The 71212-nt window shown below is 47.0% G+C and overlaps 1 protein-coding gene across 2 annotated transcripts; it reads left to right on the top strand.

The window, feature by feature from the left end:
• Positions 1-36645: 36645 nt before the first annotated feature.
• On the top strand, positions 36646-69653 carry ANKRD10 (ankyrin repeat domain 10). Of its 2 annotated transcripts, XM_036831984.1 has the most exons (6): positions 36648-37017; positions 40512-40664; positions 44429-44520; positions 55996-56231; positions 64700-64789; positions 68024-69653. In XM_036831984.1, the coding sequence occupies exons 1-6, from the start codon at positions 36808-36810 to the stop codon at positions 68497-68499; spliced, it is 1257 nt and encodes a 418-aa protein (XP_036687879.1). In that variant the 5' UTR covers positions 36648-36807; the 3' UTR covers positions 68500-69653. The 2 variants fall into 2 exon arrangements, with proteins under 2 accessions (XP_036687880.1, XP_036687879.1); XM_036831985.1 differs by lacking the exon at positions 40512-40664 and having other exon boundaries at positions 36646-37017.
• The last annotated feature ends 1559 nt before the right edge of the window (positions 69654-71212 follow it).

The following is a 71212-nucleotide window of genomic DNA, read 5'->3' as shown; positions in this document are numbered from 1 at the left end:
GGGTATCTAATAACAAATGATAGAAAATGTAGCTTTCTTATATAATATTGCTTTTCCTTCCAAAAATATCTGGAAACTTCTTCCCAAACATTGCAAGCACTTTCTACACTAATCATTCAGGACATCTGTGAATTCTTACAGGGCTCTATTCTTGCCTGCCTTTGCATTTCATCCTAATACAAGATAAAATAAAAGCGGGATGTCAGTCCCTGCACCACTGGACTAAAGGATCATATCTTTTTCACAATTAAAAATAAAATCCCAACTGGTGGACCCAGAGGCAGATTTAATGACGCCACAGAAATAGCAAAGCTCAGAGGCCACCTGGAAGTTTTTCTTTCAGATAAAAGGACTGAAAACTCATCCTTGGGTTGCAAGTCAGTCAAACCCAGAGGCAGCCGAGGTGGGACACTGAGCACCGCTCTGCAGCAGGAGGGGGAGAGAAAAGCCTCCCCGGAACCAGGTAAACATGGGCATTTCAAAGAGCTTCCTGGAAGGACCACAGGATGAAGCCACGTTACACAGAAAGTGAGCTCTGAACAGCCGTCAACAAAGATGAATAGGAGCTGCACGCAGGAAAGTTACTGAGGAGGAGTGGACGGCGGGTCAGAGAAAGCAGGTCCAGGAACCCCGCCAGGCAGACAGGGGCAGAGATGGCCCCGGTCCCACTCTGACTAGCACTCCACCAGTTCCTGGCAGGAAACCAGGGATGGTTGTTCACATTCACGCTGTGCTAATCTGCAGAGAACCGGCTCCCAGTCAACGGTGTCAGGACCAGTGCCCGACTCTTCTCGTAGGTTTTGTTCTAACTGGGGGTTTCTTGACCTGGGGTCCACGGCGCAGAATGCAGAGGGGTATGTGAATGTGCAAGGGAAGAAAACCCTTGTGGGTTCAGGGCTTGGGGCCAGCAAATAAAACTGACAAAAGACAGGTTAACCAGAGAAAAGACATACAAATTCTACTAATATATTTAAGTTAACATGCACGAGGGCTTTGCAAAAAGGAAGTTAAAAAAAATCACAGAAGTGGTTAGAATCGGGAGCTTCTATATCATTTGAACAAAGAGTGATAAATTGTGAAAAAGTGACCAGGAGGTATATGGGGAGCTAACGGAAGACAGGGGTTACTTCAGCAAGACCTGTTTGTGCAGACTCGTGTCACGGTGGCTCTCTGTCTCTGGTGACAGGGCAGCTTCCCTTTGTCCTGGTTCATGATGGGGAGGGGAGTTATGCCACCTTCACAAAGGGAGACTTATGCCCTGCTTTTAGGCAGAAAAGGGGAGGGCAGAGAAATTTTCCTGTGTATGAGGATTCTCAATTGCCTCTAACTGAAATAATCGTTATGCCAAAGTGGCATGTTTGGGGGGTGGCAAATTCTGGACCCTTTCAGCATCCTTCTTCTCCTGCCTAAAACTTCAGTTTCTTTATACTTAAACGATGGCATTGACCAATGCTCTGCTAAGCTTTTGGCATGAATTTGATCTCAGAATAAAATTATCCCTCGATTCCTCATCCAGGTGGAAATTGTATGACCTTCCCTCTCCACACTTTCTTTTTTTTTTTTTTTTAATTTATTTATTTATTCATTTATTTAATTTTTGGTTGCATTGGGTCTTCGCTGCTGCACGTGGGTTTTCTCTACTTGCAGTGAGTGGGGGCTACTCTTTGTTGTGGGGCGCAGGCTTCTCATTGCGGTGGCTTCTCTTGCTGCGGAGCACGGTCTCTAGGCGCGTGGGCTTCAGTAGTTGCAGCACACGGGCTCAGTAGTTGTGGCTCGTGGGCTCTAGAGCGCAGGCTCAGTAGTTGTGGCGCACAGGCTTAGTTGCTCCGCGGCATGTGGGATCTTCCCAGACCAGGGCTCGAACCCGTGTCCCCTGCATTGGCAGGCGGATTCTTAACCACTGCGCCACCAGGGAAGCCCCACACTTTCTTAATGGTTCCTTCACTACAAAACTTCAGCTGAATGACTCAGCCATCCATAAGATTTGGAATTAGATGTACTGAGTGTAAATCAATAGAAAGGAAATCAAAACTAAAAGTCCAGAATTATTTCTTCAGCTCGCTTTGTGCAAAACAACTTTGCATTGACCCTCTGGACCACTTGGAGACTCCAGAACAACTCTGCATTCCCGCTTCAGGCCACGAATGTAATGAAGCTACTTTTATGAGCAGACATTAATGACAAGGTCTATTAAAATGGAATTATTTGGCCTATTTACCTCCAAGAACTACTAGATAAAAAAATTAGAAAATTCAAAATTGGTTTTAAGTGTTTGATTTCAATTTGAAAAGGATTCATTTGTGACCATGTCTCAGCTCCCTCTCTCTGCTCCAGGTCATCACATTACTGTGATGTGATTTTTAAATGCATGACTTTCTCATTTAGCCACTAAGATGTACAAGAAAGAATTGGGTTAACACAGGAAATGTTTCTGGCCAGATATTAGAAGGTTTATACCTAACCCTGGTGATTGTTCCCCTAGTACTAATTAGTACCTAATTCTTTCTACGCTTTTCTTTCTTTTTTCCTTTTCTTTATTTTGAAAGCTGCCTCAAAATATGTTCTATGTATTATATTCAATTTTGCAGAAAAAAACTATTTGTTCAGTTTTTATTGGATTTTTTTCGTTAACGGGAGGAGACCGATTCAAAACAGAATCTGAAAACCTCACATTGAATTTGGCCAACACACTGGCACTAACTTGGGCAAGTCTTGGCTTTCTTAAACCGCTTGGCAATTTTATGCCACTAGTTTCAAAGCTGGGCTTCTTAGCTGATTAGCTGCTGAGAACAAAAGGGAGGGGTCAGAGGCTCTGATGTCTTGTGATTAGAAATGCGTAACCAATCTGATTTCCTTAACAGCAACACTGAAACACGATCCTCTCAGATAATGCAGCCCATGTGGAGACAAAGCAGATGAATGAATGAACGGATGAACGAATGGATGGATGGATGAATGAATACAGCGGTGTTCTCAGGGGTCCCCTTACTCAGGCAAACCCTCCCTGCTGCTTCCTCAGCAGAGGTGGCATTTCCCCTGGGCATTTCACTTTTCTCGCCCACACTTAGAATTCCCGGTAGAGGGGTCCTGGGAATGCAGAGCTATTCTGACCCATTGAGGTCAAGGTTGGGGTCCCCAAACGCAGCGCCCGGCACCACCAGCAGCCTCGGGCTGGGCAGTCGCAGGGCTGGTCTGCTCGGACTCGCCTCCCGTGGACCCTCCCCGGGTAGTAAAGGCCACTGGCCACAGCCCACGTGGCCTCCGTGTGAGACCCCAGGAGGCAGGTCCCCTCCTGCCTTTACAGCATCCACATAACCAGTCTCTACAGTTAATCCGTGAAGCATCAGAACTTGGTGACTCTGACACAGTTCACCTTTCCCAGCAACTCTATTTAAAGCTTTCTGAAGACAAAAGTAAGAAGACAATTATACAGATTGCGGAGACCAGAGAAAGAGCAGGACAAAGAGAAGCTGGAGAGACAACCACAGTGGAAAGCGCACAGCTCAGCAAATCACAGGGCAGCGCCCCAGCTGATAGGACGACGGCCCAGCCCCGGAGCACACGCACACGCCTGACTAAACACCGCAACACACACCCGGGAAGAAGACTGCAAGCTAGGATACGTCCTTGCAAGAAGCAGCACATGAACCGCTGCTTGCGTACTTCTCCAACTACAGTCCTTTAATTCTTCCATTTAGAAAACAGTTTACATTATAACAGCCAGCACCACTTCTGTTTCAGAACAACTGATTACATGGCTATTGCCAAATTATGGGTCCACTGGATATTTCATAAGTGAAAACAACTGCAAATGTGCTTTGAGAGCTATCTTTAATTGATGAATCTGGTGACCTACAAACATACTGTCTAATGGCTGAAGGGTAGCAGAATATGCCACTTACGGAGAAGGATTATTTTGAGCTGAAGACAATCAAGAATCAACAGATGCAGGAAGAGCTCTCTGGCCTCTCCTTAACTCCCTAAAGTCAGGGCATAAATCTCTCTTTGTGAAGGTAACTCTCTCTCCCATACCAGGAAGGGGAGAGCACTCTTATCATGGGAGGTAGAGAATCATACTGGAGACTTTACCATAAAAACCCTCATCTAGGGACTTCCCCGGTGGTCCTGTGGTTAGGACTTCGCCTTCCAATGCAGGGGGTGTGGGTTTGATCTCTTGTCAGGGAGCTAAGATCCTACATGCCTCACAGCCAAAAATCCAAAACATAAAAGAGCAGCAATATTGTAACAAATTCAATAAAGACTTTAAAAATGGTCCACATCAAAAAAAATCTTAAAAAACAAAAACCCTCATCTTCCATTCATTCCACCCTGTACCAATATTTCCCAGTTGCTTCTCCATGATTTACCATCCCTTGATGTCCAAACCCCCTTTCCTTTGTTAAAATGGTATCTAAGCCCCCAAGGCTAGCTGCTTCTGTGAATATTGCTCCTTTTCTGTGGACTCCCATGCACATAAATATTGATAAAAATTGCATACCTTTTCTCCTGTTAGTCTGTCTTTTGATAGTTTAATTTGCAGGCCTTAGTGACATTTCCTAAGGGGGTCGAGGAAATGTTTTTCCTCCCCAACAGTTTTGGCAATGGGATGGCATGGGCTGGGACTTCTTGGTCACTCTGTCGGTGGTCCCTGAGGTCGTGGGACATCTGAAAAACCTGGCAAAGTAAGAATCCCGGATTTCTGCTCAGAGTCTGGTCGAGTGAGGGTGACAAGAGGCACCCCTTGTCTTTTCCTTTCCAGATGTGGATCGGAAGGAGAACACGTCTGTGGTAATTAGTCCTTGGCGTGTAATGTCTTATGAATTCGGGTCTGAGTACTCTTGTTATTGCTCTTTTCCCCCTCAAGGAGAGCCATCGTTTTCCTTAGTCTCTGTCTTTTGCGTCGTTTGTCGTAAGAAGGAGAATCATAGGGAAGGACACAGACATAGGTCCTGTGAGCAGCCTCACAGACCAGTGGGTTTACGGTTTTCGCCACACCAGCATGTTTGGGTAGACCTTGCTGCGATTCACGAGCAGAAGGAGCTTCTCCTTCCGTCTCGTTTAGTGTATTGAGAGCTCAGCTGGAATCCCGCGAGAGGATGCTCTCTCTGGTTTTCCACCTGCGGGGGGCACAGGCTGGCAGAGCTGCCCCTGCAGCAGATGAGCCACCAGCTGGGCCTCGAGGCGCTGGGAGCACAGCAGCACTTTCTGTCCGACGGTGCCCGCTCTCAGGGGTGTTTGTCTAAACTCAGTTCTCAGCCCTGGTTGCCTTGTTGCCTCTTCCCTCCTTCCCTTGTCAGCCTTGCAAGTTACATCTCAGTGCTGCCACCCAAATTCCTCTCATTTCCTCCAATATCTGCCTACAACTTTCCAAACTAATGTTCCTAATTTTTTCCCATCCCTCAAACTTGAATCACTAAAATAAAAACTGCCCTTTTCCTAAAGCTCTGCCAGCTGAAGCTGGACAATTTGATAAAAACTTCAGAGAATTCACCACAGCAGCTCATGTGTGGACAACCTTCATGCCTGTTTCTGTGTGGGCCACTCAGATAGTTCAAGTTCACCAGAGTATCTGATGACATCATCAGAGACTTTCACACTGCAAACCAGGAAAATCTGTCAGGGCTGCCTGCCTTCCCTCCATCCGAAGATGCTTTGAGCCCGACATCTACAAATCGTCTCCAGTAACTGTCCTCTGGACCCGAATTTAAAGCTTGTTCTAACCGTTAGCCTTTCTCGGTTTGTTTTGTTTCCACAGACATGCGCAGGGCTGAGAGACTGGGTCATTGTGTAGGGGACAATCTATTCTGGACTATCTTCTTGGGAAAGTTTCAGATGGGAGAATGATGGGGTTCAGGAAATGCTACTCTAAAACATGGCCCCATGGCGTTTTGCGTATCTTGAGCTGAGGCATTTGAGGAAAAGGCAGAAGCAGGAAGGTCTTCTGAGCGTCCCTCTACCCTCCCTCCCTGAAACAGGGCCCACCCCATACCCAGAAGAAAGGAGCATCCTCATCTCTGAAGACAAATGGATCCCAAGAAGAATCCCAGCGAACAGGCCTTGCTGAGTTTCCCTGTTCATGACACTTACCTCCTACACCTTGACCTTCCGCATTCCTCCACGACTCTCCATTCTTCATCAAACACAGCATGAAAACACTCAGGTCCAACTGTTTCTTCAGATCTTCATTTCCTTACGAAGGTTTCCATTTCATGTAAAACATATTTAATAAATGTGTATGCTTGTCTCATTAATCTGTCTTTGTCAGTTTAACTTTCAGACCCAGTTTAACTTTCAGACCTAAGGGGGTGGAAGAAGACTTTTTCCTCGTCCACAAGAGCCATAGTAACCACTAAAAAAGATGCCCTGTAGTCCGAATTTCACTGTGCACATGTATCTTCCAGGGCTCTGGTGAAGATGCAGATTCTGATTCAGGAGATCTGAGCTGGGTCCCAGGCTCTGCATTTCTAACAAGCTTCCAGGTGAGCTGTGGAAATAGCCAAAGGATCTCCAGTACTGAAGAAGGAACCAGAACAGGAAACAGGCGTGAGTAGAGGCGAATCTCCACTAGATCAAGGCCCCAGCTGGCCTCCCACCTCCTTCCCAGTTACAGACCCTGAGCACAATTCTCTGCCACCCCATACACCCAGGGCAGGACCAGGCTCGCTTCCTGCCGTGATGTCACACACCCTGGACATTCCACAGTGTCCTGGAGACCAAGGCGGGAGAATCTGAGGGGACGTCAGGAGAGCGTCTTCCTTCCGCAGCTGGAGGAACATGGCAGCTAATACAGGAGTGACCGTCTTCGTCCTGCTGCTTTCCTGCGGGCAGGGAGCTGAGCTCCAGCCGATAAGAATGTTTACAGGTATGGTCACGGGGCATCGCTGTGGCCGGGAGAAAATGGGTGCCTCCCCGGGCTGAGTCAGGTGGGCCATGGCCTTCTCCTAGGGGTCCTTACCCTTCATGCCTCCCCGAATTTACCATTTATTCCCGGGGGAATGGAGCAAGTTGAAAAGTTGTTCTATATTTGAAAAATTTTTCAGATCCAATACTCCATGGGAGAGTAGCATACATTATATATTTTAACTTTTAATTATGGAAAATGTCTAGCTTACCCAAAAGTGGGGGAATCGTGGAAACTCCATCACCCGCTTTCAATTGTATACGTTTTGCTATCTTGTTTTACACACACACACACACACACACACACACACACTCTAGTTGTTACTGGAGCATTTTAGCAACGTCCAAGATGTCTTATGATTTTATGCAAACGCCTTCTTGCTAAGATAAAGGCATTTTTCTCTTACATACCTACAGTGTCATTGAAACACTAACAAAATTAACAAAGATCCCGTGCAGGGCTAGTACTGGCCCACACTCAAGCCCACCCCACGTCTCAGAATGTCCTTTACAGGTGGCTGGTTCGAATCCCACCCAAGCAGGCCCCACTTGGCTCCGGCTGTTGTGTCCTGACCTCTGAGTTGAGGAAGGGGACAGTGGACGTGCCCCCCTTGCTGGGATGTGACTCACTGGCCGAGGAGGCCGAAGGTGCAGACACGGGGGGGGCACCCCGACCCCCTCTTCCTGGCAGGAGGCCGCAAGCCCAGGCCCCCTGCTCCCCCCTCCCCTTCCTGCCCCCCTCAGAGGTCACCAAGGATGAGCTCGAGGAAAGGGGCCCCGACAAGCTCCCGGCCCAGCTCCCAGGCCGGACGAGCAGGCCCTGGAGAGTCAGCACAGGGCCCATGCGGCTCCCCTGAGAGCAGGACGTGGCCCAGGCCAGGCCCAGAGTTACCAGGGGGGCGGCCCAGCCCAGCCTGGGTCTGGGCAAGGAGCAGGAGGTCACCCTGCCTGACCTCGTCATGAAGCTACTCTTTCCAGCTGCTTTCCTGCAAGAAACTTGGAGTTTTGAGGCGCCTACCAAGGATGGCATCCTTTGGGTGGTGGGGTGTCGAAGGGTCTGTGACAGGTGGGGACGTGCGGTCACCCCACACTGCTGGGTTCCCCCGGCTGCCCGTTCCTTTTACGCCTGTCAGGCTCCCGGTGCCCGCGGGAGCTGCTCCCACACAGGCTTGAACCAAGCGCTCCTGACGCAGCCCCAAGTCGGGTCTGTCTCCTCGTCCAGACAGAGAGGTCCGCAGGTGACCTTCAAGGGCTTCCCAGCTCGTTTATCCTAACGCGGGCACAGGGCAGGTGGAAAACTGAGAATGTCAGGAGGAGGAGGGGGTGTCAGCAGGCAAAACGCGGTGAGGCAGCTACACTTGACAATGCACTTCACAAACCGGCCGAGATCACAAAACATAAATATTTTTCTGCCTACGCTCACTGGCTGGCCGGCACAATGGCTGCATTATAACTGGGGACAGACACGGAACGAGAAGAGTATTTTTAACAAAGTGCTTGCACGAGCAGCTGCACCCGTTCGTAATGACTCGTTGCTGTCGCGTCCAAGGAGGCCTGTACTTTTGTTTGCTGCGTTTACGGAGGTCAGCACGCTGGGAAGCCATTGTCATCACAGCACGGCCCTCTTTCCGCCTTTTCCCGTATTGTTCTAAGCCGCGGGCCGCAGATGAGCCGATTGGTATGCAGATTGTCCATCTTTAAAACTGTTTGAAAATCAGCGTCGTCACTGCTTTAGTGCTGGAACTTGAGCGTCTGCAGGCGCCACCTGAACGCTGTGTGTGCCCCGAGGGGAAGGTGGCCCTGCCCGGCGGTCCCTGGGGGCGGCTGTCTGCTCTCTGCTCCCCCCAGGGGCTGGAGGAAGAGGCTGACCTTGACCTTGAATGGAGGCCGTGGAGCCGGACACCCAGCTCTAAGAAGAGTGGGAGGAGCCCTGGGTGGTGCTGCCGGGGGACCGACACTCACAGTCACCGCCCACTTCCCGGCCCGCGAGGCCGGTTCAGGTCGGCGAGGCCGGCGGCCAGGAGCCCAGGGGCCCCACGGAGGACTGGCTTCCGGCGGTCAGCTCCCCAGGGGCCTCGGACCACCCGGATCGCTCGCTTACGGAGGAGGAGCCGGCGGGGCCAGTGTCTCTGCCCGCCCCCCGCCCCCCAGAGAGGCACAGGGCAGGGGGCCGTGACGGTCTCCCTTCCTGCACGTCACATCCTCAGCCCCCAGACGCGCTCGTGGCCGGCACCGGTCCTACGGGAGCAGCGTGGGCTTTGTGCGGAAGGACGTGCGGGTCCCCCCTCACCCGCCCGGCGCTCCTTGCCCCCCCGAGGGGCGGCGCCCGTGAGCGCTGCCCGGGAGCGGCCCGTCCTCACCCCTCCCTCCTGACGAGCCCCCGCGTCCCAGGAGCCCCGTGCAGGGCCCCTCCCCCTCGAGCAGGTGGTCGGCCCCGCAAAAGCCAGGCCGCTGACAGAGAAGTCGGTGCAAACTCAGGGAACGTTGTTAAACTATTGGGGCTTTTATCCTCCCCTCCAGGTCCAACTACTGAAATGAGAACCAGTTCAAAAAGTCAGGAGGATATTCCCGGAGTATTTGGTAAGGAGCCTCCCTTACCGCACATCGGGTCCGTGCCTGGAGGGGGCGGGTGACCGTCGGGGGGTGTGTCCCAGATAAGCTGGTGCAGTCGCGCAAGGCGGAGCCAGGTGACTTGGTCTGAGGCTAGGATCGCGTTCCCACGGCCCCGCGCGGGCGGGGGCTGCGGCGCAGTGAGACCCCCTTAGGATGTTGCTGGTGAGGCCGCGCAGCTCCTGGGCCGCCCGCTGGTCAGGCGAACTCTCGGGGAGAATCCGGCTCCACCAGGTCAGGGGGCGGCTGGGACGAGGACTCACACTTGCCTGGTGGGTCTGACAGTTACTGTAGCGGAGAATTACAGTCCCGACACCCGCACCCGCCCCGTCCGGGCGGCCCACCACCCAGAGCCCCAGACAACCTTCGGGAAAAGGTCAGAAACAATGGAGTCACCGGGATTTCTGAGGATTTTCTGGGCTCAGCAAGCTAACCCTGCAGGGGAACTGCAGCCCCTGCCCTGCCCTCACCTCCTCCCAGGTAGAAAGTGGAGAGCCTCAGAAGTGAAAACTCCTTGTGTCTGGAAATAAGCCAAGGCGACCCACATGAGAACAGCAGAGGTGCGGATTCAGAGCTCGCTGTGCAGGGTCACCCACCGGCACTGGCGTGTGGCAGAGACTCTGGCAGATGGGAAGGGGAGAGCTCATGGTGGGAAAAGAGGTTCAGGGGTGTCCTGGGGGAGGTGTTGGGGGGACAGCTCAGGGGTGTCCTGGGGGAGGTGCTGGGGGGGACAGCTCAGGGGTGTCCTGGGGGAGGTGTTGGGGGGACAGCTCAGGGGTGTCCTGGGGGAGGTGCTGGGGGGGACAGCTCAGGGGTGTCCTGGGGGAGGTGCTGGGGGACAGCTCAGGGGTGTCCTGGGGGAGGTGTTGGGGGGACAGCTCAGGGGTGTCCTGGGGGAGGTGCTGGGGGGACAGCTCAGGGGTGTCCTGGGGGAGGTGCTGGGGGGACAGCTCAGGGGTGTCCTGGGGGAGGGGCTGACCAGAAGCGGGTCCCGTGTGATGGGTTAGGGGAGCACGTCTGACTCTCTCGCGTCCTGAGTTGGAAGCAGGGAGGAGCACGGGAAGCCATCCGTCACTGATCAGGCCCGGCCGCCAGGGGGCGCCGATCCCTGCAGGCGGGTGTTTGGCCTCCAGGATTGTCGCTGGGGGCGGAGTCAGCTTCCTGCAGGTGTGACGTCTGGGCGCCAGCTGGCTGCCCCGCAGGGCGCTCACACGTGGGCCAGAGTGCTTTCTGTGCTATGTAGGTCAGGTCATTGTCCGTTTGCACGTGCAACGTCTCATTTCTCAAAAAGGAAAATTTTAAGTAGAAAAAGGACAAGGTTTAAAAGCACAGAGCTTTCTCACCTTGCACACCTGGTCGGCTCATGTCTACCTGAGGGTTTTTCCAGCTACGATTATACGCACAACATACAGAGGCGTGGAAGTTTCCGGCAGCTTTTGGTTTCAGTTTGCCCACCTTTGGGGCGTCCCCAGCCCCCAGCCCTGAGGGCGACTTCGGCCCCTCTCACCCGAGGTTGTCCCTGCCCGCCAGCAGGCAGGGTGTCCTGCTGCAGCTGGGCTGTCACCACCCGCTCCGGGGACCTCTCAGGATGCCTGCAGGTCACGGCGCGGGGGGTTCCCAGAGGCCACCCCAGCGTGCTGCGCGTCACACTGACCCCAGGAGGCCGAACCCTGTCCCCTGCCTGGCCGCCGCGCCAGCCCCGGTTCAGGGCCCTGTGACAGCTGGAGGGCTGCGCACGCCTCGTCCTGCCCTCACACACGGCTGGACGCCTCGCGACAGAGGCCAAGGACCAGGGCTGGGCCGTCCCTGACCCTCCAGCACCTGGACCGCGTCGGGTACACAGTAGGTGCTCAGTAAGTGCTTGTGGTTCCCATGAGTCTCCACTCTTCCCCGTGGCCCCCAATCTAACCTGACACCATGACGTTTTAGGGACTTAGCAGTGGTCCTTCTGCACAGTAGCTCCCAGAAAAGGGGCCGAGGTCGGCTCGAGGTGGAGGAGGTGCTGCCGGAGCAGCTGCACCGGCTCCGGCTGCACCGGCCGCACGCGCAGAGCCCAGGGGGGGGGCAGCCCCGCCCCGCGGGGTCCTGTCCTGTGTCCCCAGCAGCCCCACCAGGAGGCCGCGCCCCTGAGGTCACCCTGGCCGGCCCTCCAGCTTGAGCCCCGGGGTCCCCGGGGGGCGTCCACAGCTCCAGACGTCAGGGCCGCCGCCAGGTCGTCAGAAAGAAGCAGGGCTGCAGGTTTAGACCCTCCACACACCCTGTACCCCCCACCCCGGCTGCAGGGGTCTCAGAGCGCCCCTGGGTGCACACAGCCATGCCCTGGCCAGGCTCAGGCTCTGTGGGGAGGGAGCCGCAGAGCTGGGAGAGCCTGGCCCCGTGTGGGGGGCGAAGTCTCTCCTGTGATGCTTGCGGGCTTCTCCCCTTTCCGTGTGTCTCCACGTGAGCTGGAACCGGGGGACCAGCCGACAGCTTCAACTCGCTGGGACTGAGGGGCTCCCGGGACTTGGGACTATCATGCTGAAGCAGGAAAATCAGGGCTCGAGTGAATACAAACCCAGCGCGGGGATGGCCGGTCACATGACCCCCGGGCTCACAGCTGGGGCTCAGCGCTGCCGTGTATTCATTTAGCCTCAACCCCATCCCAGTCTATGTTAAGTGCTTCCTACATGCCCTGCTTCATTTGAACCTCATAAAAATCCCGATGAGATAAGCACAGACCCCATTTTACAGACGTGAAAACCTGAGGTTCAAGAGAAACGTGTGTAAGAGCACAGCCAGTGAAAGCAGAACCAGAGTGTGGTCCGGGGCTGCCCGACACACAGCCCAGGACGCCCAGCCCAGGACGCCCATGTTAGCAGCTCCCTGGCAGAGGTCAGAGGATGTACAGGAAGGAAACCCTGCCGCACTAGGTAGAAATCAGGGAAGATGCTCCTGCCTGCCTGCCGGGGGACAGCTAGAGGGGGAAGTCTCAGAGAGGGGACAGAACGGCAGCAGGGGCAGGAAGGAGAATTACGACGACGCCCGGGCCGGGTTTCCAGCATCGTGTCTCTGGGGGCATGTTTCTTGTCCAGGGTACCTGGATGATCTCAGGTTTTCAGAAGTCATTTAGGGAGGCGGTGGTCTCCCGCCGAGACAAGGTTCTTTAGAAACCAGGTCCATCTCCACGGAGCTCCTTGAGTCCCTGTGTCCAGTCCTGCATTCGCCGCCTGCCTTAGGTCTGCGTAGAGCAGAAGGGTGTAGGGTCTTGCATCGCTGGTTTAACTGTCCTTGTGTGCTTTTTCCAAGATGAAATTCTGGTCCAAGAGATGTTGGAGCCAAATAAATCATCATTTCTTGAAACACAAAGACTACCACCAACATCAACAAAGACTCCGACAAAGAAAAAAAGCAAGTACACATTTTTTAAAGCCTAATTGCATGTGTTCCTAGAGGTCTGTGGTATATATGCACAATCCCATCATGGTAGCATTCTTTGAAGCCAGCTACTTCTGGGGCAAAAGCAGATGGAGATGTGGATGAAACAGTAGTCCCAAACATCTGCTATAATCTTCCTGAGACTGGGGAGGTCACACCTAGACAGGCAGAGACAAGTTCCTTTATCCTGGCTGGTCTCTGGGTGCACGTGCAAGAAAGGCCTTGTGCTTGGGATGCAGGTGGGGTTTAGCCACTGCCAGAACCCGGGGCGCACGGAAATAGGAGCTTCTGACCACCCAGCACGTTTGATGCTCACCTAAACCTCCGAGAGCAGGGCAGTGACCACGACCCCACCCGACAGGATAAAACTAAGGCCTGGAAGAGGACTGGCCCAAGGCCCCAGAGCTAGTAGTGAACAAAACAATGTGCTTTCCCAAACTGCAGCTTCATGTGGTCCAAATGCGTACAGATAAGTAAAATAGCACCCTGAGACCCAAGACGGAACATTTGATCCTTGCTAAAGAGAGAGCGGCATGGCAGAAATCTAGGCGCAGTGCGTGAAAATGCGTTCAGCAGCAGGGACGTTCAGCATTTTCTTGAAATTTTACATCCAGATGTAAGTTCCAATTCCTAGAGTTAGCTCATGGAACATCTGCCAAACAGTTGGGTTCAAGGAGGTCAGATGATGCCTGACTGTTTACATACTAAGTTGCCAGAGCACATTTTCAGTAGAAGTTGAAAATTGTGTTAGCATCCCAAGCTAATGTTTTAAAGTACAGTATGGATCAAAACGTTCACGGGAGTGAACATTTATGTTTTCCCTCATTTTTTTCCATGCTCTTCATCAAAGAAGCCCGTATTAAAATGAATTATCAGACTGACACTAAGACGATGCAACATGAAGATCAATTCTCTGCCAGGAAAGAAAAGAACTCTTCTTTAATGGTAAAGGCAGCCTGGCAGGTCCCCCCCGCCCCGCCGAGCTCAGACGAGGTGGGAGGACGGGAGGATGCAGGCAGATACGCCGCCCTCACTGGGGATGAACACGTGGTCGGAGAGCGAGGTTGCTTCCCCTGGGTCGGGCAGATTTCCCGCCTCTGTCGGGGCTCAGGGACCCAAGCCTCCACCTCCCGCCTGTGGGTCTGACCCAGGACCACTGGACAGAGATACTGTCCCGCAAGCAGGTGGACGCCCCAGCCGAGGAGGGCGCTGTGGTTCTGCCCATTCCTTCCCAGTCTTTTACTCAGGTCATTGCTCCTCCCTGGAGTTGGCGGGACGGGGAGAGCCCAGAGTGTCCCCCAGGGGTGCCCCCAAGGAATGGGAAAAGCGTCTCCCCAACCAATGAACTTGCTGGATTAAAGACCAGGGAGCCAAGGCTCTGAGGCTGCAGTGCCAGCATCCTGCGGGATAACAGAGCTTCCCTTTGCCCTAAAGACCAAGCACTGGAAAGGGGGCGCCGCACAGCTCCTGGGGCTCCCGGCCAGGACCCGAGCTGGGCCGTAGAGGCAAGGCCAGGTCACGGGGGAGGGGCCCCGGCTCAGATTCTCATTCCCGGCCCCCCCGAGCTTCTCCGTAGGCAGGGCCCGGGAGCCTGCATTTCAGACTGTTCCCCGTCTCTCCAGTGAGCCAGCCTCTGGTGTTGGGAAGATCAAGCAGGAATAGGGTTCCAGTTCCAGCTAATATTCCTAACACCTCTGGACGCGTCCGCTCCTTGACTTCTGCAGAGAGCCTGATGGTTATAAATTAAATATAGCTGGATGTCTTTGGTGGTGGGCCCACGCTAGGAGAGGTTACAGGGTGAGTCAGGTCCGGCCGCGAGCTGGACTGGCCTGGGGACACAGCGTCTCTGCATCACACGCATCGAATTCATTGAAGAAGTGGGAGGAAGTGAGGATGGACCTAACGTCCCGGGACAGGCTGAGAGCAAGCCACAGGGAGGGGTTGAGTCGGGGGTCAGGAGTGAGGGAGAGAGGACGGGGTGAGGCGAGCCTGCATCAGAGGAAGCGCCGGCCCACCAGGGTCCTCAGAGGGACCATGAAATTCCCAAACCCGTCGTGCGGCGCGGACAGCTGCAGAGGGGACCACACCCTCGCTGTGTTCGTCCCCAGTCGTCCCTCAGTCCTGAGACTGACCTGCGGGCCTGGGGGGCCCTCCTCCCTGTGCAGCTCCTTGAGCTGCTGGGACCATGGTAGATTCATCCAGACCCTGAGGCGGGTGCCAGGCTTTACCGCCAGCGGATCTGTTAATGGAATTGTTTTGCTCCTAACCACCAAGCGTGACCGACCGAGGGAAGACGGAGGTAAGTTATGAGTTTGGGGCGGGGCGGGCCAAGGCCGGCCTAGGAGGGAATGTGGGGGCAGAGAGCAGGGCCCTGGGCCGACACTGTGAAGAAGCCGTTCCACTCTGTCCTGCCATGTGACTCCCGATGGAACCAGGACCCAGGACACCGCGGGGGGCGGCCATCCATCCCAGCAGCAGCTCTGAGAGGGGCGCCTTCAGGGCTGCTGACTTTGCTGCGCAAAGACCCTGAAGCTGCCCTTCAGGTGTTTCCCCGTGAGCAGGGGCAGCTGGTAACCCACTGATCTGTTGGGTCCACCAGTTTCTTGACAAATGGCCACTGTCCCGTGAGAGTCAGGGACTGCTCACTGGCACAAGCCCGGGCCAGCCGTGACGTGTACATGAGACAGACAGCCATGTACGACAGATGGAAGGGGGCCAGACCCAGTGCCCCCCTCCTGCCGTGTCCCTCTGCCAGGTTCCAGTGAGTGATGTTGTCACCAGCAGAGCTGCCGTGGCGTGTCTGGTTCTGAGACACTGGCTTTGAACAGCCTCCTCGTGTTACAAGGCTGGGTACCTAGACCGTTGTCGTTCTGGCTCCTAGAAGAATGCTCGGGCCAGGGGACCGCGAGCCAGGCACCTCAGGGTCAACAGCCTGCCCCGCCTTGCACACTGGAAATGCTTTTGCTTGGACTGGATGGCAAAGGGGTCCATTCCTTGGTCTTTGGAAAGGCCTGTAGCTCGTGCTCCTCAGAGGACCCGTGTCCACGGCACGAGGGCTTTCTTGGAGTGAGCAAACAGCGCACGCATGTAGTGGCCGCTCGCAAGGTGCAGGTGATGGATTTACAAGCACACAGGCAGACCCGTCTCTGATCCGCTGCCCCTCCTCTTTGTAAGCCATGTCCTGCCCGCCTGCCCAAAGCTGCAGGACATGAGGAAAGGTGTCACGAGAGCAGAGTCCTGCATTGGTGGAGGGCAGATCAGATGAAGCACCAAGGTTGCCCGAACATTGTGTTCGTGGCGTCATTTTCATCTTAATCATTTAGACTATTTTGAGCACGATTCAGCTAGTGAAGGTCTCCTACGTTAGCAAGAGCTTGCGTGTGGTGAAAGTAGACTGTGCCTCTCCCAGCTAGAGAATAAAATTATTCAGTTGTATCCTGAATTTTTCAGGTGGAGAAAAGGAGGCACTGCTCAGTGAGGGATCACCCTGTATCCATAGCGGGTAGAGGTAGATGGGGAGCTGGCCCCCAGGCAGGACAGGAGATGGTGCAAAGAGGTAGTTGGAGGTTTGCAAGAGGAGATAAAAGCCTTATTAGCATTTTAGTTTGGTCACAATAGAAGCCTGGTTGGACAGCTCCGAGAAGGGCGGGGTGACCCTGGGCAGGAGGTGTGGGTGACCCTTGGGTGCAGGTGAGGTCTCCGAGGCTCTTGGAATAGCCCCCTGGCAGGAGCGGAAACAGAAGGAAATTGCTGAGCAGGATGGAGGGCTGTCACCCTCAGCAGAGATTACGATGGTGCATCTGAACAAAGACATTTATTTGCAGAATGCTCTCGGCGATAGGCAGATTGTCTCCCGCTATTTATAAATGGGAGTGGGTTGCTGCTGTGTGTGCGCCCGTAATCCCGAGTGTACAGGCGTGAGCGGCGGCGTGTCTGGGGAACAATAGCACGGGTAAAACAAGGACAATGTGAGCATTTAAAACGGTTTCCATTGTGAAATCATTTTAGACATAAAAAAACCTGCAAATGCGTACAAAGAGCTTCCTGCGCTCCCTTTACATGGCGTTCCCCTGCTGTGAACATCTTAAGCAACTCAAGTACAGTCACGAAAACCAGGACATTACCGTCAATGTGATACTATCAAATAACCTACAGACCTGATTCAAATTTTGCCAATTATCTTACTAAATTTTTTTTTTTTTTTTACTGCTCCAGGATCCATCCAGGATTTCACATTGCATTTACCTCTCATGTCCCTTTAGCTTCCTCCAATCTGGGAAGTTCCCTAGTCTATCTTTGTCCTTCATGACCTTGAAGAGAACTGGCTAGTTCTTTCATAGAATCTCTTTCAATTTGAGTCTGTCTGAAATTTCCCCATGACTAGATCCAGGTTATGCATTTTGGGCAAGAATGTTAAAGATGTGATGCAGACATATCTCATTACCAGGGATGTTTACTTCATCACTTGTTTAAGGTGGTGAATACCAGATTTCTCCATAATCAAATTAATAGTTTTTGCGTTTGTAAATAATTAGTATCTTGTGGCGAGATACTTTCAGACTGTGAAAATATCTTATTTCTCATCGTATTTTCACCTATTTAGCATCCTTTGCTTCTTACCTGCAAAAATTATCACAGTAGTATTTGCCAAAAGGTGATTTTCTATTTCCATCTCTCCTTCTACATTTATTGGTTAGAATTCTACTGTAAGGAAGAACTGTTTTTTCTCCTCCCTTTATTTACTTGTTTATTCCATTATGTGTTTACATCAGTGTGAACTTACTGATAGTTGATACTGATAGTGGGTAACAAACCACTAATATTTAGTCTCTCAGACGCTCAGATTTGGTTCTTGGGGGCTTGGCATGCTGCCATTGCTTCTGAGTACTTCCTAGCTTTCTGGCAACACAAGAAACTCCAGGCCCCTCCCTCACTTTCCCTGGCCCAGCCCTGGGACCAGCCATGTCTCCAAAGAGCCCTGGTCTCTTGTATTGGAGAATGGCAGTTAGAAGTCAAGATCTGGGGCTGGGAGTGTTCACGGCTCCTGGCGTGTCATTGTTTGCAGGCCCTTCCAACGGACAGAGCCAGGAAGATCTGTGTGTGTACAGATGCATCTATTCTACATCTATCTGTTCAGATGAGCCCGCTGACCCCAGGCCTGTACCACCGGGCAATTCTGAGCCTCCCCCTCTCCTTTTAACTGTGAGAAACCTGGCTCTCAGACGTCACAAGAGCTGACCCCCTTGCTCAGTCCTAGAATCACAGGAAATAGTTGCTGACTTCCTAGCGTACACCCACCCCTGTGAAAAACAAATTTGCTATCAGACAAGAGCTGTGTACAGACTTTTGTTCTCAGCCTTACAGTATACCGTCGTCTACTGCTTTCCAAAGTTCCTTACTGGTTCTTTTCTTCCCATCCCCTTCCATGGGGTTCTCTTATTTACCTATAACGTTCCATCTGGGGTTTGTATTCCATTTTGGGTCCCTCTCCATCATGGTTGATCTCACTTATTTATTTTGGAGTGTGTGAAATGTGACCCTGGTTCTAACAGAAAACGTGGTACACTGGGAAGCCTCACTCCACCCCAACACCCTGCTTTCCACCTGTCCCCTCCCGCCTCCCGTAGTTAACCAGCCTCACTACTTCCTGGCTTGTCCTTCCTGTATTGTCTTGGACACAAATGAGCAGGTACATGCAAATGCTCCTTTTTGGGTACAAGATTATTCTGTTTATTGTTTTATATTGTATGTTTTCTTTTTTAATTGAAATATAGTTGGCACACAATATTATGTTAGTTTCAAGTGTACTACATAGTGATTTGACATTTGAATACATCATGAAATGATCATCAGGATAAGTCTATTAACCATCTGTCCCTAAACAGTTATTACAGTATTACTGACCATATTCTTTATGCTGTATATTACAGCCCTGTGGCTTATTTATTTTATAACGAGAGGTTTGTACCTCTTAATCCCCTATTTTGCCATCCTCCACACCCCTCTCCTCTGGCAACCCCTCATTTGTCCTCTGTATCTATGAGTCTATTTTCATTCTGTTATGTTTGTTTGTTTTGTTTTTTAGATTCGACATATAAATGAGATCATAAAGTACTTGTCTTTCTCAGTCTGACTTATTTCACTTAGCATAATACCGTCATAGTGTATGTCTTCTTATCCAGTGTTTTTTAAGCCACTTTATTGAGCTATGATCATGTATGTTTTCTCATAACCTCTCCTTTCTTACATGAAAGGTAGCACACTGTAGATATTTTGTACTTTCCTTCTTTTAACCTAACAATATACACTGTAAAGCACTCATGTTAGTTTGTAGAAAGCTTCCTCATTATTTTTTTTTACAGTTGCATAGTTCTCCACTGTGTGGACCTAATATAGTTTATTCAACCACCGCGCTATGCATGGGCTTTCAGCTTATTTCCAATATTTTGCAAACAGTGCCGAGATGGGTAACTTAAGCGTGTGTGTTTTCATTTTGTTGGAATGGTATCTTCAGGATAGATAGCTACAGTGGATCGCTGAGTCAAAAGATGAGTGTAGTGCGTGTGTGGTTGTGTGTGAACCACCAAACAGCCCACAGGAGGCTGTGCCAGTTTGCGTCCCCACCAGCAACATATGCGAGAACCTATTTCCCCACAGCCTGGGCTGCAGAGCAAATCATCAGACATTTCCATCTTTGCCAACCTGACAGGTGAGAGATGGTGTTGTGGAGTTGTTTAAATTCACATTTCTCTAAGTATAAATGAGTTGGAACATCTCATGTTCATGGGTCATTTTTATATATTTTTGTGAATTATCCGTTGACATCTTTTTCTCATTCTTTTATACCTTCATTTTTAAGAATTCTTTATATATGAGGGATATTGGTCTCTGTCTGTGATGTACGTTGCAAATATTTTCTCCCAGTTGGTCAATTGTCTTTTGATGTTGCCTGAAAGTTTATAAACACAGGCTTGTGGGGGGGTTATGGTTTGAATTGGTCCTTTCAGCATGTTCTGGCCAAGCTGGGAAACATAGCCTTAGAGCCCTGGCATTGACACTGCTGAGACACTTGGTAGAAACAAATGCAAAACTACTTTGAAGAAACAGCCTCAACCAAGCTACACATGATTTCCTCAGCCAAAAGCACTGCCAGACATGAGCTTGTAATTCACATACAAAACATGTAAAGAGGCAGTGCACCACAGGGGAGAATAAAAATAGCAGGTTTAGACAGGAAACTCAGATAATGGAACAATTTCACAGTGTAGAATAAGCGTGCTTCAGAACTTTTTCTTACTTTTAGGATACAGAAAGCTACCAAGAACATTGCTCCCATCCTAACAATGTGCTGTTTGTGATAACAAGGTGATATTTTCCTGGTTCCCTATATGTTGGGTATCAAATCCTAGACATTGTAAATATTATGTTGTTTTGATTTAATCCTCTGGAGAACCATTGATGTTTTTATTTTAGCCATCATTCCACCTGATTAGGTTCACATGGTATATTTTGTCCTGCCATGTGTGAGTGGTGGTTCAATCTGTCACTTTTTAATTTTTTTGGCGGCGTAGCCTGCGGGATCTTGGGTCCCTGACCAGGGATGGAACCTGTGCTCCCTGCAGTGGAAGCTCGGAGTCTCAACCATTGGACCACCAGGGAATTCCCACAAATCTTTCACTTCTCAAAGTGTTTGCTCTGCTGGTTTGAGTGTCTTTTGTATATACAAGTTCCAGGGTGAGGCTGGGACTTGCGGGGTTCCGTACATAGAATTAGGAAATCCACTTTTCCTGCATTCTCCCCTCCTGAATTCCCTCAGGCACTCTCTGCTCCCAGGGACTCCTAGCCTGTTTCCTACGGCCAGGAAGATGGATTTCTATCTGAGTTTTCGTTCTCATGACACAGCATCTCACCACCACTGAGGCTGAGCCTTGGGGCAAAGCCAGGAGAGAAATAAACACAGACACATGAAATTCATCCCCTCGTGGGTAATGTTTCCACACCTGCTCTCTTCTCTGAAGCCTCAGGTCATTCCTCTGTGAACTCTGCAGAGGTTTCGGTTGTGATCGTTGGGAGAGATGACACAGACCTTACATAGGACTTAGAGCACCAAGAGGACACCTGATTCCCACTTGAGCTTTTTTAAAGTTTCATGAAATGCAGACCTTCCACCCATGAGAAAGTGCTAACAAAACGGAGCCTGAGCTACATAGTGTGACCTCCCCTGGGGACCTTTTACCTGCAGGTACTGCTTGACCACCTCCTACTTCCTCCCACAGCCCGAGTCAGCTTTTTAACTTAGGAAAAGCTGGCTGAAGTGTTAGACGCCCCCAACCTAGTTTGGCTCCCGGACATTAAGGGGTAGATGGAGGTGGAACAGGTGAGAGCCTTTGTTCAGGCTCCGGCTGCAGGGTCCCTGGCGTGCCCACCTCCCAAAATCTACCCTTTGCTCTAGGATAACTTTAACAATGGCTTTAAAGTCCATTTTCACGTGTGTTCCATCCTTTCCTTGGATTCCTCCTTTTTCCATTTTCTCTTCCAACCAACAACCTCATTTAGACAGTTAAATATTCAAGTGGCCTCATCCCAGGGAGGCAGGATACACAGAGTAGGTTCAAGTCCATGTCCTTAGGTCAGTGGTGGGTCCCACTTCCTGGGCCTGGGACCGCTGCCCATCAACCCCTGATATGTCAGAGGGCTACGGTTGAAGTGCTGTTCTGCTGGTGAGTATTGCCTTTCTAGCAGGGAAATCTTGACTAGGAAAATCTTTCAAAGGAATGGATCTCTACTGGTGGGACCTCAGCCATTTGGGCAGATGGCTGGGATGGGTGTTGGACTTGGGTGGGGCTGACTTTCTCAGGTTCTCTGCCCACATTTCACAGGTGCTTTGCAATGCACAGCCACCCACGCTTTCTTAGGAAACGAACCAACCCCAGGGGCCCGTTGGCTACACCCTGAGCTCAGCCTGAGTACCCAGAATCCACCTCACGGTCCAGGAGCAGAGCTGAGACCCTCTGCCAGCCCGGGACCAGCGGCACCCTCAGACCCAGCTCCCCGTTTCAGGGGACCCCACGTATTACTAACATCAAAATACACCTGTTTTGCTTTTGCATCTTGTAGGAAGGGTTGTTAAGAATTTGGTGACCAATACACAGAAGGGAACCACAGCAGAGAGAAGCACAGCGGCAGAGGGTCCTGGGCAGGGGGGGCTGAGGCTGCGGGTGGGAGAGGGGAAGGGCCACCTCTGCCCTGGAAGCCAGAGGAAGGGGCTGCTCTGAACGTCGCCCCCGATCGCCGCAGCGCCGTGTACACAGACAGGCTCCTGCAGGTCACCGCGCTGCCCCGCCCTCTGCTCAGGCGTGTGGTTTGGGAAGTGCTGAGTGGGGAAAGGGGGGCGGGGAGGGGCCTGGGCCGGGTCCCGCTTCTGCCTGGCCGCCCTGGCTGCCCAGGACAGGGACATCCTTTACCCTCCAGGTTCCCGGGGCTCGGGGGGCAGCAGGCTGAGAGGTCCTGGGCCGGGATGTGGCCGCCTGAGTTACAACGCTTTCACAGTGGGCTCCACCGCAGGCGGCCTCCCTCAGCCTCAGGCCGGGACCTGCTGCACCAGGTGGCCTGTCCAGGAGCGCCCGTCACAGCCGCCTCCCACCTCCCCACGTCAGAACGCCTCCTGGGGACCACGGGTAGGCTGAGCCGTTGGAAATCCCTGTTTGTGCAGATCAAACATGGTCCAATACCCGCAGCGTCACTGGCCCCACCCCGTCCCTGGTGCCTTCCAGGCCCCTGCCCCAGGGGGGGCTCCCGCCCCGCGGGGTCCCCGCAGGGAGGCGCGCCCTCCTCTCTCCATCCCCGGTCCCCCGGGCGCCCACACTCTGCTGAGCAGATGCCGGGCCTCCTGCCCCTGTCACCACAGGCAGAGCCTCCCCTTTGCTCAACGGCCTCCCCTCCAGACAGACGCACAACCCCCAGCACACAGGCTGCCTCACACCCGCTGGGGGTGCGTTCATTTCTTCCACGAGCGGAGTGATCCTACGTTTCCTGGACTCACTGTTCGGGGCTACCCTGAACCCACCACTGACCCCCCAGAGACACAAACGTGCAGGCCTCGTAACATCGTCCTCATGAGCCAGACCTCGGAGTCACGAGGCAGAGAGGTTCTAAAGGAGGGCTCCCGGGGGTGACTCTGTGACGTGGACTCCAGGCTGTGCGGCAGGGGAGCTGCTCTCACTCCCCTTCCTGGGCTGCAAGAGGTTCCTCACCACAAGGGGCTGGTGGAATTTATAGTGAAATTATTCCTTTTCCTGGCATTTGATCTTTTTTTAACATAGTGTTTTATATCTGGTTTCTTAATGATACCTGTCTTACTCTGATGGATGTCACATGGCCTGGGGGCGGAAGATAAGAAAAGGGGGTGGGAACTGTTGATGAATAGAGTTTGTGCTGACAAAGGAAGACCAGCTGATGCTCCGGGGACCTTTCTGAACCATTGGCAAGGGGGCTGAAGGGCTTATGGTGGGACGTGGGGCCTCTGGAGACGGTGCAGAGACTAAGAGCCTGGGTGGAGCACCAGATGGCCTGGAGAGAGGAAAAGCACAAGTTTGGAATTACACCACAACTGTGTGTCAAATCTAGATCATTGTGCTTAACTTTTCCTACAGAAGAGGACCAAGAAATACTTTATCAGATTAAAAGCCTAGCAGCTCTGGAAAAAATCACTGAAAGTCTTCAGAAAGCTTTAGGTAAAGGGAACTGGGGGCCACCCGGCAATCGATAAGTGTGGAGGACGGGTGCTTGTGCTGGGATTCTTTTACCTGGTGAGAAGGGACGTAAGGCGTCCACTCAAGGGCCCCGCGTGCCCTGAGAGCAGCTCCGGAGGAGCAGGGACGCCGTCCCGGGGGCACCAGCGTGGGCGCACGGGGGTCTCCTGGCCCAGCACGTGCACGTTGCAGGAGTCCCGCGCCACCTGCGGGCGTCGCCTCCCTTTCCGCTGGACCGAGCGAGGCCGTGCCTCTTTCCCAGGAATAACGGGGACGCGGGGCCCCGTGACACAGCCACGTGCGGCGGTCTCCTGCCCCCGTGACCGGGCCCAGGGAGGTCCCGCGCGGCCTGTGGGATGCGCCCTCCTCTGCAGGCGCCCCCCACCCCGCCTGGGACCCCGCTTCCCCCCCCCGCCAAGGCCTCCTCACCGCTGAAGTCGGTCCCCGCATTCCCCCGCGCCTTCTGCCCGGGGCCCACGCTTGTCACCGGGACCTTCCTCTGAGCCTCTTCCCTAGGCTGGCCTCCTGTCCTCTCGGCCTCGCCGAGGTAGACTTGGCAGCCGCGTGGAGGCTCCAGGCAACTCCTCCAGCGCACCTGCCACCCTGATGAGCCCCGAGCACCTGCCTCACGCCAGGCACTGTCTCAGTTCCCGGCATTTACCGCCTCCAGCCCCGACCCAGGGCCCCGCCCTCGCCGATCGCACGTCCCAGGCCCTCGAGGAGGCTCAGGGGGCCTTAGCGGCCCAGCCTGGGGGAGCTTCTGGGTCCTGACGCTTCCTACCGGCTGCTCCTCCGGGCCCCCATCATCTCATACGGCAGGGCCTCCATCCCGTCCTTGGCTCAACGCCCCCGAGGACGGGGTTCCAGGCTTGGCACCGGGACTTCCCAGGGGTTCAAGGTGTCGTCAGGCACAGGCCCAGCTGCTCTGAAGTGGGGCCTCCCCGCCTTGGACTTTGGGGCCGGAGCTGGTCCGGGGGCTCCCCCCACCTCCCTGCCGGCTCCTCCCCGACCTTGGCCGAGGCCTCTTCTTCCCCCAGAGCTGCCGGCTCCCTCCCCTCCTCGCTCACTGACCATCTCCCCTCAACCCACGCTCCCCACTTTCCCTCCGTGCAAACACACCCGGGTCCCCTGGGGCTCTGTCCTGTGTCTTTAACATCCTCTGAGCCCGACCGGGGTGACGCCCAGCACCTTAAACTCAGAACGCCCGGCCGGCCTCTGTCCCCCGCTGGACGCCCGCCTCTCCCGTGTCCTTCCAGCCCCCGGGCTCCTCTGGGGAAACCGAGAAGGACTCACTAAGGTGCTGCTCTGACTCCCAGCTGGTGGGGCTGGGTAACAGTTGAGAGTGCAGGATTTAGAGCGCCCCAAGCTGGGTTCAAATCCCCATCGGGCCCCCAGTGGGTTGTGTGACCTTGGGGTAACCTTGGGCAAGTGACAGCACATCCTAAGGCTCAGCATCTTCGTCCTCAAAGTGAGGTCTTCAGAGCAGCCGTCTCATTGGGGTGCAGGGGGTTGAACGAGGCGATGCTTGCTGAGTGCTGAGCCCGCGGTCTGCACACATACCCGCCCACCCGGACCTGTGGGAGGGTCGCACCTCACGCGACCCCAGGAAGGCGTTTGTTCTGGGTCAAGGACCACAAAAGAGGGGATCCAGCGCTGCCCCTGGTCCCGCACTCCCCAGCCTCACTGGGGCTCACAGGGGTGAGTGAACCGCGGGAGGGTCTGCAGCGCAGGCTCATAGGAACACCTAGAATTTCTCAAGAAAATCTCCTCTTTCCAAACAGGAAATTCTCTCAAGCAAAGAAGAAAGAAGTGTAAAAGTTTGTTCAAGGGAGGCAAAAACCACAAGGGGACACAGAACCTAGCCTGAGAAACCAGGACTGCCCACTCACCCCCCGCCTCTAGGAAGAAAAACAAAATAGAATTACTAACCATTCTGTGTAAAGGAGAATCGTTTTATTCAAGGAGTGCCAAATAAAATGAACCTATTTAAGTATTAAGTTAGAGGCAGTGTGGTTTTTTTCCTTAAACAAAAAAAGAAATGAAAATCTAATTGAGCCTGAAAAATAAGTGTCCAAAGCTTCTATTGTCTACCAGGATGAGCTCTGAGAAAAACATAACCTCAGAGGCTGTGCAGTCGTCAGTGTCCTCCAGAGAAATAGAACCAACAGGATGTGCATATAAATATAGAAAGAGTGACTGTACAATAATTGTGAAGAATTGTATCACGTGATTAGGGAGGCTGACCAGTCCCGAGAGCTGCAATTGGCCAGCTGGACCCAAGAGAACAGATGGTGTGGTTCCAGTCTGAGTCTGAAGCCTGACAGTCTGGAGACCAAGGAAGACCTGATGTTTCAGTTCAAGTCCAAAGGCAGGAAAAGGCTGATGTCCCAGTTGGAAGGCCATCTGGCAAGAGGAATTCCCTCTTACTCGGGGAAGGGTCAGACTTTTGTTCTGTTCAGGCCTTCAACTGCTCAGATCAGGCCCACCTACATCGGGGAGGGCAATCTGCTTTACTCAGCCCACTGATTTAAATGTGACTCTCATCCAGAAACAACCTCATAGAAACACCCAGAATAATGTTTGACCAAGTATCTGGGCACCCTGTGGTCCAGTCAAGCTGATGCATAAAATTAACCATCACATCTGTCCAATCTGTCCGTGAAGAACCAGAGCCTATGAAGTCCTGACAGCCATCCCTTCCATGACCCCCTCCTGCTGCAGCATCGTGCAAGGTGCACAAGCACGTGTACAAAGTATGCAGACACACAGAGTATGTTCCATTGCTTTGTGAAGGCTCAGAAAGCACACACTAGGTTTCTGTCATGAGGAGATGAACCAGCTTTCCAGGGAGCCACGTGGTTTGACCCTCACAGAGGGGGGGCTGACATCCTACCTCCCCGTGGCCACGTAGCCACTGTCAGACCCCGAGGGTGCTTAAGTATTTTGCATCTGATCCCTGAGTGAAACCAAGATCTCTACAGAGAAGAAAGCTTTCCAATCCCTAGGAATGACCCAATTTCAAGTAATTTTCACTGCACTGGAATTCTGGTTTATCAGAATGACGTTGGCTGCGGCACAGAGAGATGGACATGCTCTAGGAGCTGGCCCCGACTTTGCACCATCAGTGTTTTAGCTACAGAGGATTTGGCCCACCAGCGTTTTCTGGGAGAAGATGAAAAATTTCGTTCAGCAACTGTCAGCGTGTCTTCCATGGCTTCTTATCCAAACTGGTTCTGGTTGTGGATAAGCTCAGCACATTGAGGTGAACAGGCTGGAACAGGCCTGTGAGATTGCTCCCATTTCTCCGGAGAGGTGGGTCTGGAGAAGGTCGTGAATCCTGCTTTAGAAACAACCAAGGAGAGAGAACTTTTGCTCTGTGGTGCAGACTTGGCAATGGATTGGTGTTTGTTCTAAAAGCCCACTTATAAAGGCAGCTGGAGATTGGATCAAACTAAACCATCTTATTTGTAATTGCCAGCTGTGCACTCTTCTCAGGACAGACAAAACCCTTCTCCCCTCATTCCCTGATGTCACCAATATGACTGTAAAATAGAGGACTGGGGGATTGGAATCAGAGAATGAGGCCTTTAATCCAACACCAAGACCCCAGACGAGGAAGCTGAGGCACAGAGAGGTCCTAAGACTCGCGAGTCATCAAGTAACTCGGTGGCCGAGCAGGAAGCAAATAGCTCTGATTTCCAGCCTCTCTTATTTCTATGGCATCATTCTGCAGCTCCCTATCAATAAATGGATGTTTCAGAGTCATTACTTCTGGTTTTTTTTCCTACTTGACTCTAGTATTAGTTTGCTCGGGCTGCCATAACAATGTACCACTGATGGGGTGGCTTAAACCGCAGAAATTTTTTGTCTCCCAGCCTGCAGTCTGGAAGTCCAAGGTCAAGGGCAGCATTGGTTCCTCCTGAGGCCTCTCTCCTTGGCGTGCAGACAGCCATCTTCTCCCTGTGTCCTCACAAGGTGTTTCCTCTGTGTGTGTCCAAATCTCTTCTTAGAGGACACCAGTCAGAATGGATTAGGGCCCACCCTAATGGCCTCACTTTTAACGTACCCATCCTTTTATGAGCCCATCTTCGGATATAACCACATTCTGAGTTCCTGGGTGTTAGGGCTTCAACGTGTGAATTTCGAGGGGACACAGTTCTGCCCAGAATGCCTCGCCAACATTTTTAGAGTATTTTGTGATTTGTGAATTGTTTCCACGCACACAATGCCATTGAACCCTCACCACAGTGCTTGGGAGGGAGGTGTCACCTCCACTCAGAGACGTTAAGTGACTTTCTCATTGCCACACCATCACATGGCCTGTGGTGGACCCAATACCCCAGCAGGCCTTCTAAACCAGAGGCCAGGGTCTTCTCACTAAATGTTCTAAAATCATGACCATCACTCTTTGCCAATCAGGATGTATAGATGTAATCAGTTTACACAGCCCTGCTGCCCCCAGGTAAGACAAGATATTACAAGTCCTTTTCATGACCTTCTGTAGGTTAAAGAGATGCTTGACTTTGACCTTCCCCTGGTCCACCTCTGAACCTTATAATTCCTCTAAGTACAGCAGTTTCCAAATCCTGAAAGTGTAATGATTTAATATTTTGACCACACAAAAATGTCCCCAATCTAAGTGACAGTATCCAAAACAACTGAGTCAGTGCATTGGGTCCCAGGCAGAGAGCTGAGCTCCCGTTCTCTGGAGATCTGCTGTCCAACAACGTAAATATGCTTAACACTACGGAGATGTACACTTAAAAATGGTTAAGATGGTAAATTCAATGTTATGGTTTTTCTAACCACAATAAAAAAAAAAAAAAGAATGCCTTAAAATGTATATCTACAGCTACATCATGAAGAAAATAAGAGAACCCACAGAATAGAAGAAATTTGTTTTAATCATATATCTGATAAGGGACTTGTATCTAGAATATACAAGATCTATTGCAGGGGAGGGATAAATTGGAAGATTGGGCTTAACATATACACACTACTATATTTAAAATAGATGACCAACAAGGACCTACTGTATAGCACAAAGAACTCTGCTCAGTATTCTGTAATAACCTAAATGGGAAAGGAATTTGAAAAAGAATAGATACTTGTATATGTATAACTGAATCACTTTGCTGTACACCTGAAACTAACACAATATTGTTAATCAACTATACTCCAATATAAAATTAAAAATTTAAAAATAAATAAATAAAAAGATCTATTACAGCTCAATAATAGAAAGACAAATAACCCAGTAAAAATGGGCAAAGGCTCTGAATAGACAGTTTTCCAAAGAAGAAAATGGGCCTTCGGTCAAGACTGGTGCTCAATCAAAGGAACCTGTAGTCTTCTCTCAGTAGAAAAAAAATCCTCAGCTAGTTCCGTTGATTTATTGCTAGATGATGTATTAGCTTCCAACCTGCCAGAGCTGACCAACGGACACAAAATACAGGGTACATATATGTAGTTTAAAATTTTCCACTAGCCACACTAAAATAAACAGGTGAAACCAGCTTGAATAATCTATTTTATTTAACCCGATGTATCCAAAATAGTATAACTTTAATATGTACCCAATATTAAGTTATTAGTGAGATATTTTATATTCTTTTACTAAGTTTTTACAGTTCAAGGTGCACTTTGCATTTGCAGCACATCTCAGTCGTAGAATTTGATTTTCACTGGGAATATCTGATCTGCATTTAGATTTCAGGATAGTTGTAGTCGAAAGAGCAGCTACCCGTATCCAAGTTGTTTTTAGGTTGTTTAAAAATACTCAGCATTTTCCCAATAACTGAATCAAGTTTAAGATTTCAAACTTAAATAAATTAAAATTAAATACAATTTAACATTCCAAGTCTGTGCCATTTGGATTTTAAATTCAAGGAAAAGGTATTGGCCGGTTTTAAGGCAGTGCTGTTGTTGGATTTACATCTTGAAAAGATCCTCTGGCTGCTGGGCAGGAAAAGCGGAGAGGCTGTCACGCTGGTTTAAGTGAGAGAGTGTGGCTTGGGTGGTAGGAGGGGAAGAGGAAGGCAGGGGGTCCCCTGGAGGCAGGGCCACTAGGACCCGCGTGAGGGCGTGTGTGGGAGTGGAGAGTGTTGCCCCCGGTGCTGGACGTGAGCCACTGCAGAGAACCCAGTGGGGGTGAGTGTGGGTAGCAGGTCTGGGGCGACCCGAGCATCTCATCTGGGGCATCCGTGGAGACGCCTAGCAGAGATCCAGATGCAGATGGGAACTGAATTTATAAGACAGGGCTGAGGGAGAGCGCAGGGCTGGAGATGTGAACTTCCGGATCATCAGCACATAAACAGCATAGGAAGGCGTGAGATGGGACGACATTGCCTAGGAAGGAAGTATGGAGAGGAACAAAAGGTCTAGGACCCAGGCCTGGGGTCACTGAATCTCTGGAGGTGGGACAGAAGAGCTGGAGAGTCACGGAAGCCAGGAGATCAGGGCGATTGGAAAAGGCGCTGAGGGCCAACCCGCTGAGCGCCCAAGTAGGTAAGATTAGGATGAAGGATTGATCACAGGCTTGGCCAACAGGAAGGTCTGTGCTGAGCTTGACCAGGGCTCTTCCAGGGGGGTCCTGGGGGCTGACACCCAGCTGGAATGGGCTGAGGAGGGAACATGAAGCAATAACTCTGCAAATTCTTTGAAGTTAGGTTATGAAAGGAAACAGAGGGACGAGCAGTGGCTGAAAAGGTATGCATGGGAAAGAGAGCTGTTGTCGAAACGCAGAGCATCACACTAGCGTTACCGAGCCAACTCACCTGTTGATGGTGCTGACGCATGCAGCAGGGCCGGAGAAACCCCTGCTCACTTGCTTACCGGATATGTACACTTCCTTTCAGTGAGCTGCCTTTCCACGTCCTTTGCCTGCTTTCTTTTGTTGTTCACCTTTTCTTGTTTATTTGTAGACTCTTTATGCTGAATACGAATGCTTTATTTGTTGAAAGACTTGCAAACTATGTCCTTCGGTCTGCCACTTATCGTTCACTTTGTTTCCGGTGCCTTTTGTCAAAATGAAGTTATCAATTATAATATAGCCAGAGCTGTCCTTTTTTTTTTTTATGGGTTGCTTCATGAGTCCTGTTAAGAAATCCTTCACTACTCTAACGCCATAAAGATGGTCTGCTGTTTCCTTCTGAACCATTTTCACTTTTGCTTTCACATTTCTGTCTAATCCACAGGAACTAGATGTTTGAGTGTGGTATGAGCTCTTTGGTTCACCCCTCTTCTCGCCCCTCATCCACTGAGGCAGGCAGGGAGTGGAGCGGGGCCGGTCACATGAACGACAGTGACAACAGTCCTTGGTCTCCAGCTACTCTCAGGAGGGCAGCAAGCGCTTGCTGGTGTCCCCAAACCTTCGGCAAGTGCTGCCCACAGTGACAGCCTGCTCTCTGCTGTGCCTTGAGGAACTAAGAGGAAGAGTCCACCCTACATTTGGGATGGAGGGGCCAGGGAAGGGCAGTGTCTCTCAGCCACAGGTCAGTGCGCTGTCACACCAGCAGCCCTAGGACAGCGGTGCCCGTGAGCCAGGCAAGCTCCAAGGGGACACTCAGGGCAGCTGGCACACGTTCTGAGTGGCTCCAGTTTCTGACAACAAGACCCCCGGGGGCCCGGACACTGTCATTTAGTCTTCAAGAGAAACAAAACATCTAGCAGTAGGTAATACCTCATACCAGGAAGACTTGGTAACTGAAATGTTTATAAATTGCTGGCAGTGGGGAAAATAATAAAGGTACTTTGGAGAACAGTTAGTAACCTAGATCTTCTCAATCTGAAAACGTTTTCACAACCACAGCCTCCACTGACCCTGACAAAGACCCTTTTGCCGAGCCAGGGTAATGTTTGTCTTCTTTAATGAATGAGGAGATTAAGCCAACAGGCTGAGAAATGCTCCCCCAGCAAGGAGACCCATTAATATACTTTCTTCACGCGTCCTCGCCCACAGAAACAGAGAAAGGGCGCAGGGCTGGAATACCAGCCACAGTGCCCTGGGCCACCGCTGCTCGGGCCTCCCTCCTCCTCCACCCCATGCTCCCAGGAACGGGGTGCAGGGCTCCAGGGAAGCGGGATGAAAAAGGCACCCACGTGTTGGTCTTCCAGGTAGAGACCACCTTGGGACCAAGTGACCAGAGCTTTTTGCTCCCACCGGGCCTCCTGGGCAAGAGTACTTTTAATTTGACAACCTAACTCCTGTTATTTCCTCAGGGGGCTAGGATTATACTCTCCTCGGTAACAGAGATTCCTGTCTGGCTACATGCTCTTGTTTCTGGAACATTCTTAAAGAATAAATCCAACAGTGGGAGTGTCAGGATGGGCGAGGAAGGCGTGACAAACACCCATCGCACCAGGTGCCTGGGTCTGGTCCAGCGAGCAGCTGTCAGCAGCTTCCGCCCAAAGACTGTGGTTCTGCCTGGAAGGCCGGCCTCAGGGTGGCCAGGCAGGGACTTCCCAACCTGCTCCACGGAGGGGCCACCAACCCTGCCCACGGGGCCAGCCGGGCATGTTTAATACTAGTCATGACTCGCTGGGGCTTTTCTCTCCAGTGATAACACTGGGAAGTTAAGGAATCAGCTAAAACATTTTAACAGACTGTGTGGTTGCCAAGTTAAAGGTCAAGGGGTCAGGAGGCGCGTGCGGTCATCCTCAGTGGCCAGCAGGACCCTGCTCAGGAGCAGCCCAACCCGGCTGCCCCCATCTCTGGGCACCGGCCGGCCACCCCGCTGTTTCCTTTCCCTTCTGCAAACCTTCACCTTCCGTCCCCATGGTTCTGCTTTCACAGTCTGCTTCTAAAGGGAGCACAGACCTTCCGTTTCTATTTCATTTTAAGAACGTTTGTGCTAATCACTTTTCTAACAAGATATAAGTAAGACAGGACAAGCAGTAAGATTCCAGAACCTTAATGTTGGTTATAGCCAAGATCCCTGGTCCAGGGCGTGTCTCTCTTTCTGAAAAGCAGTGGCCAATGGATCTGAGTCTAGCGTGCATTGCACATCATCACTCAGCAAATTTGTACTGAGGGTTTAACGGGGCCCCCCGTCCACAGCGTGAGGACAAGAGAAGGCAACCGTGATGCAGGAGGACAGGCCTCCCCGGAACCCACAGAGCTGGCCCCCTGACCACGGACTTCCAGAGCTGGGAGAAACACGTTTCTGTTGTTTGAGCCATCCGGTCTGCAGTACTTTTGATGGTAGCCCAAGTGGACCCAGACTCTCACGTCCAATTTTAAGCAGGTTTGCCTTCTTCACAGATGGATCCGGCAGCGTGGTGGGAGATGGAGGGGCGGGGAGAAGGGGCAGCAGAGAGAACAGAACAGTTGGGCTCTGGTCCCGCTTTTAGGCCAGGCTGAGGGCGCCATCAGAGTGGACCCTCCTCCCCGCCCCAGCGAGCTGCACGCCCACCAGCTGGTTCTCCCTCTGCGCCCCGCCCCTCCCTCACCCAACACAGCAAAGCCCTCACTGGCTGGCACTTCCAGGAATTACGGAAGCTCCAGCTGTGGCAGACAGCGCGGGCCTGCCTTGCTCTCCATTCTCTTCTCCCATGACACACTGTTCACCGTGACCCGTTCCTAGGGTGACAGCAGCGCTCAGAAGAGTCCCGCCGCCATCTACCAAGTGTGTGGACCCCTCTGTGCGTTTCCCACGGGAGCTTCCTTCCACTGAGTGCTGCCTATGTGAGCAATTCCTCACCACACAATCCTTTTTTGGAAAACACAATGCCAATCATAAAGGCAGGCTTGAGTTGGGTTTTGTTTCTAATACATATATTGAGTTTTGAATCCTTCTCTTTTCCATCATGTATTTGAATCATATCTTCAAATACCCAAGTTTGCTTATGTTAAAGAAAAAAATTATTTCAAGCTGTTAAAGAAGACATTATTCAAAGACACTTGTTAAAGCATGGAAAGGCAGACTTGATCCAAGGGGGAGGGGCCTTCATATGGGTGTAGGGACCCCTGCAATGGGACTGGTGAGACCTTGTTTTTTTCTTGCAGTCGAGGAAAGAGCTCAGACTGAACTCTGAATGCCACATGGGCAAGCGGGAACTCAGAGCCAAGGAGCAGGGTGGGTGTCGGTGGATGGAGAGTTACTAAGAGGAGCCATCAGGGTCAACTAAACATCCGGGGTTCTGGCTAAACAGACCTAAGAGGACTCTTGCTGAAGGCAAGCCAGGGTGAGCGGTCATCTGGGGGTAGTGGGAGGGCGAAGAACCCAATTAGATTTGGAGGGTTATCAGAGATGGGGGCCAGGGGATTCTAGCCAAACCAACTTGGCAGGATTCTTGCTAGAATTGGACAATGCTGAGATGAACACTCAAGTCCAAAAGTTGAGGCCTCATTGAAATTCAGGGGATCCTGAGTAGAGTTCGGTCAAGGAGAGAATCTTTGTCATTTATTTATGGTTGCTTTATCAAATAAAAAACAAAGGATGTGGGCTTCCCTGGTGGCGCAGTGGTTGAGAATCTGCCTGCCAATGCAGGGGACACGGGTTCGAGCCCTGGTCTGGGAAGATCCCACATGCCGCGGAGCAACTGGGCCCGTGAGCCACAACTACCGAGCTTGCGCGTCTGGAGCCTGTGCTCCGCAACAAGAGAGGCCACGATAGTGAGAGGCCCGCGCACCGCGATGAAGAGTGGCCCCCGCTTGCCGCAACTAGAGAAAGCCCTCGCACAGAAACGAAGACCCAACACAGCCTAAAATAAATAAATTTAAAAAAAAAAAAAAGGATGTGAGTCATGAAGGCACTCTTTTTCCCTAGAGCTTTTTAAAAACAACAGTCCTAAAGAAAAATCTGTAATTAGTAATGATTGTAAGAGTTGGACAAAACCTGGGACCAAGCAATTGGACTGTTGACTTTAGCAGTACTCCCTAGACTGTGCTTTATCAGTCTCATACCCACAATTACCATGCAGCATATTTTAGGGGTCCATCATCATATTAATCTATTTCTAGACAGCGACTTCAATATGTATATGGTCCGAGTAGCCCCGAGAAACTGGAAAGTCATCTTAGCTGAGGAAGGACGAACTCTAAGCACCCTATCACTGTAACCTGCTTTGTTTTCCGAGGCCTTAGGACTCTATGCAAAATAAATATCAAGGTTAAAAAAAGTCTAACTGTGGGTTGGAAACTGGTCTGGATATTATTCTAAGCTCTGCCACAGGCAGGCAGCTTGTCCCTGAGCAAGTTCCTTGGCCTATCTCTGCCTCGGCTTCATCATTCGCAGAAGGTAGGGTAAGGAAGATTACTCCCCTCTCATTATTACGGATGACAAGGTGTGCTTATGTCCTTCTGCAAAATGGGCTGCCTCTTTCCTAGGAAGGGTGGAAGTCATCGCCCAGGTATATATCTTTTTTTCTTAATTTTAAAATTTTATTTATTTATTTATTATTTAAAAAAAATTTTTTTTGGCTGCGTTGGGTCTTCGTTGCTGTGCGCAAGCTTTCTCTATAGTTGTGGTGAGCGGGGGCTACTCTTCGTTGCAGTGCGCGGGCTTCTCATTGCGGTGCCTTCTCCTTGCCAAGCGTGGGCTCTAGGTGCCGGTGCTTCAATAGTTGCAGCATACGGGCTCAGTAGTTGCAGCGCACGGGCTCTAGGGTGCGCAGGCTTCGGTAATTGTGGTGCACGGGCTTAGTTACTCTGCGGCATGTGGGATCTTCCCCAACCAGGGCTCGGGCCCGTGTCCCCCGCATTGGCAGGAGGATTCTTGACCACTTGCGCCACCAGGGAAGTCCCCGGTATACATCTTAAAGAGATAATTAGATTAAAAGCATCATGGTGTTTACAAAGAAAAATAATTGAATTCTGGAGTGGACCAAGCTCGAAATGGGTTTATAGCATACTTCTACCTTTTTGGTCCAAACAAAAAAGTATTGCTCGAATTACTGAAATTTCCTTTCTTGCCTCATCTAACTGATGGGAGACAGATTCTAAGTCTCGTTCACACTTCCCATCCATGAGTACTTGCTCACTAAGGTGAGATCCCCGCTATGTTGTCTCCTTTGCTGTGTCTGGAGCATTTCCCAGCGTTTCATCCACTATTGTACTCAACCCACGTTTGTTGTGTGATGCGTGGATGACCGTGTTGCATATTTATACCATAAATTAACAATTTCCCTTTGCTAGGCGTTAGGTTTCTAATTTCTTGTTTTATTAACTAATGCTGCAATGTGCTACCGTATGCATCAATATCTTCCCAGACATCTGGTTACCTACTTAAAGCCGAATTACAGTGATTTAGAATTTTGTAGAAGAAAAAAGGAAAGCAATATACACAAGGAAAACGAATATATACAAGTGAAACAGACCATAAGGTTACAAAAGTACTGTAAGGAAATAGCCATAAATGTTAATAGTGGTTATCCCTTGACAGTGAAATTATTGATGATTTTGACGTATTACTCATAATCAGAAAAGAATATCTTTTTAAAAATCTGTGATCCTCGATCACTGAAAGAGAATTTAGTATTTCCTTGCATGCTGCCATGTTTCTCAGTGTTTTTGCCATGGGTTCTCGAAAACGTGCAGCCCACCTCGCCAGACTAGCAGGACAGAAAGCGCGGGAACTGCCCTCAGGTCCCCGCAGACGCCCCGCCTGATTAATTGAGCGAATTAGAGCTGCGCCGCCAAAACCTCAGAGGGCCGGGCCCAAACCCCAAACCTGCGCCTCCCGGAGCTTTTCATCAACGGGGGTCGGGACACTGTCGGGCCTGGGGTCTGGACAGGAGGCGCGGCGCAGAGCCCACGCCGCCTGCAGGGCCCCGGGAGTGGCCTGGCACCGTCCCCTGCCCTTCACCACGCCCTGCCCCGCCCCCTGCTCCTGGCCCCGCCCTCTTCCCCCTCCCCGCCGCTCCAGGAGTAGGCCCCGCCCCACGGCCCCCGGCCTCCGCCCCCGACGGTCCAGGCCCCGCCTCCTGGCCCGGCGTCTCCCGGCGCCAGCCCCAGTCCTGGCGCCACAGGCCCCGCCCCGCCCCGCCCCTGTGCGCGCTCTGCTCGGCAGCCGGCGGGACGCGGCGGTGGTGTTGCCCTCGCTCCTTTGTGCTCGGACGGCGGCGGCGGCCTCTCGGGTCCTCACTGGCGCGTCTTCTCTGCTCGCCAGCCCGCGCTCTCCGGTGACGGACCATGTCGGCGGCGGGAGCGGGCGCGGGCGTGGAGGCGGGCTTCTCCAGCGAGGAGCTGCTGTCGCTCCGCTTCCCGCTGCACCGCGCCTGCCGCGACGGGGACCTGGCCGCGCTCTGCTCGCTGCTGCAGCACACGCCGCGCGCCCATCTGGCCGCCGAGGACTCCTTCTACGGCTGGACGCCCGTGCACTGGGCCGCGCACTTCGGCAAGGTGGGCGCGGGCGCTTTAAGGCGCCATCTTCCGCGGTTTTGCCGTGGGGGGTCGGAGAAGGCGGGGGCCGAGGCGTGGGGGGCGCGGGGCGTGTCGGGAACGCGGGGCGCCAGCGGGGTCGGCCGCCAAGGCGCCCCGAGGGGCCGGGGCGCATGTGCGGCGGCGCGGGCGGTCTGGGCCCCGAGGGGCGCGCGGGGAGTGCCGGGAGCGCGGGCGGAAGCGGGCCCGGCGGCGGCGGCGGCGCCCGGAGGGGCCCGGGGCGCATGTGCGGCGGCGCTAGCTTCGAACGCGGGCGGCTTCCCGGAGGCGCCGCCCGGGCGGGTGAGGGTTCCTGGCCGCCGGCGGTGCTGAGGGCCGGGCCTCCCGCGGCGGCCGGCTCGGGTCGAGGTGCGGAGACGCGGTCCCCGGGGCGGCGCGCGAGAGTCCGGAGCCTCTCTGAGGAAAACCTCTGTGAGGAAGGCCGCGGGGCCTCCTGACGCGCCTCCGACGGGGACGCCCGGGCGGGAGGCCGCTGCGGCCCGAAGGTCGCGTTAGAGGGTTTCCGTGGTCAGCCCGTCGGGGCCCCCCGACGGCTGGGTCGGGGGAAGGTGACGCTCGGACCGAGCTGCTGGGGGCCTCCGTGTGGAATGTCGTCCGGGCGCTTGGGACTCGGCTCGCCCGGCTTAGGCACACCTGTGGTGTCTGAAGTGTCACGAGATCGGAAGGGCAGCGTGCTGCTCTGAATTCTGAAGAGCTGCGGCGGCGTCTTCCTCATCGGTGCGGTAAAGGGGGTTGTGCGCCGGGAGAGGTGGCCGCAGAGGCAGGTGCACGGTGCTGTTGTCGAGAGTGGCTTTCGTGACGAAGACGCGGAGACCCCCGTTCGGGGCCTTCTGAAGACGTTTCGCCCTGACAGGGTGGGGTTGGGTTGAAGTCAGGAAACGGTTTTGCGGAGACACAGGCAGGATGATGGTGAAACGTGTTCCCGGCTTGGGGTGAAATTGTTGTGTTGTGGTTAGTTACCTTCTTGCACCTGACGTAGCCGCTTCGCGTTGCTCGAGGTGCTGCGTTCGCAGTGCAGGGAGAACTGCGGGGACGCAGGGGCCGAGCGCGCTCGCAGAGGGAAGCAGGTTTACGTTAGCGAAGGGAGGCGGGGAGTCGTGGCGGCAGGGGTGAGGCCGGGGCTGGGCGACAGCCCGCGGCGCGCCCCGCAGCGCTGCTGCCCTCGGGTACCGGCGCCGAGAGCGAGCGCCCTGGAGAAAGCGCCCTCCTTCCCGCCCTTCGCTCTCTGCCCGTGAACGCAGGCTTCCCCAGGCTGGGGGGTGATCTCCCCGCCGAGGGCGCCTTGTGCACTTGTACCGTAAGCTGCAGGCAACGCTCAAAGCGTTGCTTCCCAGCATCGCTTGTGCTTTTTGTGCTGTGGGGACAGGCGCCCTTGTAAGAGGCAGAGGCACAGCTTTCTGGGAGACGGCTCCCCTCGGGATTCCGATCCTCCCAACCCTGGTTGAGACGGACGCCCAGTAGGACCACCCGGTGCGTCCTGTGAGATGGTCGGCCTCGTTACAAGTGGTTACTCAGACTGTCTCCCAGTCCGAGGCTGCTTCGGGCATCTCTGGGGATTAACAGTAGCCGTAAGCGCTTAGGGCGGTCGATTTCACGCCTGTGTATTTCACAGTAAGAGGTCACGGAGTGTCTGCTTCCGTAGAACGCGAGCGGCAGGTGAACCTCTTAGACCAAAAGCTGCAGCCAGAGGCATTTACTTCGGGGTTTTCCGTTGTCTTTAATCACAGTGACCGCAGAGTCTTGGATACGGAAGGGGCCGCAGAAAGTAACGTTCAGTGTGTGCGAAAAGGCCGTCCGGGTCGCACCCCTGACCTGTCCCCCCGCGCCCTGCCCGCAGCTTCCCTCCGTCTGTGTGCGCGGACGCGTTCGCTGTGCTCAGCCTGCGCGCGAGGCAGCCGGGCGGGCGTGGCGCGTGCGGTGAACCCCTCCCAGCCCTCAGGCCGCCGCGTTCCTAGAGGCGGGCCGCTCCGCACCGGGTCCTGACCTGTTGATGAGGCTTGTCCGCCCCCAGAGGACTGACCGTTATTCAGGAGCTCTGATTACGCCTTGCCTCTACGAGCTGTTCTATTGAACGGCATCTTTACAGAATTCCAAACCGGATTTTCCACATCCAGCCCACAGGTAACAGACTTGACGTGCAGCGAGCTCTCAGGTGATGTGACGGCTGACCGCTTCTGGCGCACCAGGCGGTTTTCATCCTTGTTTCGTTTTGTTGGGCTCCAGACCTGCTCCTCTTATCACTGGTATTGGCCGGCATTGTTCGCTCAGTGCATTGATAAAGGCGATAGATAAAAATATATCAAAGTGGTACCTCTTTATCAGCCATTACCCTCAGATTCGGACTCCTGGAAGACAGGTCATGTGTTAAAAATCAGTGTGCCACCACCTGTGAGTGTTCACCTCGCACAACCGTTGATGGCAGTGATCTGTCCTTTACAGGGAAGGGCTTACATTGCTGGAAGCGGGTAAGAGACACGGGGTGAGACCCGCGTGTAGCTGCTCTTCGCTTGAGGTCTGTTCTCAGGAGGAGAATTGGTGGCACTGAGAGCTTTTTCTTTGCTAGCTGCATTGTGCTTCGGGAGGGACCCGAGGACACGCTGGGCGGAGCAGCGTAAACCTTTGAGGACAGCAGGCCTGCTCCCGCCGTGCTTGGCACACGGGAGGCACTTGCTAAATATTTGTGGAGGGTGCTGGTTCTTCTTCCAGAAGCGAGTATGACACCGATGCCTGGCTGCAAAGTCTTGTCCTGCCTCCTGTGGCTTTTTGTTTTAGTCACCTGCTAGGGGCAGAGCTCAGCTGTGCTCTAGGCCTTTTTATCTTTGATGGGGGGGGGGGGGGTTCTGTACAAACAGTGTGAAAAGAGGGAGCGCTGCCCTCTCACCTGCTCCACGCGTCTTTTCCCTAAGGAGCTAACCTGGAGCTGGGCCTCGACCGAGTATTCAGCCAGCGCGGCCAGTGCAGGCTGCAGAAAATGGTCTTTGACCGTGAAGGGTTGACCGACCAATCGCTGTAACGTTTTTCTTCTTTAGAATAGCGCGTGCGAGTGGCAAAGCTCAGATCTGACAAAAGTCTGTGAATATGCAATCTAGTCTTTTCTGACTTTGGTTTTTTTAAACACTGAGGTATAGTTGATTTACAGTATTATATTGATTTGGGGTTTTTCAGTTGTAGGAAAAACAAAATATTTAAACTTGTATAGTGTCCATTGTTTCGATTTCCTATTCCTGTGTACCAACTTTCTTTTACAAGGACGAGGGAAAATGTTCCTTTAAATAAGCCTTTTAAAATTTGTATGATACTGGGAAGGAATGACTTAACTTTGTTTTCTTAAACAGAAAAAAAGTTTAACAAAAAATGCCACTCATCTCCATTACAGAATTTAGAATATCTGTGTAACGTTTAATAGTGTACTGACGTTTATGCCTGTTTCATCCCCCCTCCTGCCGTTCTCCAAGTTGGAGTGCTTAATACAGTTAGTGAGAGCTGGAGCCACACTGGATGTCTCCACCACCCGTTACGCACAGACCCCGGCCCACATCGCCGCCTTTGGGGGACATCCTCAGTGCCTCGTCTGGTTGATCCAAGCAGGAGCCAGCATTAACAAACCGGTAAGGGAGTGCCCGTGATGGACGTGGTTGGTTTTTGTTTTCTTCTTCCAGTTCTAATTACGTGGTGTTGAGTTTTAAATTGAGGCGTTAATTAGAGTTTGATATCTTTACCTGTGGGCTAACTGGAACTTAGGTTTATGAAGTTATGTGTGGGTAATTGGCCCGTCACATAGCAATGCCTTGTGTTCAGAGTGCTTTCGCCTGTTATGTGACTTACTGTGATCCACAGTGAGTTGCCCAAGGTCACAGCTGGTGACTGAAGGAGCCTGGCCTTGAGCCTAGGTTTCCTGGCTCCTCTGCTCACAGCTGCCTTAGCTCCATTTCCGCAGATAATGGTGAGAACACATCTGTTCCCAGCAAGAGAACGGCAGTTGAGTCATCTGCAGTCGTGTGTGTGGTTCAGTTAGCGTTAGCAGGTTGACCAGCACGAGTTGTCGCTTCAGCTGCGGGTTGGAGGTGATGATGAGACGCAGAGAGGTAGCCAGGTGTCCTGTAGGCAGTGACGCCTGGACACCGAATTGCGGGAAGGTGTTTCAGCAGTGGTTTGAAACGAGGGTCAGTGAGAAAGGGGAGGGGGTGAGGGATAAGGGGGCAGTTTGTTCTCTTTAAGAGACTGGGTGGGAAGGGCGCATGGGGAGAACCCTGGATCTTAGGCCTGTTCCTGTTACTAAGCTGGAAGCTGGATGTGGGACAGCTCTTTGGGTCCCCTGCTGCCCTCCGCTCTTCTTCTTTCACGCGTGCTCCTCTACTGCGTTGTTGCTTTGGTCCGTGAATTCAGGAGTTACAAGTGGGCGACTGTGTTCCATTGTGGTGCTAGGCGTCGCCTGTCCCCACTAGTCTCCTTCCTGCTCGTGGATTCTCCCCCCCCCGCCCCCCTTTTCTCCTGGTAGAAAGGGCACACCCTGCTTCCTCATCTCTCTGGCCTTGGGCACGTGGTTTACTGGTTGTAACTCAATCTCCCTGTCAATAAAATACGGATAGCCCATGAATAGCAGTAATTAATATTAGTATTCATGTGGAGTTTTAAGTATAAATTTTCTATATGATGATTTTCATTAAATTGTTACATAACATTTAGAGAGATCTAAAGAAATTGTCTAACGCTGCTTTTCAAATCTTTTTAAACCCAGAAGCCCCCTTTTCATGTAATGATTTATAGCAGCTCAGTATTTCCCACAGAGAAAAGGTTTGAGACTCTCCTCCTTCCCCGCCCCCCCCCCCCCAGCTGCTCTAGACAGCACTACGTGGGAATCCCTCCTCAGCTCTGCTCCCAGGGCAAGAGTCCCCAGATCCTGCCCTCCTTACAGCTCTCCTCTTGCGTTTAAACAGCCCACCTGGCTCAGCATCCCCACGTCCTCCCATGTACGAGGGTGTCGCTTGGGTTTCTTAAGTGTCTCGGCCCTGCTCCCGGAAGGGCCTTGGTTGGCTGTGGTCTCACGTGCGGAGCTTCGGCCCGTCCGAGTCTCGGCTGTCGGTTTGGGCTGCTGCGACAGGCACCCAGTGACCCTGAGGCCCCGGTAGGCTTTCTGTTGGCTCATCTCAAGGTAGACAGTTTTTCTCATTTCCCACATAAACTTATACAACTAGATGCAGGTTTTTCTTATTCTTCGTGTGCCTGTAATTTTTTGAACCTTAGCATACCTTTTCTTCTTTTGGCATGTTAGTTTCTAACCATTCTAAGTTCCTTTTCCTCAAGTTTAATAGAGACTTGCTGTGCCATGTCTAAGGTTGGCATGAGGGGTTACTGAAGCTCAGATGTGCTGTCTGGAGGCTCAGCGTTCTAAGTTTACCCAAAGAGGAAGTGAAGTTAGTTTTTAAGTGGTTTATTTTTATAAGTCCATAGTGGCTACCCATGGGTGTCACTTTTTGTAAGTCATCTCTTTAATACCCCTTCTAGAATGGTGCTGGCATCTGATATTGCCTTTAGTTTCTTGTAACTAGATTAGAAGTAAGATTTTCTTAATTAAAATTCAAGGTGACTTGTCCGTCTTCAGATTTCTGGCACCTCTCCCACTGTCCTTTATGACTCAGAGTTTGCCAGCAGTAGTTCTAGAATCATATTACAGACTCTTTGGTATTTTTGAAATATGACTGGTCTGAACTTGAGATGTGAGTAACCTTAAAATGGCTCTTTACTCTCATTCTCTTGGTTGCAGTTTTCTTTAAATAGTGTTTATTCTGCCCTTCCCAGCTTAAGTAGTCTCCTCGTAGAACGCTAAACAGGAGCAGGGTAGTTTTGCTTTTTTCTCTGGCATCTATTGCTATCCCACCCTGTTCTCAAAGTAGTATAGAAAACCTTTTTCCTCTTGTACCAAAGATAGCTTTTAAAATCCTTTTTGGTTTTCTTGAGTTTTTGTGGGGTATGGCAGAATCTCACCTAAATCTTAGTTCTACTTTTCCTGGCAATACGTGTACGTAATTTTTATTTGTCCTTATTATGTACCTCCTCTCTCCCTTCCCTCCCCTTTTCAGACAGTAGGGTAGGTTTTTGTTTTGTTTTTTAAGTCTGATTTCACTGGATAGTTCCCTGTATAGCCTCATGATTTTGTTTCTTTCTTCAAAATTGGGACTGTCCTGTTTGGAACTTTACATCACTTTTGAGCTTATACCTGACTTTTCCCTCCAGTAAGCAGTTGAGTCTTTCATATTACATTTTTCTGTGAGATGCTCTACCGCTCCTTCTTTCTAGTTTAGTCCTCACCTCAGTTTTCCCCCCGTGGGTTAATGTTTCCAAGTGCCATGCACTGTGCACCATTGCCCCACTCCTGCTTTATCTCTTTATCCCTTAATTATGTGTAGTTCTCTACTGCCAAGTTCGCATTCAGTGGTGATGGGATGTGAGTGATTCAGGAACTGTTGCTGCTTAGTCAGTTGGCACTTCTGAGGCAGAAAGTCCTAAATCAGTTTTTCTAATGGAAACAACTTCCTTCTCTTAATCGCTGTATCTTCCTTTACCTTTTTTTTTACCTGAGAGCCTATGAATGAAACTGTGTTTCACTTTTTTTTTTGGTCCATTCATACAGTGTAAAGTAATTCTTTTTGTTTTGTTTTTTTTCTGATTCCCGTATGAGTCTTCAGAGTCATTTCCCCGAGTCTGCTCATTTCCTGTGCCTCCTTCAACATTGTTTCCTGAAGGGTCAGTCAGGTTCTAATGCATCCTTTCTAAAAGTCCTTGAACAAAATCCCCCATCACAGACAGCCTGAGTTGTATACAGAGCCGCCTGTGTTTGACCCTGTGTTCTCCCTTCCCATTTTTTTCTTGACCCTTTAACCTTAGCTGTCTTGTCTAAAGTATAGTCCTAATTCAGGCTCGAGATAAAAAATCCAGGGGAGGCACTGGCGTGTCTCGACTCAGGCTCTCCTGGGGTGGACGTAGATGAACATGGGTCAACTAGACCAGACATTAGCTATTAGGCCTTGATTACTATTTTTCTGTCTGAGGATAATAATTTGGGGTGTTACATGCATCTGTGCTGTGTTCCATCATAAAAATTATTTCTAAATTGCTGCCTAGAGTGTACGTGCTGTCATGGTTGGAGAGGCCCCTTGATTTTTTTGTTCTTGACCTAAGAACTCAGGAGAACCTGCTCCTTCCTTGGTCTGCTTTTATTTTCTCCTCACATCTACATTTCTTTGTGTTCTGCTTCAAATTTGGCTCACCTTATTCTATTTCAGAGGAACGAGACGGCACGTGGCCTTTGTGAATTACTGCAGAATGTGGGGGTCTTGTACGCGTCTGCATGCTTTCCGTTTTGTCGTTTCAGGACTGTGAGGGCGAGACTCCTATTCACAAGGCGGCTCGCTCTGGGAGCCTGGACTGCATTAGTGCCCTGGTGGCTAACGGGGCTCACGCCGAGTAAGCATCTTCGTTTATTCTTGCCAACCAAAGACGTGGTCAGGGGTGTCGTGTTTAGAGACAGGACTTAGAGCAAGCAAAAGTGCTGAGCTTTGTTTTCAATATTGGTAGTAGAGTTTTGCTTTTTAGATCAGTTGGCATTAGTGAGCAAGTTGTTGTGTGAGTTGAGTTGACCACTAGCAGAAGGGGCTGAATCCCAGCAGCCTCAGCGTTCTTGCCGTGAGAGAGAGAGCATGTTAGGGTGGAAAGAACAGTTAACTCATTAAATTTGGAGCCTGGCATTGTTGACTTTACCATTAACTAGTTGTGTCACCGTGGGCAAGTCTTCAAACTTTGCCAAGTTTTAATTTCAGAATGAGTGCCTCGAATTGGATTAGAATATCTTTTCAGGCCTCTCTGGCTCAAAAAAATTCCTGCAGACAGTTAGCTTTTCTTAATTTTGCTAAAAAGATGGTTTCCTCATCTTTTAGCAGATATGAGAACATCTTATGTTTTAAAACCTATTATGATTCTTTAATGATTTTATAATTCCTTGTAAAATGGAACTGTACACATTAAAGACTTAAAAACTCACTCTGAGTTTTTGATACTGATGGCATTATTTTGGAATATCCTTGTTTTAGCCCAGTTTACATCAACTGGCTTATTTCTAGCTTGAGAGAACAGTATTAACATTTAAGTGTATTAATTTTAAAATGTGATCTTGTATGCAAATCATTAGCTAGCCATGGCATTATACATTTATTTCAGTATTTAATTCATTTGTATTAACTTTCTCTTAAAGATTCATTGTAAAAATTTTTCTTCTGCAGTTCACAGCATTAACAAAATGGATGCGGTTTTCACCCTTAAATATTGAGTGTAAGCTATAGAGCTGTAATAACCAAAATAACTATGATAATATCAGCTTTTTTGTTTTACCTTGAGTGTCTTGAATATTTCATAAAAATTAATTACAAACCACTTTATTCTAATTGGAAATGTGAAAATTTAGACTTTGGGAGAAATAAAACCCACAAAACTGACTTAGTTTAACCCTTTGGTTTCCACTTCATTGTTTTGACTCTGTATTATAATAAATATTGAAAACAGATCCTGGACAGCAGAACCATATAGGTTAATGAAAGGCCTGTCTGATACCAAGGGCTATCATTAGGCTCTTAGTATCTTAGCTTCTGTTTCATTAAGTATTATTGTTAAGATTAGACATTAGTTTGGGCTTGGATCATTTACTTATGTAGCCATTTAGTGTTATAAATATGACCTGTGTTAACTGTTACATTGCAGGGAACCTTGTGGCTTCATACGTAGTTATAACTTAAGGTAATGTAAAAACAATTGATAATATGAATATATTTTACACAGTTTAGAAAACATCAAGATGATTCTCATTGCATTGCTTTAAAGCAAAGTTGTAGATGCAGTTTTCTTAGCTGTTTTTTAGATTTAAAACTTAAATCTTTAATTTTAATAACAGAAGCTTTGATTATAAAATACAGAGTCGTAAAATAATTGATTCGATTCCTTAATTGTCATTTATTGAAATAATGAATAATTAGAAGTTGATCTTTTCAGTGACTTATTTTTCTAAACAATACTCTAATTGGTCCTGAGCATTTTATTACTAAGATGTTAGTTTTATTCACTTTAATGGATAGCTTAATCCTTTGAACCAATAAATATCTTTCTTGCGCTATGTCCTTTTTTAATAGGTGTCTTTTTAAAATGAGATCATTTTATTTACAATTCTGTCCTTGTTACAGGACCCTCGAGTGTCTCTTTCCCACCAAGTGTGACTGAGCATGGCCTCGAGTGCCAGTTTGTTTTTCCTTCTCAGTATAAGAGCCACTCCCTCAAGACCCTGCATATGGTGATTTCCCTTGACTGAACTTTCAGATATTTTTTGGAAGAAATATTTAGCCTGAGCCACCTAGCCAAAAGCAATTTTTAAAATTATATGTCTTTGGCCTGGAGATAGAGCACAAGTAATCATTATTTATTGCTATTGTATATGTGGTTATTTAGTTTTAACACCTAGATAAAATGTCAGTTTTGCCAGTAAGCTAAATTGTACATTGCTTTTTAATATCTATTCTGCACATTTTTATAGTTTAACACTTTTAGTCTACCAACAAATAATAGTTTGATTCCCCCAAATTATGGTACTTTTTTATTTGTTTCCTGTTATGCTGCTCATATGGTAAAGTGTAGTCCTAGCAAATAAAATGCCTTTTTCTTTTAAGGTCATCAAGGGGCACAGAATTAATTTACTTACTTAAAGTTAACTTATTTTGTTTCCAGTTCAAAGTGAGCCAGATTATTAATTTTAATATTACATGCTATAGTGTTTAGGAGTTAGTGGAAATTTTTCCTTTTTATGTGACCAGATTAAAAGCTGTCTTGTATCAGTATTTTATCACACTTGGTGGTAATTAATAATTTTGTTGCTAATTCCTACTTTGCTTTTTATATATTTGCTACGTAAAGTGGCCAAAATCTGAAGTTGCTGCTTTTTTGGTCGTGGGGTAGATAATGGTGAGGGCAAGCGTACCAGGCATCTGTGGCTAGAATGGTTTGTTACATAACCTACTTGTCAATGTAGGCTGCATCTGTAAGATAACGCATGTCAGCTGCTGTGCATCGTAGCACATTTTCTAGCACCACACGTGAGTATGTTGATGGACTTTCTTTTTCTTCTCTTATTTTACATCTTGAGTTTTGGTGCCAAGTTTTCTTTTTCATGTGAGGTTTTGTTTCTCCTTATATGATTGTCATTGTTATTTGCCACTGTTTACATCTAAAAATAAAAACACACAGGATTAAGTGTCAGTTCTGTGACCAGACTAAATGTTTGTATACTTTAAATGATCTAAACCTCTACAGACGCTTCTCACTCTCATTTTTTCTCAAGTAGGGAGTTTTCATTAAGTAAGTTAAACTGTCATCATCCTTAACTTTGCTTATATGGCAGTTCAGTTCTTCACTGCAGCCAAGATTTGAATGCTACTTGCTACACACACAGGGTTTTTGATTGGAAGAAGGACATATAGTAACATGGAAAAGTCGTTGCCTTATTTTTCTTTTGGATGATCAAATAAGTAACAATATAAAATTAAGTTTTAATGTGATTTCAGAGAAGGACTCTTGAAAATTTGCTGTCTGCTGATAATTAAGACCACCTTTTATGTGACCAGTGAGGAGAAGCAAGAGAGCCAATTTGTGTTCCCACAGGCCAGCTGGGCACTGTTTTGTTCAGGTGACTTGGGGGCTCTAGTCATGCCAGTGGAAGATGAATGTAACCTGCATGGTGATTCAATCAAACATTTCCTCCTTGACTCCAAAAGATTGGGATCAATCCTGAATGTTTATGTGTTGGCATTTACTTTTACAAAAGAAAAATTTATATATATATATATATATAAATTTTTTTAAAAGACCTTTTACAAACAACTTTGTAAAGTACACATTTCTAGCCTTGAATTATCTTTCCTTTTAGCATTTTGGCACTGACTGATTTTGGTTATTTTTGTCTTTATTTTCTTGAGAGATGTAGTGGAGAATGTTTCCATATCAACCAGATATAAAAGTAGATTTTTTTTTTAATTCCTCAGAGTAGAAATAAAGGGATTTAGTGGGATTTAGAGATTCAGAATTGCTTGCATCTAAGGCCAATTTGCTAGTCCATTTTAATACTACATTATACCAGGTGCCAGTGTTTAATTACGTTGTGACAAAGTCCCATAGCTTTCTGTAGGAGAGCATTTCTGTAGAAGCCATTGATTCTGTGGTAACCAGATCTTCCAGTGGGTTACATATATTTTAACTTAATTATTTTCATCCCAGGAGGAACTTAACTGTGATCATCAGATAGCTGGAGAAGCATCTATAACCTTATATAAGCAAGTTCAGTGATGCACTCTGAAAAAATCTTTCTTGCCTAATTTAGAAAATAGACACAGTTGGCTTTAGTAACAAAAGTCTTAAAATGTGATCATAATAGACTTTTTTGAATGTTGCAGAAAAAAGTATTTTGCTGAACTTTTAAAAATTCTTAATTGAAATGGAGTTGGTTTAGTTTGGTCCATGTTTATGACCCACCTTTATTTGCTTACCCGTAGAGCTCTGTCTAGAAGCAAAATTTTCATTAGGGCAAATCATGTGATGAGCATATTTAATATTAGTGTCGGAAGTTGGTTTGCAGCTTTTGCCCTTGGCAAACTTCATTAGACATTTATTCATGTTTGAAGTTTGTGGTTTCTTTTTATCTGTTCACCTGTTTGCCCTTCAGAATAATAGTCCAACCATGAAATTTATGAGCAGTGTAACTCTGGATTAGTGGTTTCTGATCTTGGGTCCTGTGTGCTCCAGTCCTGACCTAGCGTTCCCTCCCTGACCTGCTTGTCACTACAGCAGTCTGGTCTGCTCTTGCAGTTTTCTGGCTCTTTTTTCCTTTTATTAAACTGTTGCAGGCAAGGTGGAGGAATTACTTCCCGAGATAGCTGATGAAGTTCTGCCTGCTGGAAAGGAGCAGATAGATGGCAGGCTGACAGTATTCTAGAGTTGCTGACAAATTCAGTTTAGAATTTTGATTGTTTTTCATGACAGCTTGAATAATACATAGGTTTTAATATTTGTTTAAGCACTGCTTTTATATAGTGCTTTCAAGTAAAACCAATGATTTCTAAATTCAAATGTCTTTTCCTTTGCTAAATTACAGTGGGAGCAGGTTAAATATTTCATCAGACTCTTTGAATGATGCTGTTATATTTTAATGTATGCAAACATAACTGGGGTTCAGTTGCAACATAAAACTATCCTCAGTAATGTTGAACTTGAATTGAAAACTTGGCACCAAATTTATTCAAGTAGAAACTTTAAAAAATAGTTTCTTCCTATTGTTACCTGAAGAATATATTTAAGAAAGTCTTCATAATTACGTATTTAAGAGTTTGGATACCAAAGGGTTAAAAATACACGTTTTCCTTTTACTGAAGAAATTTTAGATGTTTGTAATGTTTTGTCTGTACAAATGGACATTTAGTAATGTATTTTTATCTTTTTTTTTTTTTTTTTAATGATTCCATGTATTTGCTTATTTCCATCTAGGAATAGTTACTAATGTATTTGAGATACAGCATACCAAATTTTAAAGTAACCAGAATCGTGAGTTAATGGTTTTTAGTCCATACTGTTAAACTTTTGTTGAAATAACTGACATAATTAAATTGGCTTCATGCTAAAAATTACTAGAAGTAATTGAAAAGGCAGTGTTTTAGAGCAATAGCTCTTGGTCAAGGTGGTCACATGACAATGGCTTACGCTCAGTAAATGTGCTTCTGCACCTCATGTATGTATATGTATTTTTAATCAAAATGTTGCCTGCAAATATGTGATCCCTTATTATTTAAGTTTCCTGTTTTATGAACCATTGCCCGTTTTAAATCACACAGAAGATTCTGAATCTGTAAAAACTACACATGTCAATGTTTTACAGCTACGTAATTCGAATTGACTTGATTTTTTCAAGTAATCCTAGAAAGGGGGAGCATTCCATATAGAAACTGCTGAAACTGCCACAGGTGCTTCTCCGAAAACCTTACAGTTGTGGCATTGAATGTTCAGTATGGCTTCCTTTCTCCACTCGAGGCATACTGTTGAGGTATTTGTTGCGGTGATTGGTTTTAATGCTAATCTAGGAGTTCAGATATAGATTCTTTAGATTTGCATGCTTTGCTTACCCTAATTTATGATATCTACCTATTTACTTGTAAACTAACAATAGTTAAGTTGAGATCAGAATTTTAACAGAAATATTATTTATATAAAAATTGTGGTTATCTTTTATTGTCACATGGCATTAACAAAAAAGAAAACATCCTGAAGGTGATGTGACAACTTAGATTCTGAAAAGTATATTTCAGATAATTCCTGATCCGTGGTTTTGCAAATTAAAAAAAAAAAAGAAAAACTTATTAGAACGGCTTCTCATATTCTGATGTTGTGACACTATAAGTGGAAAATAGATGGGGGATTAGCTGGCAGCAGAGTGGAGTTTAGTTTTAAAATTCTTTGGGGAGACATTCTTAGGTATAATGAGTCTTAATATTCTATTCAGAATTTTATTACAGAAAATATAGTATATGAGCCTTTATGTTTTAACTTTAGTAAAGTTTTTAAAAAGTTTATTTTGCCAGTTATTCAGCAGAATAAATAATTCACAGTAAATATTAATCTATGTCTTCCCATGTTTTCATATTACAATTTCGAAAGAACACTAGGAACTACGGGAGAAAATGGGTAGCCTGCCCAAAAATGACTTTTCCTAGTCTCAGTGAAAGTTGTCATAGCTTCCGTAACAGATTGTAGCAAATTGATTTTTACTAGTCTAAGAATCTGATCGTGTCAACTTTTAAAGAAAGTCAGCTTTAAAACTTCCAACAAACTAGACCCAATTTGGACATCAAATTGACTGGTGTCTGATTTTTTAAAATCTCTGCCCATTTTCAAAGATTTTTCAAACGGATACCAGAGGGGACCAGAAAGGTGAACTGGAGCTTTAGAACAACCTCACAGCACGTCCCCCATGGGGCTTCTTGCTGTCAGAAATGGACAGAGGTACATTGTAGATCAGGCCTCATCTGCCCAAGTGCAGTAAACCAAAGGCACGAAATTCACGTGTGTGTTTTTTAAAGATTTAGTCTAAAAATATTGTGTACACTTTCATTACTACCCCAATTTTCATGCAAAATACAGTTTTTGAGAGTAATTTTGAACAGTATCTTCCAGATACTGAAAATTTCCATTTGGACTAGTGTGTGAAGACCACAGTTCAGATTAACTTTGTCTTTAGCAGCCCCTCACTTGGGGTTGGTAGGAGGAGCCAACAGTGAGTGCAGTGTGGCCATATCACGCCCGCAGTGAATGCCTCGGGATTGAAGAGCGAAGGCTTGACTGTTTAAAAAGTACTGTAACAGAAGAAAAGACCAAATTCAAATGTGAAATTATCATAGAACCTGTAAATCCTAAATCCCATTCATGTGCCCAGCTCCCATTGGATTTTAGGAAAATCATGGAGAGTAGCTTAGGTTTAATAACTGCTTAAACTTGTAGCACTAAATAGAGCTGAAGGCTTAATAAATGGATGATACATTTTAACCAGGATAACTGTTTCAACTCTTAAAACGTTAAAATTGAAACATGCTTAACAAATAGGAGAGCATATATTAAAAAATGCATTTAAAGACCTGAGCCTCCTTTGTTAAAGTGTTTTAAGAACTATACCGCTTAATTATTCTTTATGCTGCTCTTCACCTAGAAATCCACGTGATTTTCAGCCTCTGTGTAATACGTTTGAAAACCCTTTCTACTTATTAAGTATTAAGAGGCGACGAGGAATTCAGACCTGTAAAGACAGTTTCCGCCTCATTCATATTAAGCATGTCGCCTAATTCAGTCGTAAGACACTTAGAACTTTTAACAGAGAACACTCAGATGGAGTAGGAATGATTATTTCTTCTGCATGCATGCTCTCTCAAAGTCTTTTAATTTTACATTCTTCTAAAGTTTACCTTTAGATATTCTCTTGATATTTAACATTTTGTGATTTAACAGATTCGGCAACTTTTAAAAAGTTATTTTTTTGTTTGAATTGAATTGTGCATAAAATTACCAGAGAGACAGTTTTCAGGAACCCATAGGCATCTGTTATTTAGAGTAGAGGACTAGTCAGAAAGAGAAAGACAAATACCATGTGATATCACTTATATGTGGCATCTAAAATATGACACATGAACTTTTACGAAACAGGAACAGACCCACAGACATAGAGATCAGACTTGTGGTTGCCAAGGGCGAGGGGGAACGGGAGGGAAGGATTGGGAGTTTGGGGTTAGCAGTTGAAACTGTTATGTATAGAATGGATAAACAACAAGGTCCTACTGTACAGCACAGGGAACTCTATTCAGCATCCTGTGATGAAACATAATGGAAAAGAATATAAAAAAGAATATGTGTGTGTGTATATATATGTATGTGTAACTGAATCACTTTGCTGTACAGCAGAAATTAACATTGTAAATCAACACACTTCTATAAAATAAAATTTTTTAAAAAAGAGTAGAGGACTAGTTACCAGTATCATCTGTTGGTTAAATGTTACTCAATTGGTCCAGCCCATTGTTTGGTTTTGTATGGCCCATAAACTAAGAATGATTTTTATGTTTTTAAAGGGTTGAAAAAATCAAAAGGATAATATTTCATGACATGTAAAAATATATGAAATTCAAATTTCAGTGCCTGTAACTAAAGGTTTATTAGAACATAGCCAGTGCTGTGTTCACACATCATCTAAGGCTGCTTTCAGGCTACAACGAGATAATGGAGACTGTGGCCTGCAGAGCTTGAAGTCCTTGCTGTCCAGCCCTTTGCAGAAAAAGTGCCTGCCCTGGATTGGTGACCCCAGTCATTCCTTTCCACCCAGTTTTTGTGCACCATACGATTGCAGAGCCACTTGCAAGTTTTTAAATATGAGCAAGGCAGAATTAGCATGTTAAACTACAAATAAAGAAAGGAGGGATGAATGTGGGTACGTAGGAAAGGAGATGGGAAGGAAAACATTTGGAGGTAGGAGAGGGAAATGGGAGGTTCTGCTGTCCTGTACCAGAGTCAGGTATTAACGGATCTTTTTGCTTTAGAGGAACATAAACACTATTAAACTGAGTGTTACATTCAGTCCTTAGTAACTGAGAAATAATATAGTTGAAAACTTCTGTAGTTTCACCAGAAGTGGAGAAGGGGTACTGTATGTCCCTGTTTCTAATACTACTACTGTAGGGATAGTGCCAAAATTATAATCTCCCAATTAATTTTTCCAGTTACCTTATGTCCCAGATTCTGATATCCGTCCATACATTTGCTGGAATGTTTTGAACTCCCCTTTGGATCACTCTTTGGATCCCTCAGAGTTATATGAGGAACCAGTTGAAGTTCAGTTCGGCTTGTGATTGTTCTTACTTGCTTGGTCCACACATGAGGAGTACATAGCATGAGTTGACTCTAGTGACTGTTCTTTCGAGTTTTGAAGATAATACCTCATACCACCTGGAAATCTGATTGGCTTCGTCCAAGCCCAGTGATGTGCAAGTGTTGGGACCACTCGTGGTAGTGGAACACAGGGCAGGAGACGCTGCCTGTGTTCTCTCAGGTGCAGGCAGGCGCTCCCACTCGGACATTTACAGTCTCCGGATACTGGCGTGCACTTACTCTTTTTCTTTAAGGCTATATTTCCTTGGAAGAACAGTAAACTTGCTATTCTAACTCAGATTCAGTCTACTGTTCAGTTTCTGAATTAAGAGTAAAGGAATTGAGTGTAGTTTGGATTTTCTTGTTTTCCATGACTTAGAAAAGTTGACATCCTCCCTGAGCATCTCAGCTTTCTTCAGTGAATTGGCGTTTAGGGTGGTAAATGCCATTTTAAAAATCTGTGTGCTGTTCTTTATTTTATCATCCACTGAGGAGTAATCTTTACTGTCAGCGTTATTTGTCCTGATTTTAAGCAGCAACTTCTCATTTCTGTATTCTTTAATTTTTGGAAAGCAAGTTCATATTTATCTATAGAAATGATCATTTTATAAACTTTGCTAATGTTCTGGGTCTTTGTCTTTTCAAATTATGTAGAGTTAAATTTTTTTTTTAATTTTAATGCGGCTACTTATTCTGTTCACATTCTTGATAGAGTGGACCTTTTTGGACCATTCACTCATATCTTCTGAAAATGAAATACACCATTTAAAAAAATTATCCCGTTTTACACTTGCTTGAATGTTAAATTTCTATAACATGTTGATATTAAAAATCAAGTATATGATCATTTTCTGTACACATAACTAATGTAATTCACTGTACCCAAACTTTGATATTTCCTCTCTATTTAATTCATATATCAAAATATTATGAAATTTTAGAATAATGTTTATCAGAAATCATAGCCATGAAATCAAATAAAAATGTCAGTTTTAGTTCCCAGTAGCCCTGCACACAGCTGCCTTACATTTTTAAGAAAATATTGTTGGTTTTGGGGATTTTCAAGTCTTGTCTCTTTTATATTTGATCAGATTGAGTTTGGGCTTTTGCCTTTCTTCAAAATGTAGGATACATTTCTTTATCTCATGGTTTTAAAAGTGGAGACATATTTAGTGATTGTCCAAAAGTATATAGATTTTTCATTTCTGAGTTTGGAACCTTCTGAGTATGATGGCTGGAAATAGGAATACAGGACTTATTGTTATCTTTAAAATGGAAAATCCTTATTTGTCCCTGATTCTGTAGTTTTCTCTCTGAAATGGCTTTTTTTTTTCCATTAACGTTAGTCTAGGGAAAAAGCATCCAGGGTTGTGCCCTGTTCTTTCGGGAACAAGACGAGGCCTGTGTTTGGTCACAACTGCACTCTGTGGCAGAGCTCGCTGGGAGGCGTGGTGCTGCCTCGGCCCTTCGGTGCTTCTCCAGTTTCAGTGGATCGGCCTGCAGCTAACAACCTGTCTTGCTTGTTTACAGATTTATTTCACAGAGCAGTGTATTTTCTTGTCTTCCAGGGGCACTTCAACGTGGAGTTGCTTTTGTTCCCTCAGTTTTGTTTCCTAATGAAGATTTACAATTTCAACTGGTTCTTTCGTATTCATCTTATTTAGAGCTTTCATTTATATTCTGCCACCACTTCTGATTTAGTCTGACTCTTAGCTAATGCAGAGGACATCGGACCTTGTTAATGTTATTAGCCACGTAGGATGATGTTGATTCTTTTTGATGGTAGGACTCAGCCTAGGGGGATGAGTTCCTAGGACAGTATTAGAAGGAAACACCCACTCAAATGCTCTGAAATTCTGCAAGTTTTCCTAAGGCCAAAAAACTCAGCTTTTCAGATCTCCAGTCTGATGATAAATTAGTCTCAGGACATCCTTCTAAACTTCCACTTATAGTGTCACATGTTAGCACAAATTCTGGCTTGTCGTTAAGCCAGTTGGCTTTGTTTTTAGGAAGCCAGTTGTTATAAATGCCATGGACAATTCAGTACATGTTTGTTTGTTATGATTTTACTCGAGCTAAAGGAATGGATTATTAAAATTAAGTGCAGATAATATAGAATTCAGTTTCAGGTTAAGTCTGAAGTTAGCATAAATTTACATTCTTCAGACTAACATAAAAAATGATTTTGAGAAGTTAAATAGGAAGATGCCTTTTTTTTAAAGTTTAGTATATTGATTTTTAAATTACTGTCTCCCAAATCTTGCTTAGTAATCAAATGTGCATAAGAGAGAAGTTAGTTACAGAGCTAGGATGAGTAACTCCTTCTTTAATTCAGACTTGCTGTAAATCTGTATGCTCTTTCATATCACCTTCAGATAGTTAGTCAGTTCAGCAGGAGCAGAGACCAGATGAAAATGGTAATGGGATGTAATTCAGTGTTTTTGTGTCGTACAGCCTGAGAAATGCCAGTGGCCTGACGGCAGCAGACATTGCTCAAACCCAGGGTTTCCAAGAGTGTACCCAGTTTCTCTTGAACCTCCAGAATTGTCATCTGAATCCTTTCTATAACAGTGGCCCCTTAAATGGGGGCCATCCGAATGTATTTCCTAATCACATTAGTGTGGGAACAAATCGCAAGAGATGCTTGGAAGAGTCGGAACCCTTTGGAGCAAAGAAAGCTAGAACCACAGGTGAGACCACTTTGTGGGTGGGAAGGAGCAAATGTGTTTCCTTTCTTTAACGTGTTTTCTTTTTTATGGCTGAAAGCGCCTTCGAGATGACTCCTTCACGTAAGGGGTACTGTGCCCGGAGGACTCTGGTGCAGTGATGGAGGAGTTTTTCCTGTGTTGCCACTTTGAAGATTGGCCATTTAACGAAAGGGGAGGATATGAGAGGGCAGTGTTGACAGCTGAAGTGTAAATGTGTGTATATAACTTTCTGCACACCCAGGTTTACCTGCCATGAATTAGATTTTTCTCGTTTGTTGTACCTGTTTGAAATACAACTATTAAAAAAAAAATCTGCCCCTGTGCCTCATTTTTTTTTTCCTGTGAATTTTCCTGGGCTTACAACAATTGTTGGTGTGATAGTAAAATATAATTTCACATCTGGGAAGGTAGATGTTTGCATTGGACACAGTGTGGTGTGTGTTTGTCACAGCAAGGCCCGGTGTGCCACTTTGACATTGAGGACTTAAGTCTCTAAGGTAAGTTATTTTAGATTTAAGTGTTCTTCCACCTTTTTATCTTTAGATAGTTTCGGGGTTTGTAAATAAGCAGAGTCAGCTAGTCACTCTTTACTGTTGAGGAAAAAAAATCTCCCTTTCATTTAGGGGGAAAAAAATTAAGAAGAATTACTAGCTTGGCAGGAATATTTAGCATACTTACATGGAAAAGGAAGTTTAGAGATGACGGTGAAAAGTAATCATGGTGAAATTATGCGCTCAGATAAGATTTGCCAAAGATAAATACAAAGTTGTGCCCTTTGGCTTTAAAAAAAAAAAACAACTATACAAGTATAGTCTGAGAAAAACCTGAGTGGCTAGTTTCAGTTGACTTTAATGTGTCAGCTTTATCCTCTTTCCAGTGCTGTGCCTCTTGTGTGTAACTGGAGTCTATCCAAACAAAAACATTTTTCCTACAGAGTCAATAAAATTGTATCATCTCCTTCACAACTTTTAAAATGTTGGTCAGTATAAAAACTTGTGATTATGTGACTTTTCTATAGAAATGAATGTATGAACTTAAAAGTAATCGTTTCTCAAATTCATAGCTTTTGTAAGTTACGGGCCTAATAGTTTTTAGAAAGGTATAAAAATCATATGCACAACCTGAAGGTATGTCTAAACTTCAAAAAATATTCCTTGTTTTGTTTAATGCCTGCTTAATTTGGGATGGTATTGTTAGCTTCACTCTACGACCTCATGCAAGAATTGGACGGGTGTCCATGTCATGTTAGTGTATAGGATAAATCTTAAATTCTGTTTAGTTTTTTAAAAAGGATGTCACTTAACATTCTAAGAAGACTCAAATGTACCTAAAGAGTTTTAAACTTGTCTCATCAGGTTTTAAGTTCGGTTGAATTGGCCAGTATATTCTTATTGAAGTATCTCTTTCAAGCCTTTCCAAGGATTCCTAAAACTTAAGAACTTGTTTCCTAGACCCCGGGGGTGCACAATTTGGGTTTGAATAATCACGCAGGTATTTGGGAGACTTTATCTTCCTCCTCTAGACAGAGATTCATCTTGGCTGCCTGGGTTAGAGGCTGGTGTTTTGCACATTAAACTCACAGTGCAGCTTCCCCAAAGTGCCCATTCCTGGTGCTCAGGTCGAGGATGCCAGTTGAGAAGAAAATGGGGTTGGAGCCTGGCGTTTGAGTTCGCAGGTGCTGATTACGCACACCTAAGCCAGAGTGCTGCTCCAGTGCACGTGGAGAGAGGGCGTCTTCTCACCCTCAGCTCGTGCACCTGACTTCTCAGCTCCTGTTTCCGGGCCCTCACTTGGCTACTGGCCCCTGAGGTTCAGCCCACGTGTCACTCAGGATTGTGCATGTGTGTGAATGCGCATGTAGAACAGACGGGCCTTCGTCCCACCCTTGCCCCCGGCACTCCTTTTTCTTTTCTCTGGGAGAAGCTTTCTCTTTTTTCTTTTTACCATAACATACTCACTGTGAATAGGGTATTGGGGCAGTAATTCTCCAATTACTAAAACAAGGTTTTTCTTCCCAACTGCCTGAATTCTAAGTGAAATAATAGTTGGCTTCAATAGCTGTATAGTTACTCACATTCTGTGACTGGGGTGTTTTTGTGTGTGGGTGGGTTTTATTTATTTTTTTGTATGTTGCTTTAGTTCATTTTCATTTAATTTCTGACATCTTGTTTTGATTTGCTATATAAATGTATGAGCTTGAGGTTTTGCTCATTCTGAATTACTCATCTTGTAGATAAGTTTTCAGTTCTCATGCCAGAGTAAAAAAATATGTTTACCCCCTTGTGTAACATATGCATATAAAATAACATCTTTGAATAACTTCACATGTAAAAGTATTTAGAGAAATTGTAAATCTTTTGGGGGGGCAATTTAAGTTTGCTGTTTTAAAAATAGATGCCTGGAATACTATCTTGGCTACATAAATGCATAGCGTGGACCTTATCAATAAACTTAGTCTATTCTGTCTTATTAGAATTTAATAACTACACATATTGATGTTTTTAGTGTGGAATATACATTCACAAAAGCAATTAACTTCCAGAAATATTTCTGGCCAAGCCAACTCTTAAAGATGTATGTGTCCTGTAAAATTGACTCTAACTTTTTTTTTTAAGTTTGGAATCACGAATGTGGAAGTTACCTACTCTTCTCCATAGCGAGTAGGATCTCTCTCTTAATAAACTGTTTTCAGATATTTTAAGGTAATCGGAGTAATTTTTCCCATGGAAACCTTATTGATGTAAGAGAACGTAATGCAGTGATAATTTGTTCTGCTCAAATACAGACTATCCTTGGAAGCAAGTTGTACTACAGACATTGATACTTTAAATGCCTTTCATGTGGTCATTCACACCAGTATCAGAATGCACTCTGGTCAGAACACAGATGTGATAGTTGTGGCCACGACCTCTCGAAGGTAAAATAAAATCCAAAGCTATGTGGGTGGTTGATATAAATGAAAAGTACTTTGGGGTAATATTTTCCCCGGTATGGATTTTGTTCATTTAGGATGGTGCAAGGAGGTATCAGTATATATAACTAGGTTTGGGTTGGTTGGGTTTTCTTTTCCTCCCCGTTTACCAACCATTTGCTCAGGATGGAATGACAGGTGGACCTCGGGACTTCAGCTGCAGCTACTCAGTAAAATTTGTGTTAGGTCTGTTTAGCATTCTAGTTAATCTTCAGGAGTAACTGCAATTATTCACAAATGTATTCCTGGAAAACTTGTCCAAATTATCAGTGATCCAGAATAGAGAAGAATGCCACTCCCATCCATGAGAGAAACTTTTCATCTTGTTTTTAATCCATAATTGTTGGGGTGCAGCTCCAGAGTGTTCACTGGGGAGAGGCAGTGTGAGTTACAAACTGACCCAGGAACGTACAGTTTTATTTTGGGTTAACAGTTGCCATCAGTAGGAGGCTGTGGTGGTACCAGATCTCACGTGTTAAGTTGACTTCATGGTTTTGTGTTTGTTAGTCAAATAGATGTATTACTGAGCTTAGCATCTCATATGTCACGTGTTAGGTATTTAATATAAAACACCGTTTAGGAAAAATACATCATGACTTAGCTTAAAGTCAGCAGTAGGAAGTTGCTCAGCACATGATCCCCAGGATGAATTTAACATAGAGAATCTCCCTCCACTTTCTGCTCTGAATTGTTCGTTTTGACCAGGCTTAAAAAGACAAGGAGAAAGGAGGATGGGTTTGGCTTAATGAGCTTGTTAAGTGATACAGGTTAGCTAATGACTTAAAACTTCAGATGATAGAAATCAAATTGGTAATGTAGTTCCATGTATGTGACATACACAAAAGACTTTAATAACTTCCGGTGTATCTTTAGTGTTCTCAAACTTGCAGTAAATGGCCGTATTTGCTTTTAAAAATTTGACCAGAGAACATTCCTAATTGCGTTGCAATAACAAATGATTGTTTTATCTCAATCCCCAGAGACATAGCATTTTATAAGTACAATCTGAATGAATGACATTGAAGAACCAAGTGATTTTCTGTTTTAGTCTTGAGCTCAGCAAACCTCATGCACTTCGTCCTCTGCGCATTGTGGCAGCTGCAGCGGGAATCAGCCAGGGCCAGGTCCTGGCACGCTTTGTTCCGGTGGTCTGCGTCACATGCACCTTCCCTTCCGTGTTCTTTTAACAGAACCCCAGATCCCTCGTTAGTGTTTCCACAACTGTCACTGCTTCTCCGTGTCCTTGGTATCTTCACTAACCTGCCCTCTTGAATTTCCCCACCCCCAGTCTGCTGCAGTTGAGGCCCTGGCAGGAGTCCCACGAAAGGTCACCGTGTGGTAGAACCGCCTTCCTACTGGCTTTATGTGCTGTTGTGATTTTAACAGGACCTTTCTTTGCAAAGGTAGTTATCTGGGTAAAATGTACTGTATAGTAGAAGAGAACAGTTGTAATTAGTAATGCAGGGAAACCACTAAGGAAACATTTCCTTCCTGGTTCCTTTCATGGGGAACAGGGTTCCCCAATGGTCAGAGCTCCCAGTTCAGTGGGAAGGCCAGAGGGGTGTGAGGTAACCTTGGTTGTGGGTCAGCACCTAGGATTTCCCACGCTGGCCCCCTCAAGAGGCGCAGAGGACGGTGAACAACTAGTTGGTCCCCTGGCCCCAGGCTTGCACTTGACCCGCTGAGTGAAAGTGCTTGACAGTGTTCGCACATCGCACGGTGTCAGCTGTGTGGGTTGTGTCTAGGGAGTGGCGCCCTGTTACCTAAGTGTTCACATCTTAAAGCACAGGACTGTGTAGACTGGTTTTTGCCTAGTAAGAGATTTCCTTGCCTTAAAATAAACCTGATGAAAAAAAATAAAATAAGTCTGATGAGGTGTTTCTCATAAGCCCTAGATGTGTGTTGTAAATGTGCCTGGCGATCAAAATTCTGTTGTGTGCATGTTCTGCATCTAGGGACGAGGGGGGTGCCACTCGCACAGTAAAGGCACATCTTCCTAAGCTGACCTAGCCAGCACGAAAATAAGCTTCCTCGATGGTACAGTTTCTATAATGCTGCAGACCCCTCCCTGTCTTTAAAAGTTAAGGAAGGCTTTTCCGATGTTTTAAAACTCCTTGGTCAGAAATAGTTTATGTCGTTTTAGAATCTCACTGGTATCTGGCTTTAGGAGTTTTTTTCAACTCTCTCAAGTCTTAGATGAAAATTCAGATGCGGACTTCTGTGTTGCCCTGGGCACCTTCCCGAATGGAGCATCTTTAATGGCCGCAAGGTCAAGGATGAGGGGCTGCTTAGGCAGTGGTCACACCTGGTCATGACTCCACCTCTGGGGATAGAAAACTGGGAGGGTTTATTTTGAGCCAACCCTAGGTGATTTTCTGTCATAAATACGCATCGTCTCACATGTATTGGAGTCATGTCTAGTCAAATACCTGCTTTGGCAGTCAAAGTAAAAGATAAGGATGCTTTTTACAAGTGTTCGGTAATTTTTCCTTTTAACTGGAATAGGAAGATGGGAAGGGAATGTGCTTCTTTTCTAAAACAAATAGAATCAAAATGGATACTTTTGGAAGAAAATGTGTTTTTCTGAAATGTCTACAAGCCACTTTTCTCAGACGCGGTGTGGAATATTTCGGTAGTTCCTTTGGCAATGGCGATAGGCGTGTTGGGAGAAAATGCCGCAGGTGGCGTGCTCCGTGGCTGTGGAGAAAGGAGTCGAGTCCAGATGCAGTGTCCTTCAAAATTCTGAAAGGCCAATTTTAATTTCACGGCTTATAGTGCAGTTTTAAAAGGTAAACGATTACAACCTCAGTGCTCCCATTGAGCTGTTTGAGCCCTTCCTGTTTCCAGGTGCTAGAAATGAAGACATGAAGGCGTCGGTATAAAATACATCACCCAGGGTTCTAGGCAGCTAGGTTAGCAGCCGGCTGGCTGCATATCCTGGCAGATGGAGCCTGTATGGGAAAAACGCCTTGCAAAGACTGCGTATCTACGGAGAGAGTGATTAAATTCTAGGCTGTCTGTATTAGCATGTGCCTCCCACGTTCAAGAGTTTTCTTTACTAGAATCTGAAAGCTTTGGTCTGTTTCATTTTTATCCCGCTCTGTTGGTGAGCAACGACCTGCATGAACAAAAGACACGTGTAAAAGGATAGCGTCCCTAGTGCACTGCATGGGCCTCTGGTTAAGGGATCAGTCTCTGCTTTAAGGTGGTACTGTGCCCGCTCCTCTGTGCCCGCTTTTATTTTCAACATGCCCTGCCTTTCCCACCAGCTCATCTGGCCCCCTAGTGGCAGGTCTGCCCTCCTGTCCTTTTTCATTTTATAGCTAGTCTGACCTGAGACGACTCCTCTCGTTACTCTTAATAGTTTTGCTTGCTTTCTGTGTGTGTGCCTTTTCCGGCTAGAGCCTGGGCACCATTCATCGATGGAACACTGCCAGGCACTGGGCTTGGGGAGTGAAGAGACACATTCCCTGCCTTCATGAAGCTGTTTCCTTGTTGCACTTTTGGGGGAGGAGGGGGGGTCCTCATGTCTCACCTGTCAGCTTTCTTTTTAAAACCTGCTTTTCAGAGATCTGAAATTGCCGCTGTAACCTAGATGTCACTTTCCCCAAGGAACACTGGCCCTGAATTCCAGAACAAAACCAGGCGTTGAGAGTATGGCTACATAAAGCTGTCTGCACTGTATCCCCAGTGAAGTCTGACCTTTTGTACGAGGACGTTTGTGGCTTTGCCCCGATAACCTGCACTGGTTCTCAGTAAACTGCCTGATCTGCCTCATCAAACATGGGCCTTGCTACTGCAGGCCCCTCATCTCTGCCGTGGCTGGCCGAGAACAACTGAAGGTTGTGAGGCTTTTGTCAACTGGTACCTGGAACGTCCCTCTCCCAGCCCCCCAACCCCCCATTTTCTAAGATGTCCTGTTTACCACTGACTTTTTGAAAGTACCTTGTTTCATAGCGAAGATGGAGCCTAGCCTGTCACTGATTTGGGGCCTGTGGAGGATTAAGAAAAGCTTCACAAAAGACTGAAGTCCTCAGTTTGTTGCCTGTGGCTTTAAATCACCTCTATTTGTAGGGTGCTTTTGGCTTCATACCTGTGCAGACTTTTTCTCAACTGCACAAATCACACGGCTCTGTTTCTGTTTCTTCCGTATACGGATCATTGAGAATTTGTGTTTCTCTTTTATTAAGACTTTTTTTCATTTAAAACCGTTTCAACAGTTTGGAGAATACTCTGGAACTGATATGCTCATTCCTACATTGAAAACGACTCGTGTGTGTCTAAAATTAGAAGTAATTGAAGCTGCCCAGTTCAGGTTTCTCTGTTTTTAAATGTTTATTTGAAAGAAATAACACTGAAAGTTGTTACTTATTTGTTGTATATACCCTCTGACCCAGAAATCATTCTAGTTTATCTTGGGAAAGAACCAGAAGTGTATGCAAAGGTGCATTTGTAGGGATGTTAGTTATGGTATATTCATGATAGGAAAGAAAAGGAGCCACCCACGCCGCAGAGGGGAGCTGGGTGGTGGGTGAACTGTAATCCAGCCATCCAGTGGGTTATTATTCAACTTGAAAGATCCTTTTGAATTTAGTTGATGGGATGCATGCATGCCATGGTAAATGAATAAAGGCGAGGCATGAAAGTGATTTTCTTCGGATGCAATTTTGTAAAACCGCGTGCTCCTTAAGACTGGAGAGCAAGCCATACGCTGCGTGCGAGTGGTTGCTCCCGAGAAGCAGGCTGCCCGGGGGTTGCAGGAGGTATTGCTGCACAGAGTGTGTGACCCCTGGAGGAGTGGCCACGTGTGCCATGAGCTGCTCTCCAGGATGCGGGAGCGGGCGTCTCATAAGAAAGGTGCGTGCGTAGCGTCCTTCCCAAATGTCTTGGAACCCAGACGTTCAGTGGGTGTTTCCAGTTGCGTTGCATCTTGGTGCAGGGGGCCAGAGCTGCTCTCGGGTGGTACCGGACAAACCTGTCTTGATCTTGGCTTTTACTTTATTTTCTGTTAATGAAATAAGTTAACTTTTTTTAAAATTTGAGGACCGTCTTAATGGTTTTTATGTTGTTCAAGAATTGTCATTTCTTTATGAAAAACAACTGAAGCAACATTTGGGGGCGTAACATAGAGTGTCCTGAATCTTTAAAACTATTTAGAAATGTCTCTGAGTTGTATAACTGCTTTACATTGTCCAAATAACAGCCCTAAATGAAAATTTATGCCGACAAGTAAATCTCAAGTAGGTATCTGAAATGCCATGACTTTTCACTGAAACTGCACATTTGAGGAATTGTCTTCTATTGGGGAAAGTAAGTTTTTCGGTAGTGTGCCAAGTCCATTAATGATCCGTAGATTGTAAAGTTATCTGACAGTTTTGGAGCGTCCAGTGCTCTGACAACAAGGAATGAGAAGCATCTGTGTTTAAAAGTCCTCTGCTTCGGTGTAGGGAACCTAAACTTGCCTTTGTTTTCTGTGCAGCTCAAAGCTCGGATGACCCCATGCCGCTCCTGAATGGCGAGGCGGAAGACGATGCTGACAGCATGCACGTCGATAGAGAGTTTGTAACAGGTGGGAGTGGACGGTTTCCTGTTAGCCGCAGCAGCGGTCCAATGGTCGAAGACACCAAACAGCAGGAGGGTGGTTCCGTTGGACCGAAAGAAATAGAAATCTATACTGTTTCAGCAATGCAGACCCCCTGCCGTTGCAAGAACCAGTATGCGTGTTATTTCTAACATGCGTTCGCTCAAGCAGTTTTTGCAGTTTGTCCAGTGTTTTAGAGAATGTTATGCTATAATTTGCATATCTTGGACAAGTTTGTAGCTCTAAGGAGAAGTGTTTTGGTGCATTTTATGGATATGAAATATATAAGTGCAATCTTCCTATTTTGATTTGAGGCTTTTGCTTAATGTGCCTTGTTTAATTTTAATGAGGTCTCACATTTTTCGTTTTCTGACATAGGACCTTGGGGTGACTATGCCAAACGGACATCTATTGCTAGTAATTTCGAAGCGATAAGCAGCAAAAGGAATGTCTGGCTGTAAACACTGAGAACTAGTAGATGTTGTGGTTTTGACTCGTAACCAGTCAGGCCACTGTGAAACCTCTAACTCAGCATTCCCGGTTGCTTTGGTTTGTGTGGCGCTCGCTCTGAATCTACTAAGATGCTGAGCACGGTGTCTCACAAAACACATTTTCTCACTAAAATTTTTAGTATATTAAAACAGTTGATAGTCATTTTTGGTTTTTAAAAGGTAAGGGCTTTGTTTCTTTTACTATTTAGAGTAAAGATTTAGCCATTTAGCTAATGCTTTTTTCTACCACTCTTTTATCTAGGTGACCATGAAAACATTTTAGCCATTCTTTTAAAGTGTTAATATATTTGGGAATAGATACTGGTTTTTTAAAAGTTTTATTATTATATCTGTATGCTAAATTCTTTACTGGGGATAAAAGGTTATATATTTTGTTTCCCAGAGGTACATGAAAAATTCATTTTTGTTCACTAAGATGAAAAGAAAGTGTGTACATCTTTCTGGAAGCTACAGAATTGTTACGGATGGAGTCACCATTTTGCCAAATACTTAAATGAAATGGGTAGATTTTCCAAGGGAAATTCTGATTGGATAATACATTTAAAGATCTTGGCTAAAGATAAATAACAGAACTCAAAGCTAGCTTTTTAAAAAATGGCATTGCTACATGCTTTTAAAAAGGCAGAAGTAATCACTCTTTAATCTTCAAACATTAATTCCCTCGGTTTTCAGGTTAAATTTAATGCCGCTCTTGAACCTAACGTTGAAAAGGCCATTGTTTAAACTCAACTCATCCCATGTAATAGGTGCCAAGTAAGCATTCCCCATGTTTTTCATCACTTCGTGTATAACACTGTCTGACTGAATAAACAAAAGGTATGAAATTGCTAGAGATTACTTGCAGTAGGTGGGCGAGGGGATGGGGTGGAGGAGGCGAGTCCTGGAAGGTACGTTGGAACACAGTGTACGGGCGGCCCTGGGCGGTCCTGTAGACCGTCGGCAGGTGCGGGGCTGGCCAAGCAGCGTTAGGTCTTAGCCAGTCTCTGGGAGGTTTGCTGCTTTCATGCTCAGTTTTACTAGATGTTCCATAATGACATGGGGTTACAACTAACCTTGATTTTGAGAATGCATAAGGGAGCTAATTTACTTTAGCTGGGCACCAGAGAAAAATGATACACACGCAGTGAACATTAAACAAAAACACATCAGTCTAGTTAACTCGGATTTCTGAGGCCCAGTCACCTAAAAACATAATTTCTATCTTTGTTAGTAGTAGTATAGTTGTCTTAATAACTGTCGAGGTCAACATCCTACTCACGAGTTTTATTACCCAGGAAAAGCTGTTTATTTTTGGGAAAAAAAATAAATATCTCCCTGGGAATAACTTGTTTCATTTTTAATTTTACCTCATGTTTAGTTCTTGAAACACTTGTTCTCCAGCCTTAAGTTTAACGAAATAGAAAATCTGTCGTTCAGTTTGAAAAGAAATAATCCATAATCCGCTGAAGAATTTACAGCGGCTGTTAAACTGTGTCACTTAAACTGCCAGAAAATTGATGATTAATAGAATGTTTCGAAGATGTTTTTGTTCATTGAACAAGATGGGATTTTTTTTGTCATCAGAAAGATTGTCAGGACACACAGAAACCTATGTCCGGGTGCCAGTCGGGGGTCATAGTGTGCGGGGTGTTAGGGTCATGGGACACACACCTACGTGTCCTCATTCTAGAGGTTACAGAGTCAGTGCTTCTGTATTTAATGTCACACTTTACTTGAATAGTGCAGAACATTGGGGTAAATTTTAACATCATTAAGCACGTCATAATTTTAGATCATTCTCTGTACTGTTCAGTGAATTCCTGTGAACGTGAATATTAATCCTTGAGTTTCACTATACAGAAAATACCTTGTAATTGCCTATTCCCATGTGTCCAAACGTTTTGTGATTGACATTTTTTTCCCATAAGACATCTCCCTCTTAACAGATGTCTATATGTGCAGATTATGGTTTTTGAAAGTGGAAGCTTGGAGATCGTAGTCACTGTAATTGCTGAACTCAGAAGAAGCTCTTCAGAACTGTGCTCTTGGCCCAGGACTGTATGCATGGAATCATTAGGATTCACGGCCCTTCCTGCAGTCGGCCAGCGCTGCCCTGTGGCGCTCTGCAGAAGCGCTGTGTCATGCGAGTGTTGCTGAGGAGAACGCTCCCTGTTCCTCTGCCTGTGTGCGTGTCCCGGGCTTGGAGGAAGCGCTCTGCGGAGCCTCCCGTGGCGCTGTCAGACTTTGTCCCGGGAGCCTCCTTAATTCACGTGCTTCATCAACTGCTTTTCCTGTTTTTTTAAATTTCTTAAAAGCTGGAGAAGTTTTTGGTTTATTTTAGCCCTTTGTGGGAACACGTTCAGTTCTGATGGACTGTTTCACAGCTGATGATTTTTAAAACTGCTTTCCAAAGTAGTCTTAAACTGAGAACAGTTCAGTGCTGTTGGTATTTTTCATGCAGTATGTTTGTCAGCTGAAGTTCTTTCATTTGGTTCCCCAACACTAATGAAATTTATAAACGTTTCCTATCTTACCAGGCAAATGCTTCTGTTGTGTTTTACTTTTAAATCACTTATGCACCGTTTTTTGCCTTGCCTTGCAAGAGGAACTGGTTTGTTTAAAGAAAGGAAACTAAATAAATCCTTTAAAACAGTAACAGGAATGAAGCATTTTATACTGTCTCCTCCCCTCTGGTTCTGAATTTTGGTGACAGGTGTATTTCTTAATGCAGATACGAAAAACAGTAGCTCCGTATCGAATACACTGACAAATGGATGTCTCATCAATGGACATTTGGACTTCCCCTCCACGACACAGCTCAGTGGGATGGAGAGCAGGAGTGGCCAGTGCTTAACAGGACCTAATGGAATTGGCGGTGGACTAGTTCCAGGACCGCCGTTTCCGAGCAGCCAGGGTTCTCCCTGTGTTAATGGGACTGAGGAGCCAGAAAAGGGCACGAGCGTTAACCCCGAGATGTGCGGCTCTCTGCACCTGAACGGGAGTCCGAGTAGCTGCGTAGCCAGCAGGCCTTCCTGGGCGGAAGACATCGGGGAGAACCTGCACTACGGACACTACCACGGGTTTGGGGACACTGCCGAAAGCATCCCTGAGCTGAACAGCGTGATAGAGCACTCCAACTCCGTGAAGGTGGAGGAGGGGTACGACAGCGCCGTCCTGGGCACCATGCACCTGTTCCACGGCTCTTAGGGCCGAGGCCGCCTCCTGGACACATCAGGCCTCCTGCTAACCAACTCCGAATACTAGTGTAGCATCACCCTGAAGGAATGCCACGACTTGTACTATTTTTTTATACTTCAGCTTTCTGAAAAAGTGCACTCTTATTTGGCAGGTTCTCGTTGAGTCCTAGCATGAGTACAAGTAGGCTCATTTAGCGCACAGGTGTCTCTCCGTGGGACAGTGGGCCTCTTTCAGGATGCACTTTTGAAATTTAATTTTTCTGCTGCCAATCTCAATATTTTCTTTTGAATACCATCACCATAGATTGCCATTTTTCCTTCCGTCAAATTAAATTGTATCTGATCAGGATAAATTGCAGACAGTAAATGAGGTGTCTGGTAATTTACCCCTTTGCACACGGGCATCATTTTGAAGAGCTTGCTTTTACTCTTTCCAGTAGAATTTTTGACAAAAGACAACTCTTTCCCTATGCAAGGTACAGCCTTACAAAGATTTCTTGCAGTGATTTGTATGAAGAAAAGAACGTTTGTCTTTTTCAAAGTCTTTTCATTGAAACTTTGCTACGTGCCGTGTGGTGAAGGTCTTACTTGTAGACACACGTATTGGTTTGGGGACATGAGTGGTCCCTTCTTTAATGGTGTAGCTCACTGCCCTGGATTTCACTGAAAGCACCTGCAGCCTGGGACTGACTTCTGATTTGATGTGTTTTTATGCCACATTTCCTACTTGGACTCTAGGATTTTTACCACAGATAATGGTTTCCCTTATATGTAGTGGAAGTTACTCTTTGTAGGGACTGTCAGGTCAAAATATTTAACTGACTCTTTTGACTTATATTTTCTTTTTTCCTTGTTTTTGTTTTTTGGGGTTTTCTGCTTTAAAATATATACCACTATGTATATCCATTTAACTGAGGGACTTTTGAATCTCTCTTAATAAAGCTGCATTAAGTTTATGGTTTTATAGAAATTAGCTTTTGTTTAGGCAACTAGTGGTTACACTGTGCAGATATTGTCATGAATTTTTACTTTTCTGATTTTTGTAATAAAAATTGGTGAAGATAGAGGATGTGTCAGATGAACAAAACCAATGTTCTCAGAGTGTTACTAACATTTTGTTTTTAAATTGTCCTTTACACATGGAATAAACAAACGCTCACACCCGCTGTGTCTCTGGGTATGCTTCCCTGTGTGAGGGTGGTCCGTGGGAGGAACTGGAGGCGTAGACTTCTACTGCTGCCTTTCATTTTGCTTGTAAGATTCCATTTACTCTTCTCATCCTCCCGTGTAGTCCTTTTCACCGCTTTTGGTTTGTTCACATGCTCTAATTTTATGAACACATTGTCTCACTGGATCTCTCTTGGGGGTAGGGGGAGGTATAAAGTGCTGTCAGCTAACAGTATTATCCCTGCATGCTTATTTTCATAAAAGACCACAACCATAGTTTCCTAAACTTCTTTGGGCCAGCAAGTATTAATAAATGTAAGCCTTTTAAGTATATAAATTATAGTTAATAACGGCAACAGAATAGCCATTCTGGCATGCCTAGTATATTATTTAAAACGTTTATTTTTGTACATTATGGAAAAACCTACTAGACCAAATGAAGGAGCACACGAGCCTTTGGAAGTGTCACAAAAATTACTCTGTGCTGAGAGCAGAAGTCAGAACATCTGCCGTGTCACCTCCGCCTTCTCCCGTGCAGGGTCAGTCATCACGCCCGGACGCAGGTGACCCCGGAAACCTTTTTAAGGGACTGATCATGAAGCCACCCAAGTGGCTGAGTTTGAAGACAGGAAACCTAATGCCGTTCCCTCATTCCCTGCGTGGGCTATATTTGAAAGTATCTCAAAGACTTCATGGTGAACTAACATTTGCTGGAAAACATTAAATGAATCTCTTAAAATACGCTTAAGATCAGAACATTTGGTTAGTCATGGAATTGGGGAGAATATGACTGCTTCTTGGGGATAAGAATATTGCATAGAATCTATACTTTGGCAGCCTCCACACTTCAGTGGGTGGGTGATACATTGTGGTTCAAAGTTACTGACATAACTTAGAAAATACATAAGAAGCTTAGAAATACATAAGAAATACATAAGAAATACATAAGAAGAAATACATAAGAAGATTGTTATGTTGGAATTCTATCTTGCCTGGAATTTGCTTCAGAATAATGTAGGACTAGAGAGTGAATGGGACAAAACTAAAACAAGATCTGGGCTGAGCTGACACCAACACTGGGTACACGAAGGTTCGTTATTCTGTCTACTTCATATAAAATTGGGGAAGAATTTTTTAAATTAGGACTTTAAGAAGAAAACAAATGTTCTAATACTTTAAAAAATTGCGGACATCATTTTCACATTGACCAAGAATAAGCTCAAATTTTGCTCTGCTCAACTCAGCAAAATTCAGTTCATGCTGAACTCTCACAGTAGTTCACTGGTTCTTAACATTTGGTCTGAAGAGCCTTTTAGGTGCTTGTATTAAATACTAGTGGCAAGCAGTTGGAAAATGAAATAAGTCCATTTACAGTAACATCAAAACCATAAAATACGTAGGAATGTGTCTTAAAAGGTGTTCTAGACCTCTACACTGAAAACTATAAAACACTTGTGAGAGAAAGGTCTCTCTAAATGTTTGTGTGCAAGTATGTAGTAATTGAGAAAGGAGAGGTATTTTAATAGCCTTTGCAGTTGATCATGGGTATTGGATAC

The sequence above is a fragment of the Balaenoptera musculus genome, chromosome 18, assembly GCF_009873245.2.
Source record: "Balaenoptera musculus isolate JJ_BM4_2016_0621 chromosome 18, mBalMus1.pri.v3, whole genome shotgun sequence".
In the NCBI taxonomy this organism is placed as follows: Eukaryota; Metazoa; Chordata; class Mammalia; order Artiodactyla; family Balaenopteridae; genus Balaenoptera; species Balaenoptera musculus.
Note: the sequence above shows the minus strand (reverse complement) of the source record. Positions and strands in the feature narration are given on the sequence as shown.

Bases quoted from the DNA above. Each gene is read 5' to 3' on its own strand.
- ANKRD10 (XM_036831984.1), top strand. From the start codon at position 36,808: ATGTCGGCGGCGGGAGCGGGCGCGGGCGTGGAGGCGGGCTTCTCCAGC. The intron at 44,521-55,995 runs GTAAGCATCTTC...TGTGTCGTACAG, and splicing joins GCTAACGGGGCTCACGCCGA to CCTGAGAAATGCCAGTGGCC. The intron at 64,790-68,023 runs GTGGGAGTGGAC...TTCTTAATGCAG, and splicing joins CGATAGAGAGTTTGTAACAG to ATACGAAAAACAGTAGCTCC.